General features: G+C 35.4%; 1 protein-coding gene across 3 annotated transcripts; it reads left to right on the forward strand.

The window, feature by feature from the left end:
- Positions 1-14277: 14277 nt before the first annotated feature.
- Positions 14278-31046, forward strand: LOC145632022 (chloride channel protein CLC-d-like). Of its 3 annotated transcripts, XM_081684275.1 has the most exons (23): positions 14278-14776; positions 14857-14929; positions 18841-19062; positions 19155-19201; positions 19313-19411; positions 20977-21051; positions 21929-22017; positions 22153-22293; positions 22381-22451; positions 22552-22631; positions 22775-22912; positions 25952-26011; positions 26105-26179; positions 27613-27764; positions 28588-28723; positions 28852-28983; positions 29092-29169; positions 29248-29303; positions 29415-29501; positions 29575-29731; positions 29821-29922; positions 30006-30049; positions 30735-31046. In XM_081684275.1, exons 1-23 carry the CDS (start codon positions 14600-14602, stop codon positions 30823-30825), a joined length of 2382 nt encoding a protein of 793 aa, XP_081540401.1. In that variant the 5' UTR covers positions 14278-14599; the 3' UTR covers positions 30826-31046. The 3 variants fall into 3 exon arrangements, with proteins under 3 accessions (XP_081540401.1, XP_081540399.1, XP_081540400.1); XM_081684273.1 differs by having other exon boundaries at positions 22153-22451; XM_081684274.1 differs by having other exon boundaries at positions 22153-22451; positions 30006-30044.
- The last annotated feature ends 25667 nt before the right edge of the window (positions 31047-56713 follow it).

The following is a 56713-nucleotide window of genomic DNA, read 5'->3' on the forward strand; positions in this document are numbered from 1 at the left end:
GGTGCATTGTCAATACTCGGTTTCTTACTGGCAGGAGGCAACGACAGCTTATTACTGTCAATCAGGTCTTGGATAGCTTCCTTAAGCTTCCAACAGCTTTCAGTAGAATGGCCCCTACCTTGATGATACTTGCAATGTGCATTGGGGTTCCAATCAGGCGATCTCTTCTCGACTGGTGGATCTCCGAATGGTCCAATGGGAGTTATAAGACCTTTTGCATTTAGCCGATCAAACGCGGTGTCAAAACTCATGCCAATAGGAGTGAAGTTTCTCCTAAACAGTTTCTTTTGTCCTTGGTTGTTCATGGCAAGGACTTCTCCTAGATTAAAGGTGCTAACATTATTCGAGTGGGCGGTTTTGGAAGAAGAAGGATTGTCGCTCTTCTTTCCTTTCCAGCCACTGTTGGAGTTATTGTTGGCAGCTTTAGATTTAGCTAAGTCATCTTCAATATTAATCCCAATATCATAAACAGCCTTAAAGGTATGAAGGTTATTTTGATATTTAAGATGTTTTGAATATTTTTCTTGGAGATTTTTAATGAACAATCTCACGGACTCTTTTTCACTTGGTACCTCAATCATTTTAGCTGAGGTTTCTCTCCACTTGTTAAAGAAAGATGTGAATCCTTCATTTTCCTTCTGCTTGAGAATTTCAAGTTCTCTATGGTCAGTTTCGACTTGAACGTTGCACTTGTACCTATCGACGAAAGCGTTTGCTATGGATTCCCAGGTAGAGGTCTTTTCTTTTTCAAGAGAAAAGAACCATTGTTGGCAAACGGTCTCGAGAGATAGCGAGAACAAAGAAGGGAAAATTTTCTTATCGACACCCTTGATACTCATTATTGTTTCAAATGCTCTTAGATGGAAGTAGGGGTTGTCGATTGCCCTAAACTTTGGGATGTCGTTGGCACTGAACTTCTGCGGAAGAAGATCCTTATCCACCGAGACCCCTTGGGATGTGAGTTCTTGAAACTTGTAGTCGCTGGACAACTTGCTTAGGCTTTCTTGCATGAGGTCCATCTGTTGTTGCTTCGCGGGATCTTCGATCTTAAGTGCGAGAAGCTTTAGTGTCTCAGTTACAGTAGCCAATTGGTTCTTGAGATCGTTAACTTCTTCCTGAGTTTCCATTATAACTCTTGCTTTCCTCTTGCGAGCTATAGGTTTGTCAAAAAGTTGGACTTGTACGAAGAGGTTATCTTTGATTAATCGTCCTTCCTTTCTTGACCACCCGCTGTAGATTAAGCTAGTTTGCATTTTAATTACTTGACTCGAATCAGTTTTGACTTTATGGCTTTTGTTTAAAAAAGAAAAGTATGCATATTTTTAGGGAGCAATAATGTACATGTGTTTAGGGAACTTAAGTACTATTTATTGGAGGATTAATATCCGACTTACCCCCCTAAAAAAAATGACGAAAAATAGTGCGCGCACACAAGACTCCCTTAATCATGGTCAAGACATGTGTAATGGTGTGTGTATTGAGTGTAAGTGACATGTTTGGACTCTTGTGTAAGACCATGGGACTTAGTGCCTAAACTCGAATATTGATTCAATTAAGCAGAATTAACCGAATTAAACAGGAAACTGAATAATTAGACATTAGGTGATGACTCGACAAATAATCCGAACTGTCGGCCAAGCGACAGAACTGGCGTCACAATATGGTGGTTGGCGCCAAACTTTTTAGTAAATGTCTGGCGCTACGCACCATACAGTGGCGCTACAGCCCAAATTTTGGCACCAATATTGGAGCCTCGGTCTGGGACTGTTTTCGATATTATTAGTCAACTTGGGTATGCCTAAAGTCGTACTAGGTCAATTCCGATTAAAAGAAGAAAAACTTTATTGACTCGAATTAATTAATTAATTAATTGATTAGGCAAAGTTCTTTAAGTCATTAATTATAATCTCAACACAAATCAACAAACGGTTAGGAGGAGCATAGAATATATATGCGCAACAAATAATGCACAATTAGTCAAGTAGGCACAATATGATGCAATGAGTTCGCAACCTAACCATGGCGCTAGTTCTCTAAAGTTCGGGATATGGTTTAGTCAAATAGGGTCCATGGTTAATTGTTCAGATGCACCGCGTAGAAGCCTAACCGTGAAGGGTTAACGCGTGTGGATAGAACACCGCGAGTTTTTTAGGAAAAAACTCACCTCCATGGTTTGGTGAATTCAACATCTTAGATGTACCCTTTGTTGCCAGGAGCGTTCAATCGGGTAGATAGAGCATGAATTCCCAGAGGGTTATGTCCATATGTAGAACACATATGGGTTTCAGAAAAGTGAGAAAAAATTCAATCAGGAAGTAGGATCGAGCAAACAATACGAAAAACCGGTCGAAATTAGAACGCATATTTCTGGCTCGGTATAAGGGGAAATTGGCGCCAGCAAACAGAGACTGGCGCCAACTTTTAACTGTAGCGCCTGGCGCCAATACTGGCGTCTGGCGCTACGGCTAAAAATTTGGCGCCAAGCTCTGGCCCCTGACGCTACTTCCCACATGCCTCAGCAGCTTTCTGTGCTCGATAAAATCATCCAGTTTCGCGCGGTGTTATTTCAGTCCTAGTTGTGAAAGACATTTCTCAAATTTCCTACGTGTAAAATCCTATGTTTTTGACTCATTACGGATGGTCTTTCCAATGAGAACCTTTTTATGCATATGACAATAATGTTAATCAAAATTACGCACATGAAATACTTAGAACTTTTCGAGTCTCATCCACTCATTCTAAATCATTGCCGAAACAAATTCAGGAATTAAAATAGAAATCGTCCCCAGTGGAGTCGACAAAAACTGTAGGGAATAATTTCAAGCCTTTAAAATTCCACTAGCTTGAACCCCACTGTGATCATACACTAAAGTATGGTGGCGTCCAAAAGGGAAAAAGATAGAGCAAAAGAGTCGCCAACAAGTTTTTAAGGAACTTGTAAACCGTTCACGAGGTGAAGGTTACACCCCTTAACGATCCAAGAGATCGTCAACTCCATAAGGTCATGAACCAAATAAGGGTTCGGGGATGAAGGTACAAATCCAACCTAAAAGAGATTGAACCTGCCCTAATAGGCCTCTACTTTATTCTGATCGTATTCATGTGCGCTTTCTGATTAACATACAATCAATAGATTTAACCCTAAACCTGTTTAATCTATGTTGGTTGAATTTAATGCACAAATAAATCTATTATTGGCGATCACTTGAAATTATAATCACAATTAACCCTAACAAGATTATTAATATCTTATTAGGCGTGATTGCAAATACCAATTCCCTTTAAACATACAATAAAGGTGATCAAGCAATAACAATATATAATAATATGCATACCAAGCAACATAATAAATAATCATCATCAATCATAATCATAAATGTTAGAAAGAACATAGGAAGCATCATACTTTAAATCAAAAATACCCTAGACATGATACTAGGAATCATCAAAATAACAATATAAACATGATGTCTACATCATAAAATCAATTAAACCATTAAAGTACTTACTTGGATGCCTCGTACCTCTTTCTAATTACAAAATACACACGTTAGTAACTTCAAGGAAAATAGTAATCAAAGCAATTAAATTAAATAATTGAAATAGAGATTAGGGACCAAACCCTCAGAAATTAATCACGTCTAGGGCGAAGGCAACTTCGAATATGGCTAGGTGTATCAAGATCTTGTGAATGCGGAATTTTGTATTAAAAAGCAAAATAGAAAAGAATACTAAAGAATCAATGTTATTGATGATTGATGAACGAAAGATGATGAATGAAGAGAATTGATGAAAATTGATTAATAGATGTAGATGATGAAGATAGTTGATAATTGGTGTTGACAATCCCTCCATGAAAACGAAGTTTTGATACGATATTTATAGAGAAAATCAGCCAAAAAAGATAATTTATCAAAACAGAGTCTGAAGACCACAGAACCACCTTGGCGCCAGCCCTGGCTCATTGGCGCCAGGACCAGTGGCTAGCGCCAGGCGCCAATGGCTGGCGTCTGGCGCCAATCCTGGTTCCAGGCGCCAAGGCCTGGGGTTGGACGCCAAACCGGCTTTTAACGCGTTTTCGAAATTCTGATAAAAATTCCCGTACTGGAAGATAAAATAATATAATTTCAGTCGAAAATGCTATTTGATCTAATTAAAACTCTAAAGAATCCTAATTGAATTAAGAATGATGAGAACCTTCTAGAATGTTCTAGAAGACCAAAACCATTCCTAATTACATTAGGAATGATAAATCATATTAGGCCCTCCCCTAGATCATTGGGCCGTACTTAAAACTCAAACCGGGCCCAGTTTAGTAAATTGGTCATAACTTCCTCAATATTCATCGGAATTGGGCTTATAATATATCGTTGGAAAGGTCTTTGCAAGCCCTATCCAACTACACCACTATTGGACCCATATCATGGACCAACCAAACTGGATTGGCTGTTTTCTTTAAAATAAAGTTTTCAAAAACAGGGAGAAGAGAAAAGAAAAGAAAAGAAATAAAACTTTCCGCAACACTAAACCTTTCCACACTTTCGTTTCATTCGATTATGATTCGACGTGAAAGGCACTCATCACTGGGTTTGGTTTTGGGGAGACACAAATGGGTGTCTACACGTATTAAGCACAAGGTATACCAATGATTTGAGGCACCCCTTGTAGCCACATTCTATCACCTTTCACCATTCAAAATATACAATCCTTTCTTCATAAACCACTTTGAGCCTCGTCTAACGATAGACCTTTATTCTTCAACCCATATCTACCTAACCTTGGGATGGGATGGTGTGTAACTTATGCAATTTCAAAATCTTGAGTAATTCAAAAGATAGCAAAAATAGCAAAAAATAAATAAAAGTGTACAAAAAGGGCAAGTGTTCCAATGTCTTTGATATGAAAATATCTTCAATAAGAACACGTCTCAGATTGCATCTCTTATCGAGTGCTCGGTATCGTGCCTGAGAAACATGAATGACAAGTGAGTGATAGACCGCATGATCGAGATTGCTCACACTTATAAAAATAAAATAGATGCTAAAGCAAAAGATAAAAGAGAGCTAAAAAAAAGAGTAGAAACTCAAGAATAAAAATATAAAGATTCAAAAGCGAGGTTGCACACCTTGGGGGCTTATCTAGGGTCTTGAGCCTTTATCCCCTTCTTCTTTAACCTTTAGCCTAACCACGTTACAAACCTTAAAAGACCTTTTTGAGGTATACACACTTGTGCGAGGTTCGGCTAAAGCTACGTTCGGCCTGATTCCTAACGGATACGTAGGCAACCTCACATCGAGGTGCGACCGTAATAAACATGCATTCATATTCACATTCACACACTTACACCATGATCATATCAAGGGATCTCCTATGCTCATCCCTGTTCACTTAGAGCTAGACTTGGGGGCTTGATCCCTACATCATTAGCTTACCTAGCCTAAGAGTCACCACCATTTGACTCTTTTAACAAATAATATCTTTCCACACACTTAGCCCTTGCGGCCTAAATTTAGTATCACTTTCACACACATCACAAATACATGACCAAATATACTTCCCTTAGGAACCCTTTGTCATGGAATCTTAACACAACGCTGAAGCATGCCTTGTCATATCAACATCACTCATCAATCATAATTCTCATAGCATCGAAGTATGAAGTGCTTAGCCTCCGTGCCTAAGTTACCCAAATACTTTCATCATTGAGTCAACCATTGAGATATCCTAGGATGGATTATTCTTTGCACCTTGAGAGATAGTATCAAATGACATTTGACTAAGCTCATTCAACATGCATCTTCAAACTTCGCTTCTTCTTTTTCACGTCTTTCTTTTTCGGGAGAAAGTCGGTACCCTCCACAAAAATGATGGAAAATTTTTGCTTTTTTGAGTCAACACTATGCACACACGGGTCATGAGTCACACGTGTCATTTCAATCGAGTCAACCTCGAGTCAGTCAATCATATTGAGTTAAGTTTATGCCTTGAGTCGTGTCAAGTCGATGAGTCTAGCAATGCTAAACCTTAGGTCAACCCTAAGATAATTAAAAAGATTGGCAAAGTTCTATAGTCAAAAATAAATACAGGTGCAGCAGAACAGGGAAGACCCTACTCCAGCGCCTGGCGCCAGAGATATTTCAGTAGCGACAGAGCTCGAAGCCTCTCAAAAAGGTGATTTCGACCTCATACAGCAATTTCGGGTTCCTTGGTACGCCAGTTTGCCCCTATAAGCAATTTGACATGATTAAGTAGTCAGTTTGATTACAATCGCAATAAGTGATTGACCTGATGAAAGATCGTCTCACTTAGCTTAAGCGCCTAAGTATTGGCTCATTACAAGCACCAAAGCATTAGTTCAAAAGCAAGCACTTAAACGACAATGTTTCCAGATATGGATTGTCGCGCATTCTTAAACAACAAAGTTTTCCAAAAATTGGATTGTCATCCCCAACTGACAATATTTCCAAAAATGGATTGTCGTGCATCTTCTTCAACGACAATTTTTCCAAGATTGGATTGTCATCTCTGGAAAAGTTTCCAAGCATGGATTGTCGTGCTCCTTCTTTGTTTGGCAAGTTTTTCCAAATTCGGATTGTCATACATTCATAGATCTTTGGCAAGTTTTTCGAGATTGGATTGTCATACACCCAGTTCCCTATGGCAAAGTTTCCCAAAGGATTGTTGTAGGTCTCTATTCATCATAAATTTCGGCAAAGGTTCCTCAATGTGGATTGTCATTCATTTCAGTAAGTGGCCAATTTTCCCGAAGTGGATTGTCGGTCGACTCTTTTTTGCAAATGTTCCAAGACGCGGATTGTCAATAGTGGCAATATTTTCCTAAAAGGATTGTCGCATAGCGTTGGCAAATTTCCAAGGTGGATTGCTTTCAAGAGTTATATCCCAAGATGTGGATTGTCAATCGTAGCAAAGTTCTTATAAAAGATTGTTACGAAGCATTGGCAACTTTTCCAAAGATTGGATTTTGACAAATTTTCCGAGATACGGATTGTCGCTTCATCGTGGCAACATTTCCAAGGATGGATTGTTACGTGGCATTGATAACTTTCCCTAAATCGGATTGTCATACATCATACAAGAGTTGTGTTGGCAACTATTCCCAAAGAAAAGAGGATTGTCATCACAGCAAAAGCACCGACATACAGGTTTACAAGCAAAGCGTCGACGTACTGACGTAGCAGCATTAAAGATTAAGAAGCAGTGATCTTTTTGAAGACTATCATAGCGGAAATTGGAGACATATCCAAAGGAAGCTCTTTGTTCAGAGACGAGTGAACATCGAAGCAGCAAGGTGGCGTTCCCTAGATTGTGGAGAGTTGTCACAAACAACTGAGGATTGTTTCAAAAGAAATAATCTTCGATAGTGTTCCCTTGGACGCGGAATATTATCATAGCAAAGGAGGATAGTTTCAGGCAAAGCAATCTTCTATATTGGAAGCAGTTACGGGCATAGCGGTTTTCAATAGGGATGGCATTCTCTAGCCTGTAGGAGGTCATCAAAACAACAGTATAGCAACAATCGATTACTTTCAGAGACGTGTGCTCGACAGTGCAAGATACGCGTTTCTTAACTCTTTTATCTGTTTAACTAATACTAGTTTTTCAGGTATCGGCGTTACAAGATTGGTTTAGGATCGCAGAACGTTCTGAATCATTCTCCGTCCCTATCGATACTTTGACTTTTGTTTTCGAAACTTGCGTTTCTCCAAACTCAGTCAAAGTGGGGGCTTCTGTAGACACCCATTTGTGTCTCTCCAAAACCAAACCCAGTGATGAGTACCTTTCACGTCGAATCATAATCGAATGAAGCGAAAGTGTGGAAAGTCTAGTGTTGCGGAAAGTTTTAATTTCTTTTCTCTTCTCTCTGTTTTTGAAAACTTATTTTAAGAAAACAGCCAATCCAGTTTGGTTGGTCCATGATATGGGTCCAATACTAGTGTAGTTGGATGGGGCTTGCAAAGACCTTTCCAACGATATATTATAAGCCCAATTCCGATGAATATTGAGGAAGTTATGGCCAATTTACCAAACTGGGCCCGGTTTGAGCTTTATGTACGGCCCAATGATTTAGGGGAGGGCCTAATATGATTTATCATTCCAAATGCAATTAGGAATGGTTTTAGTCTTCTAGATTCTTCTAGAAGGTTCTTTTCATTCCTAATTCAATTAGCATTGATAAATTGACTTTTGTTGACTTTTCAGAGTTTTAATCAAAATCAAATAGCATTTTTGAGGAAATTATATGATTTTATCCCCCAGTACGGAAAACTTATCTGATTTTCAAAAACGCGTTAAAATCAGGCTTGGCGCCTAACCCCAGGCCTTGGCGCCTGGAACCAGGCCTGGCGCTAGCCATTGGCGCCTGGAGCCAGTTAGCCAAGGGTGGCGCCAGCTCTATTTTTTGTGCGACTGACTTTGTTTTGTTTAATTTATCTTTTTGGATGATTTTCTCGATAAATATCGTATTAAAAACTCCGTTTTATTCATTCATTCATCACCAATTCTCCTCATTCACAAGTTCTCACCTACAATCAGTTTCAGTTAGCATTCTTTCTCTCTTTCAATTCTTCCTTTCTTCTTCTTACTTTGCTTTTACATACAAAATTCCGCATTCACAAGATCTAGAAACACCTAGCCATATTCGAAGTTGCCTTCGCCCTAGACGTGAAAGGTTTAATTTCTGAGGGTTTGGTCCCAAATCTCTATTTCAATTATTTAATTTAATTGTTTGTTTATTATTCTCCTTGAAGTTACTAACATGTGTATTTTGTTATTAGAAATAGGTACGAAGCATCAAAGTAAGTACTTTAATGGTTTTAATTGATTTATTGATGTAGAAATCATGTTTAGATTGTTATTTTGATATTCCTAGTATCATGTCTAGGGTAATTTTAATATTAAATATGATTCCTATGATGCTTCTTATGTTCTTCCTAATATTTATGATTGTTAGTATCATGTTAGGGCTAAAGCTTTGATTTTTATTGCTTAGTGACATGCTAGGGTTTGTTATTAATCTTGTTAGTATCATGCCTAGGATCTTGCTATTTTTATTATGCTTTAATATTAACATGAACATGATTATGATTATAATTGTTATAATTTATGATGATTATGAATATTATTATTATTATTATTTTGATGATGATTATGTTATTTATGATTATTATTATTATGATTTATTATTATCATGATTATTTATTATGTTGCTTGATTTTTATTGTTATTGCTTGATCACCTTTTATGCATGTTTAAAGGGAATTGGTACTTGTAATCACGCTTAATAAGATAATTAAAAATCTTGTTTAGGGTTAATTATGATTATAATTCAAGTGATCGCCAATAATAGTTTATTTGTGCATTAAATTCAACCAACCTAGATTAAACAGGTTTAGGGTTAATCCTATTGATTGCATGTTAATTAGAAAGCGCACATGAATACGATCAGAATAAAGTAGAGGCCTATTATTAGGGCAGGTTCAATCTCTTTTAGGTTGGATTTGTACCTTCATCCCCGAACCCTTATTTGGTTCTAGACCTTATGGAGTTGACGATCTCTTGGATCGTTAAGGGGTGTAACATTCACCTCGTGAACGGTTTACAAGTTCCTAAAAAACTTGTTGGCGACTCTTTTGCTCTATCTTCTTCCCTTTTGGACGCCACCGTACTTTAGTGTATGATCACAGTGGGGTTCAAGCTAGTGGGATTTTAAAAGCTTGAAAATATTCCCTACAATTCCTAATTTTATTTTGGTAATAATTTTGAATGAGTGGATGATACTTGAAACATTCCAAATATTCATGTGCGTAATTTTGATTGACATTATTGCATAAGCATAAAAAGGTACGCATTGGAAAGACCATCCGTAATGCGTCAAAAACATAGGGTTTTTATACGTAGGAAATTTGGGAAATATTTCACAACTAGAATTGAAAAAACGCTACAAAAATCAGAAATACTGAGAACACCAAAAGCTGTCGAGGCATGTAGGAGTTATCGCAAGACAGCAACGTCCATCGCGACGCGATGGTTTTATTGCGACGCGATAGTTTCATCGCAGCGCGATAGAGTCATCGCTATGCGATGGAATCTGTTTTCTCGCGTCGAGTTCTTCCAATAAAACCGAGCCAGTAATCTGCGTTCTTGTTTTGCCCGATTCGAGTAATCTTTATCGATTTTACTTCTTGATTGAATTTTTTCCTTCTTTTCCGAAACCCATATGTGTTCTTAATGTGGCTTTAGCCCTTGGAATTTCACGTTCCATCTACCCAATCGAACACGACAAGGCAGCACACGTAAACTGTCCTTGGGGGTGGCTCGAGGAACCCCCCTCCGAAGCTCAAGTTAGGATGTGTTTATAGAGAGAGAAAGTGTACTTAAAGAGATAGAGAGAGTGTAATAACTTGTGTGTCTAACCTTTATTCCGTTGTACTTTGTCTTATATTTATAGGTGTACAATCTCCTTTGTGGAGAGTCTCACTTGGTCAGTCCTTCGGGCTGACTCTATTGGGCTAGTGAGCCCCCCTAGTTGTTCTTCCAGCGATGAGTGCACACCTAGGGAGCCGGATGATAGTTCAGCGGGAGCTACCTTATACAGGTTCCTCGAGTCACCCTCGAGGGTAGTTTACGTGTGCTGCCTTATGCAGGTCGTCGACGGGACCCAACTTGTGCCAGTAGTTGCCTTGGATCCACACCTGGAACAATAATATATCATTGGAAAGATAATTTCAAGATCTATCCAACCATACAAGATTTGGATAAAAATTATAAGGCACGAAAATAATATCTGACTGGTTTTTAACGTCTTTCATTTCGAATAGAACTAGCATAGTGCCCGTGCGATGCACGATTTATAGATTAACTTATTGATTGTTTGAATAAGGTATTATTAATCCCGTAGGGAAAAAAACTAACATAATTCAATTAGTAATAAAGGGTTCATTTTTACTAACAAATTAATTTTGTCATTTGGATTTATTTTATTTCCTTTTTTATATAATGTTATATGTTTATTTGAAAAATAAATGAATAATACTCACATAATTATAAGAGATATAAACTAAATATTTCCTACCTCCCATAGATATAAACTAAAATTTTCTTAACATAAGCAGCTATACAATCGAATATTTGTTTTACTCGTTGTATTCACCAAATTTTAGACACAATAATAACTTACCTTATATTTGACTCACCACTTTATACATTTTTCCTAAGCAAATCATTGTGTCAAAAACAATTACGGAGTACATAATATCCATACAACCAATCAATAACTGATAGAATATACAACACAAATATATAGATATGGATTTGGTAAATTTTTATACAAATGAAAGATATTTATTAAGATTTTTAAGAATAAAAGACAAATTTCATCAACTACCCAATCATGTATGTAAATATATTTTTTTATGGATATGTATTCTTATACTATAATTATTTAAATTTTGAATATTAGCATTAAATTAGTAAGGAAATATGAAAAATTAATGGTTATAGAAAAATAATATTTTAAAAGTGTGCGAAATCTTTAATTATTATACATGCGTAAATTTTTGGCATAATTATTGTTAGGAAAATATTGTTTAACTCTTTTTTAAGAAAAAGTTACATTAGATATATATTTTTAATCTAAGTTAATTTAATTTCAATAAACTGTATTCCCCTCAAAAAAAAAAATTCAATAAATTGTATATTAACAATTCATAGACTCTACATTAATCTAAAATTAAATTATTAGATATATATATTTTTAATCAAAGTTAAATTAATTTATTCACCATGATTCTTTAAGAGGGGTATGGTCAAATATCATAGTGAATGTCATATTGAAGAACAATATATTAATCTTTCCATAATATAGATATATAATATGGCCTTGAAATGAAAAATATAAAGACATATATGTTATGACTATGGCTATTATTTATATAGATGATAATACAAAAAAAAAAATATTGTATCTTATTTTATTATTTGAATACTATGATTTGAATTAAATATTTTAAGAATATTTTATTATTAATGTATTTTTTGAATATTTTATTTTTACCGTATCATGCTACCATTATATTTGTAGACTTTTTATTTATTTATTTGAGAAATAATATTTCTAGACTTTACTATAATAGATGTTCTTACCATTATGCTCGTATTATGTAATATGAAATACTTGTATAATTCTTTCCTTTGTTCATTATGTCACAATAATATTGCTAGACTTTACTACTGAGCAAAGAAATATCACTCTATGCTAGTATGCTATTAATAAAGGCAATTCCCAAAAATAATCCTAACACTATTTTAGAAATAATATTGCTAGACTTTACTATAATAGTTTATGTAGTTATTTAGAATATTTTTTTTATATGGAAACATAAATGTATAATAAAAAAATTAAAAATTTTAAAAAAGACAGCGAATCATAAAGAGACATTTGTCAGTCTCACATTGAGGCGCTTGTCTTTTAGTATAATATATAGATAGATAGGACTTAAAAAAGAAAGTTTTATTCAATTTCAAACTATTTGATCTTATCTTTTCAAAAAAGGATAATAAGATCTTTTATAAACTAATAGAATCTTCTAATTAATCCTAATTGGTTTAGGAGTGGGATTAAACCTTTGGACCCTCCACATGATCATTGGGCTATAGGTAAAATCCGGTCTGAGCCCAGATTAGTATTTTGGCCATAACTTCCTCATTATTCATCGGAATTGGGCTTATAATATATCGTTGGAAAACTCTTTTCAAACCTTATCCAACTACACCATTATTAGACCCATATCATGGACCAAACTAAACTAAACTAGAAGTTTTCTATAAATAAGGTATGAAAAGAAGTATTTTCGAAAATAGAAAGAAGTATTTTTATAAAAAAACGGTGCATCACGAGACTCTTTCACATTTCACCTCGCTCGGCAATCAAATGACGTGAAAGATATTCATCACTAGGTTTTGTTTTTGGGGATACACAATTAGGTGTCTACACAAATATATAGACATAGCCGAGCAAACACCTCCACTTACTATTTAATTACCTCCCGGCCTCATTCCCTTTACTTGACCACCAACGCTGATATTATCATCCTTCCAGTAACATCGGCGTTTCATTAACATATTCTTAAACATGTTTTGAATTTTAAGTACAATATTAAATTCCATACCCTAAACAATACACTTGGTAGACCTTTCCTATGAAAATTTCCTGTTTCAGAATTAACCTGCTCACATAAGAATTAACCAAGTTTTCTACTACTTGAGCAATACCTAGATTAATCAAATGCTTAATATGACTTCAAACACAAATTAAGTGTAACAATTACCCTGGTTGGAATTCCACTTCTATATGGGATTGAACACGTTATCTCCAACTATTTGCAAATGAAACTGTGCACACCGGACTCACAAATTAGAACCCAGTCAGCAGGCAATACAAAGCTACGAACTTTTAAGTTTTGCAACAATTAAAACAATTAATAGCCAATCACAACTTCTGAGCTATAAACATACAACAACATATTAAATTCATCAACATTTATCTATTAACAACTTCTGAGCTATAAACAACAAAATATGCAGCTTTTGCTACGCATGCAAAATTTAATCACATAATAACAAAAATTCATTATACAAATTAAAAGTAGAGTATACATACCGTTAACCCACAATTGCTAAAACAACTGCGATGATAAACAACACGACTATTTAGCAATACCAATTCAACAAACTCAATGTCAAACTTACCAACAAGATAAGCCTCCAAATTGCGACAACTAGTTGCAATTCAACAATGTAGTGGCGACTTGTACCAGAATAGCGGTTGATCGCTCCACCACCGCAATTCGATTTTCCTCACCCCTAGTTCCAATTCGCTCCCCAGTCAATTTTCCCTAAATCAATTTTCTTGAATTTTAGTTTCTCGCTCATAGGGTTTCGTTAGTCTATCGTTAGTGAGACCATTAGTCAAGCTTCTGACGAACGTTTACAAGTTCGTCACTGTCATGTTCGGTAATTACCAAAAAAAAACCCCTCATTAAATTAATTTAGGACAATTTTACCCCCCGAGAAACGGTATAAGTTTTTCATTGTGATAAATTTGTAGTTACCCTATACCAATATACAAACTTTTTCCTTTTAATTTTGCATATACTTTGCTTTTTACTGTTTACCGGGCCCCACCCCGTTGGTAGACAGCATCGTTCGGTTGAATTTGCATTTGCAAATGCATATTGAAACTTCATTCATACTTCCTCGGCAATGCTCTTTAACGAAGCAACAAAAGAAAAAGGACAGTCCAACCACATACCGAGGAGACCGAGAATTCGCTTCCCTATTTCGACAAACCTCTGCTCCTGCTCTCGATTTCTCTTTCATAATTACACTTTCATTCATCCTTACTTCAATTCCTAAATTGCGAATCTAATTCGATTATCAAACTATATTCGCTCTTTCGATCTCTGATCTCCTCACTTCAATGCTAAATTAGGGATCAATTATCCCCCAAAATTAATTTTTTCTCAATTTTGAAGAAGAAAGCTGGAATTTTAGGGTTTTAGATTGATCTAAATCATAGGAAATGTTGTCGAATCATATCCAAAACAGTATGGAAACTGCAAGATTGGTGTGGTCTCAGTTGCCAAATTCAGAGGAAGGAGAATTTGATGAAGTTGGAATTACTAAGAAGAATGATCTTAATGGTGTCGAAAGCCTTGATTATGAAGTTATAGAAAATTATGCTTATCGAGAAGAACAGGTTCAATTCTCACTTTATCTGGATCTCATTATCTAATTAATTTGATTGCATTTTTTTAATTTCTTTTTATGATTTTGTAGGAAACGAGGGGGAAACTGTTTGCAAGTTATCAAGTGTCTTTGAAGTGGTTCCTCGCGCTATTGATCGGCGTTGGTGAGTTATTATTTTCATTACAATGTTTATTTCGCATTCGCAGCATTGATGTCATGGCTTGCTCAATTTGTTGAAATTCAATCATTTAATTCGAATCTTTCGATGCTTGTTTATGTTTCCAGATCAGGTTAGTTTGAGCTTTAGCTTCTACTTGCATGTTGCTTAGGTTGGTTTACTGACTCGTTGAGATGCTCTTGAACAAGCCGTAAGATGGTTTATACATAGTCAATAGATTGTATACTCGTACTTGTTTTGTTATTGCCAACCAAAGTTGCCTGATTTACACACAACTTCGTCGGTTCGTCCTTCCCCTCCATAAATCACATTTAGATGTGTGCATGTTCAATAATTATTTATTGGCTTACTTATGGTTTGTAAAATGAGATTCACTAATATTTGTCAACCTTAAGTTATGTGATTGTAGACTCGCAGAATGTATAGACTCCATGACCTTCTATTCACTTCTACTGTGATACTGTGAGCATGGAATTTGGAACTATTGATTGCAGTGGAGAACCTTCAGCAACTCTAGGCTACCAACAAAATTACAATCACTTAAAATCCTATATCATGGCTTTTAGAATCATGACTTAGCAGTTAGCACAATACTTTAAAATTAAAAATTCATGTTTTTGTTGCTCACTTAAAATTTCAGATAATGTTAGTTAATCTTAGTTCTGAAAGAGGGTTACATTAATGTTTACATTTCCAATTATTTCCTAGATCAAAGTAATTACTTTTTAAAATTTTTGTACATGTTTTCCTCATACGTACCTAGCTACCTACTTTTCATGTAACTATCCCTATATATTAAAATATTTGCAAACTCCCAATGTAACCATTCCTATTTACAAAAATATTTAACTACTCTAGCTATTCCCAATGTAAATATTCCTATTTTCAAAGTAAATTTAATGCCTTAATGTTTGATATATTTGATATCTAATCATTGCTTTTCACTATCTTATTTTTCTTATTAATCGTGTAAAACCACAAAATGTGACCTTCTTTTAGGGAGGGAGTACTTGTTTATGGCTTAAGTTGGTTCTTTGACTTGCTTCAACTGGTTATATAGTTCTCCCCTCGTTTCCTGACACTCTTTGCACTATTCATGTGTCAAAATTTACCAATTTATTTATTTATTTACTTATATACAAAAACAAACAACAAATGTTAATACAAAAATGTTGTTGGACTATTCTCAATGCACACTCTCAATTTTTTTTTATTTTATTTTATTTTTTTTTAATTTTATTTTAATTTTTTTAATTTTTTTTTTTTTGTGTTTTTGAATGATTAGTAATTAAAGATATTAATGGGTTAATATATTGATTTATTTATAAATTTTGAATGAATAATTATTGAAAATATGAGAGAGAGAGAGAGAGAGAGAGAGAGAGAGTGAGGGATTAATGAAGATGTTAAAGAAGTTTGGGATTACTGAAGATGTTAAAGAAGTTTGTGTGGAATGGTTGTTTTAATGAGGCTTCACTTAAGCAAGGTCATTTTGAAATTCAATTACTACACATTAAGATTTTGTTGTATGAATACATGGGTTTTAGACTTTTCAAATCATCGTAAACGAACAGGTTAGAAGGCTACAATACAAATGAGAAAACTATAGACTTAAATCACTTATATGTGATTTAAGGAAACCGATTCAATACTATAGATTGAACTAAACAATCTACTGTTTGTGACGAATTTATTTTATTACATTATGCACACTTTGAAAAATAATAAATTACTTTAGCTTTTGTATAAGTATTAATTATCCTAAAACAATCAGAGTCTTAAAAATAACAAGATTAATTACAAAACACTTAAAAGAAGACAAACCAGTGACGTGAGGTCTTTTAAATGCTTCATGCCTAGACAAACCTATTTACATCCTTGGGTACAAGGACCTAACGTTGGAAATAACAAGAATACATCAAATTCTCTATTGTATTTAACTTATTATACTATGGGTAGACATTACTCTGAATCTTGTAAGCATGTGCAAACTAGGTTTTGTTAACTAACATATTTAACATGATCCAAATAGCAATTGGGAAATCATTTTAGATCAACCAAGTTGCCACTAAAGAAAGATCATTAAGATAAAAATGTATTGCAAATTGTCAATAAGGTCATTAGGGCGAAAAAATACAATATTGAACAAGATGTGAACCATGAGATTAAGTTTGGGTGAATCAAATAGAGAGTTACAAGTGGATATTCTATAACAAGAGCATAATTTTGTCGTTAGTGTGTGTGCATGTTTAGAGCTGGATTATAAAATTGAGTTTTGTATGCTTTCTGTTTTAGTTGGAGTATTGGTAATATGTACTTCCTCTATTCTTTTTTTAGGCACAACACTTGTGATTTTGCACTATTCACACGCTGACTCACTTGATTGTCTTTTGTGATTTATACAACATAATCATACGGGTCTTGTTAAATTCGTTTCGATAATATATGGGCTTGAATGTTGGTTTTTCGAAAAGACCATTCGACCATGTTTCCTTCTTTTGACACTCATGAGCCTTAACACTTGGACCAAACTTGAGTAATCAGATTCTGGTTCTTTATGGGCTTGGTTGTTAGTTTTCTGAAAGGACTATTCGATTGTTAGAAAGATGGGAGTTGCAAAGACGTGTATGAGATGGATGTGTGTACACCTTAAGGGATATAATTAGCAATGAAGATATTTGGAGGAAAGTTGTAGTTGTCGATAGGTAAAATAAGGGAGAACCAATTATGTTGGTTTATGTGAAATGAATACTAAAAGAAACACCATTGAAGAAAGTCGAAAGGTGGGATCATGAGAGTCTTAGAAATGGTCGAGGGAGACCTAAGATGATTTGGAGGAAAGGAGTTTAAGTTGATATGAAGAAATTGGGTTTAAAGGAGCGGACTTGAGAGAAGGGATTGGAGGGAGAGGATCATGTTTGACCACCACTGGAGATGAAATCTTGGTTGTGTTGGTTTATATAGCTGACCAATCTTTGGGATTAAGGTTTTGACATTGTTGTTTTTTTTTGTTATAAGAATTTTTTTTTTCCCTTGAGTAAATGATAATCAAGCTATTTGTTGATGAATCATATGCCATGCCCTTATGGTTACTACTATAGTAGTATTTTATGTAGATGTTGCTAAATCATTAATAGGAAGATAGATGAGAAGTACTCATTAGATAATGGGAAGATGAGGACAAGGCATTAAGGATAACAATGGATTGTAATTGAAAGATAATCATTTGATACTCCTTCTGTTCCTAAACTGCCCTAAACCTCATTGTTACTTTTTTAAAAAGCAAGTGTGAATTTGTGCACATAGGTGGGCACAAATATTTATGTTAAGAGATAGAGAGGGTAAGCAGTCTTTTAGGGACATCGTATAATTTAATGTCTTGTCAGTTATTTTCGTTTTTACAAAGATTTCTTTTATGTAGAGGAATGACATGTGGAAATAGAGGATTCTGTTTTACAATAATTAGTGTAAATATGCTGGCTGGAATGCTGGATGCTCCTGCAAACTCTAATAAATTGATCAATAAACCGAAACTTTACATATAACGAACCCAAAATGTTTGCCAGTCAGTATTTAGCATATTGCATACCCTAATAAAACACAAAACAAGTCTGTTGGGAGACTAATTTTCCCTACCAATTCCTCGTAATGGCGGATACAGTCATACAAGCCAGATAAAACTGCTCCTCAGCCCTTCTATGCAAAAATCTGATTTAGATACATTGTGATTTCTTATCTTTGTTTTGACCTAGTAATCCAATGTCTTATTTGTGTTTATTTTGTTTTTACATGAATTACATAATAGTGGTTTTTTGTTGCATATTTGAACTTAAATTTTGATGGAATATATCTCTATTGAGTTTTTGTTGATGTTCACGCCTGTTTGTAATTGTCAGGCACTGGACTTGCTGCTATTTTTATAAATATCTCCATTGAAAACTTTGCTGGGTGGAAATTCGCATTGACATTTGCCATAATTCAGAAATCATATCTTGCTGGACTACTAATTTATGTGCTTTTCAATTTAGCGCTAGTTTATTCCTCTGTATATATAGTTACCCATTTTGCGCCAGCTGCAGCTGGATCTGGTATTCCAGAAATAAAAGGCTATTTGAATGGTAAGCAGTTCATATATACCGTTTTCTACAAAATCCTACCGGCATCTCATCACGTTTTAATTAACGCACAATTTTGAATGCTTTTTTTACAGGAATTGATGTCCATGGCATACTTCTATTTAGAACGTTAGTTGGAAAGGTATGAAGTATCTCTTTACCATTTTCCAGTCTTTTATTCTGTTGACCAGATTTTAGATCTTCTTACCATAATCCTATCATTTCTCTTCTTGTTGATTCAATTTTTTTGAAGATCTTTGGAAGCATTGGTTCAGTGGGAGGTGGATTAGCCCTTGGAAAAGAAGGTCCTCTTGTTCATATTGGTGCTTGTATAGCTTCTCTCCTAGGACAAGTATGTGTTAATACATCTATAATTGTGCCCCCCCCCCCCCCCCCCCCCCCCCCTCCCTCTCTCTAGTACTTTGGTCTTAGGTTCTTACCATACTTCATGCTTTGTATAATTGCATTCACCTCTGTTTGCTTGTAAGTGGGCCTGATAATCATTCTGTGGCTGGATTGGTAAGAATTTTTGATGGAAGTGACTATTTTGCTGTATTTGTGAATTTTTTTTCCTCCTACAGTGCAAGGCAGTTTAACTTGTAGCATCTCTCTAAATTAGGTGCAAATGAGGGGATCATATTTAATAAATTTTCCAGAATAGTGGAAACAATATTGGCAGTGGTACTGTCCAATCATATATAAGTAGTTAAAGGTCATGCAAAGAAGAGGTGTGCTCTAACCCCAAAAAAAAAAAAAACACCCATATAAGCCCCAATTGTGGGTTAAAACCAATACATTGATGAAAGGCCTTAGCTAGTATAATGGGATTATGGGAAGGGGAATGTTTAGGAGTTTAGGCTTAAGGGCTGCAGAATTGAAATTTAGAATAGTAAACTGAGTGATAAATCATCTGTCTCACGTGTTTGAAACAGATATAGAGAAGAATAGGGAGAGCTTAAATATTTATACAAAATATATAGGGAAGGGGTGTTATGTGGGGGGGGGGGGGGTGGTCACTGATATATAGGGTCGCGATTGACTATAGGAGAAGTTTAGATGCATGCATGGACATCTTTATTCTCAGGCAAGTGTACAAGGGACTTGGGGCTCTAGGGCATTGATTTATTTAGTGCAATTAAATGAAAGACAATAGTGGAAGGTGCGCATATGCATTGCAGTTACGGGTTGGGGTGGGGTGGCCCTCCGTAGGGTACACTGGAGATTGAAGGTGACTCATCTCATGTGTCATTGTTGGCTGCATTAGTGTATTGGGTTTTCTTGTTTTGGGATTTCGGTTCATTCCAACGCTTCTAGGGTTGGGCTAGCATTATTGAAATATTAGGATGAATTGAGTCATCTCTATTAACTTCGTCCTTTGTAATCATTCTATGAAAGTCGCGCCTGGGCATGAGGTGATAGAGGTCAAGTGCCTTTATTAGCTTGGGAAAGGCACACCGAAAATTAATTTTATTGTTATCAAGAGTGCCTCCCTTAATGACCCTTGCTTGCTTGTGGTTTAAAATAACCTAAATTATGACTAGATCTTTGGCTATTTTTAAAAATATGTTGGTGTCTTTTGTCATTGCTTTTCTTTAAATTTTCACGAAATTGTTGAGACTATTGCATTGAGTTTTTGTTGATGGCAAAGAAAGGGTGAAAATTTATGGCTACCTCTGTTTATAACTAGGGTTTTGGACTTGTGAGATAAGGGAATTTATTTTCTTTGAGATAGAGATAATGTAGTGTACCCAATTGTTGGACTAAATTGATCTTGCCAAATTTGGCTATATAAGCTACTATGTTGATGTTGCATTAGTTCAATCACTATTGTCTGTCATAGAGGTCATAATTATGTTGTGCTCAGATTTTACTATTGAAGCCTAATATTTAACTCAAACTTTTGATGCATGATTTCAGGGTGGATCTACAAAATACCATTTAAGTTCAAGATGGCTTCAAGGTTTTAATAGTGATAGAGATCGTCGTGATCTTGTAAGTATATTGACATATAAATACCTTTATTTCATGAACTGCTCTTTGTTTGTCTGGTCTCTACTTTTCTTTGAACCATCCAAGTAACGTGAGCATGGTATTTTTACCATTAATTGCTTCATTCTTCTTTGTTCATGGTGATTTATAACTCTACTTGAGTGTAAATAATTCCTTAATACTTTTTCCAAATAACATTTTAGTTGCATAACTTTGTGGTCATGTGGTATACTGGTATCAAGGTTGACAATTGTGGTAGTTGTGTTATGTGGATAAAGAGTTGGGAGATCAGATAGATACTGGGGGGGGGGGGACATGGGAGGACATTAATTGGTGTTAACGAATGGGATCCTTAGTAATGATTGTTTCCAGTGGTAGTTGGTTCATAATTAAACTAGTGACTACAAAACCATAGCTATATGCCATGATATAGAGAAGAAAGAAGTGGGTTACTAAACAACCAGGAGGTGGGCTTGGAAGCACCCATTAGGCATGGCTAAAAGAAAAATGACCTTAGACTTGAGAGTTGCTAAATATATGAATTAAGTTGTTTCCTGATATTTATAGGATTGGAACTAATTGATGGAAGCCTCCAAGGTGCTCTCCAAAATATATATGCCCACTAATTGAGATCTCTCTCTCTCTCTCTCTCTTTCTCTCTCTCATCCTAATTGACAGTGGAATTGTCTTTGCTGTTCCTGCTTCTCTAATATACTCCCTCCATTCCTTCTAGTTGTCCTATATGGAATCATTTTGTGAGACAAAAAGAGTTAAAAAGTAGAATCAACAAAAAGATCAAAGAGAGTGTTTTTATTATTTGAATTATGTGTATATTAATCATCCTTACTAATGAGTTTACTTTATGTCATATTTTGAAAAGGTGACCTGTGGCTGTGCAGCTGGAGTTGCAGCTGCATTTAGAGCTCCTGTTGGAGGTGTATTGTTTGCACTTGAGGAGGTTACATCATGGTATAATAATCTTCTTATCTCCTGATTGCAGTCATATCCATGGTTATGTAATATTTTAGATGGTTTGCATCTCCTTTCCTGATCTCCATGTACTTATGTAGTACGTATTATTTTATTCTTGTTTTTCTCTTAAAGGTGGAGAAGTCAGCTTATGTGGCGTGTCTTTTTTACTTCTGCTGTTGTTGCGGTTGTTGTACGTACTGCAATGTCATGGTGTAAGAGTGGGAAATGTGGACACTTTGGTGCTGGTGGCTTCATAATATGGGATATTTCAGAGTTAGAACTTCAATTTCTCTCAGCTATTATTTTATCAATTCTTACTTTTGTCTGCTGGTTTCTAACCAAGCCTTTTTGTTTTTACAGTGGTCAAGAGGATTACTCATTTGCAGAACTATTGCCGATGGCAGTTATTGGGGTGATCGGTGGTCTTCTTGGTGAGTATGTGCTATTTTAACTATCCTATTTGTTCCATATTCTGTATGGGACAGGATTCCCTTTTTTTTTCATCATGTGACAGCTGCTGAAATTTTGTAGGGGCGTTATTCAACCAACTTACACGCTATATAACTTATTGGCGTCGCAATTATTTGCACAAGAAAGGGACACGAGTTAAAGTAGGTTATTGTTGATCTTTACAGTGTTATATATTCTGTTCTGGTGATCCTCCCCCCCCCACCCCCCCCCCCCCCCCCTATTTTTTGGTTGTAAATTACGTTGTTTTCTTGATTTCTCATTTTCATGCTCTATTCATCAACAGATGATTGAAGTCTGCCTTATTTCAGTAATTACTTCTGCAATTTCTTTTGGGTTACCACTTCTAAGAAAATGCAGCCCCTGTCCTGCTTCAGAAGTTGGATGTCCTAATCCCCCAGGAATGTATGGGAATTATGTAAATGTAAGTACTCTTTCATCTTGTTCATTCATTGTACAGTCTTAATTCTGAAGCTTGATCCTGCTTTTTAAGCAAGTTCTTGGCATTATTATATTAAATCTATCAGGTTTACTGAAATTTACTGCAACTAAAATTTTAGAAGATTTCTATGTTGATATTTGTGTTTCTATTAGCTCAGAGTGAAATAATAAATGGTTGCTTGTCATACATGTATTACCTATCATGGTGATATGATGGCTGTTTCTAATTATTCATCTCTCTAGGTTTATTGGTGATCTAAGCATTTCTTGCTACCATGCAATTACTGCATGTGTAGCGCTTTTCTTTCTTGTTTCTTTTCTTTTCTTTTCTTTTTTTTTTTTTAGCAAACTACCAAAGGGTTTTCTATGGTGTGTACCTGTTTTTGAATAAATCTATGCTGATTCCTAACTTTTACCATAAGTCTCAAAGTTATCCTTGTGGTTTTAAAAGTGGGGTACTGTTGAGAACTCGAGACTTGTATAAAAGTGAGGGTACAACTTACAATGTCATTTTTTTTTTGGGAACAAGATAGCACCATAGAAAAGCCCAACCAAAAGAGTGCCTGCTTTTCCTTACTTGCTGATATGCTGTGAATTTTGCACAAGTAAAAGTGAATTGATTTTAGACATTAATGAGTTTTATGGGAACTATCTTTCCCATTTTCTTTTTTTGGAAGTTGAACGATCAAAAGAGGGAGAAAAGGACCTACTATCGATTCATGAGGAAAAGGATTTCCTCCATTTCATTTTTTATTTGTTATTCGACAGTTCTACTATATATGTATATCAAGAAAATATTGAAAAAGGTGAATGTGTGGACAGGGGTTTAAAGTAACTTCCATTCTCCCAGAGGGTTGAGCAAGACCTGGGTACCTGATCAAATTCTCAATATTTGCTATCAAATCTGCTCATGAAAACTGGAACCATAGTCAAAATCGTTTGACATCTCTAGTTATTGGCATTCTATTATATTTAACTTAGTAAAATAACATCAGTTTTTAGTATTTACATCCCAAATTCAACGTTGTAAGTTTGATATAATTTAAATTTCGGGTTTTAGCTATTGGTTCTGTTTTGGGATTCAAACATATCTTCATACATTGGATAGCCAATTTCATGACCAAATAGAGTTCCTGATTTGGGTGCCCAAAATCGGGTTTGTGATTAATTGCCTATACAGTCGGTTATGGTTTTAAGAAGTTAGGGCTAAGACGGATTCCAGATAGTTTTTGTAAAATCTACATTCTGTTAAGTTATGGAGATTTTTATGAAATTCTTGTTAGGTGCTTGATACATCAATATTAAAGTGATGTAGATGTGTTTGATAAGGCTATACTCGTGACTACAATGCCCATATAGCTCAAATATTTTGAACGTATATGTTTATTGTCATCGGTGATATAAGAACTACATGTTCATAATTAATGAGCTAAACAATCATAATTTATGAACTGACGGTTCATATTGTTTGAACTTTAGAAATTATATGTTCATAATCTTTGAACTAAATGCTCATAATTTACTAATCGAATGTTGATAATTTTACTATTTGTTCATTTGGGAACATGATGAGCATCATGGTCTTGGGTGTAAAATTTACAATGCATTGGGTTATTGATTTGTATCTCTTGTTATGATATTGTGTGTTAGCTATTTATTGAACTTATGGCTAAAATAAGTTGGGGTGCTAAATTTCATTTTGTTATTTCTTTTTTGGTTGTCGGTTGTTAAGTGTTTGTCACGGAGTTTTGTGGGTGAAATTGGGTGGTTGTGGTGGTACTTGTCATATGTTGAATCAGTGGTAAGGAGTAATTAATTTGTCTAGTTTGAATCATTAAAATCACATTAGAGAGCTTAGTGATGATAAACCTCTTTAAAACAAAACTCCCTGTTACCAAAGAACCAATATAAAAAAGCTCAAGGCGCACTGAGGCAAGAGGGGTTCTGCTGTGCCTAGGCGCGCCTCGCCTCAGTGCGCCTCTTTGAAGTGAGGCACAGTATATGGGCAGTTAAAATTTTTTGGCTGAAGTTTGCCTCATGTGCACCTCAAGTGCGCCTAACCCAAAATGCCTCGCCCAGACCTAATTAAGCGCTCACCGCTGATCGCCTTGCGCCTAAGCCTTAGGCGCACTTTTTCAAACACTGCAAAGAACATACTCCATCTTCTCTTATTTTAATGGTTTCAAAGACCAAGGTGAGCTAGAGATAGAGTGTTGCAAATGGGTTTTGTGTAAGATATAGTAGGAGAGAGTGTTGCATGTGGGTTCTTTTAAGAAAGGATTAGAAAGAGAGCGTTCCATCTTCCATGTGAGATTTTGGGTTTAGGAAGTAATAAGATTTGAACAAAAGTTTTCCAAAATAGAAATAAAGTAAGATTATGAATAGCAAAAAGAAATGGATGAAAACAGGAAGCATAACCAACTAAAGGAACAAATTGGGTATCTCTCCTTTCCATCCATGTTGGTGAAGAAGGTGAAAGAAATAACCATTTTAATATAAATATCACCCTTGAGCTGATTAAGCTATGTTTTAAAGCCTTGATAAGGAATTTAAAGAGTGTTGCATACTCTTCCTACTTGCCTAATGTAGTGGACCCCATGAAATTATGGTTGCTATGGAGATATGTTACAATTATAACAGTCGGTGCAGTAAGCATTCAAACTTGGGGGTTATACGATTGTTATTTGTATTTATTTATTTTTGATTTGAGTATAAGATTAAATATTAGTGCCCACACTATGTTAGTGTTGAGACTTAGGTACCCGTGGAGTATAAGTGAAGAGTCTGAGTAACATGAGAGGATACCATCTTCAATTGATCATAGGATGTCTAAGGGTAAGGGAGCTATCATTAGGATGATTGTGCTAGTGGTGATGCATTGTGCGAGGCTAGCAGGACCCGTAAGAGATACTAGGGCTTACGTCCTGATGCAGATTGTCTCTGCATGGTATTTTTGTTCAATCATATTATTCTAAAGCCTTTGATTATATCTCATAGTTTTATATTTTTTTTTCGTTTACAGTTTTACTGTCGCAGTGACAAGGAATACAATGATCTAGCTACCATTTTCTTCAACACACAGGTGATTTAGATGATGTGGAAGCCTTGTTATTACTTTCACCTGTTGCTTTTCTGTTCATCTATTTTTTCCAACAGATTTTGGTTTTACATGCAGGATGATGCTATTAGGAATTTATTTAGCGCCAAAACGATTCATGAATACAGTGCTCAGAGCTTGTTAACCTTTTTGGTATGTCTTTTTTTTTTTTTCCTCTTGTTTATGTTTCCATTACCCTTGGTTTGAAGCTGTGAGCATAAGTTTTGTTTTTGAGTAGGGGATTCTAATCCTCTAAGGCTCCGTTCTCCTCTACTTATTTAATCAAGTGTCAGCAGTGATTTTTTTTCCAACAAATGTAAGCTAAGCAAATATTAAGCTTAGCTACGCTAAGTTATGCAAAAATAGGCTGGTGAAATGGAGCCTAAGCCTCGAAAAGGCAGACTTTTGTGTGGGGCATTTTTAATTTATTACTCCGTACAATGCTTTCCCAAGGTGTTTGGTACTTAAAAACCTATTGCTTAACACGAACACTAATTTCCCTCTTTCCTCTCTCTTCATAACATGAATTATATGAAAAAAATTGTAACAAAAAGCGGCATTGATCAATTATTTAAATGATAGTTTAGCACCAATGCACACCCATTGGCTCGCTCTTTATTGTTTTTTTTTTCTTCATTGTTGAAGTTATTTTAATTCTATTAAATACTAGGTGCTTGAGGTAGGTGACAAATATGGTCAGGAAACCTTTGTCCATTTGTGAATACAATGTTCTTCTTTGCCTCCTTGGTTTTTCATTGGCTGGCTATTATAACCTACACAAACAGTGTTGTTAAACTTGCATGATATTGGATGGGCATAATAATTATAATATATATATTATGTGTGCTGTTGCAGTATCTGATAAACTTTACACTAATATTTGATTTTTTCAAGGAGGTTCATGCATAGATAATTATTATTTTTGAGGTGTGCATTTTATTTTTGCTGTTTTACAAGAGTTAGATTTTTTATCTTTATTTTTTGAAATTAGTCTCTGCTTTGCTGCCCTCAACCACTCGAGTCTTGACATCCCACCCCCATCCTCGCTCTATGTTAAAAAAATGTAGTAATATATATTTCCCAAGGGTGTGGTCAAAATGTAGTAGGGGTGTGTTTTATGCACCTGATTTTTACTTATCTGAACTTATCTAATACAAGTATAAAATTATAAACTTGTTAAACCTGATTATAACTTATTTTAGCTGTTATTCAAACTTATCCACGGATCCACCCCTCATTAACCCTTTATCTGAACTTATTTTTTCTTGAAATAAGTGAAAATAAGGTGAACAAAACAAGCCCTAGAATTATGAATTGGGAGCCATTAACTCTTATGCCATATCCATACCTTCCTACTGGTTCCATAAAAATGATTTATAATGCTCAATTGCAATTAAAATATGTTCTTGTTGCAGGGTCTGCAGGTCTAGCACAATTTCAAATTTGTTATATGTTGTACAAATGAGATAAAAGGCAAATTAAGTTTTATTTTACTAGTTGCAGCAAAGATGGAAGTTAGTGTGCCTTATCAACTTGTGCATAGTTGGCTGCTTATTGACTCTAAGTATCTTTCCCGTGCTTTGTAGGTTATGTTTTACACTTTGGCAGTGGTCACATTTGGAACAGCTGTTCCCGCTGGTCAGTTTGTTCCCGGAATAATGATAGGGTCGACTTATGGCCGTCTTGTTGGCATGTTTGTCGTCAACTTCTATAAAAAGCCAAACATAGAAGAGGGAACGTGAGTATTCATTCTGTCTTTTTTCTTCTTCGCTATATCCTGTATAAGCAACAGACAAATTGAAGTGTAATTAGATTTGCTTTTAAGTGTGGAGTACCTAAAGGTCATGGCATATCTGATAAAAGGCCAATTGGTATCAGCCACATTGGTTTTGGAGGAGTAAAGCTGTTTTTTTATTTTTATTTTATCCCTCTTTTATCCCTAGGGCGAAAGCTTTTTTGAGGCCTTGGGATGGCGTTAGTGTGTTGATGCCGATGTTGGTTTGAATCATGTTGATGTCGATTTTGTTGGATGTAACCTATCTTTTAGAGCTATCTCTTTTCATTTTCTTATTTTTACTGTCTGTAAAAGTAGTTTAAGAGCCATCCTTAGAACAATTACTTGATACGAACCATGGGTACACTTATGAATTAGATTCTGGTTGTGGATTTCAAGAAAGGGAAATATCTCTCTTGATTTTCTTTTGGAATTGCTTGGTTAAATTTATTTATTTATTTAATTTTCTTTCACCACTGTGCTATGGAATTCTTAAGCTTAATTAATTAGTGACCTAAGTCTCTTACCTCATGGTAGTAGCACTCTGTAAATCTTACGTTTCTATTTTGCTTTAGGCAGGCTTATGTGATAACTGGGTGGATCTACTTTTGTTTACAGTTCTCAATGTTTTGGGAAGAGTGTTCATATACTTGTTGAGAGCATCCATGCCAATGAACGGATAAACCTAGTACTTAATGTGATTAGTTATGTGCTTTGCAGAAATTTAGGCTGTAATTGGCTCCCTTCTTGCTGCATTTTTAACTCAATATGACTTTTATCGTTACAGATATGCTCTTCTAGGTGCTGCTTCTTTTTTAGGAGGCTCGATGCGGGTGACAGTGTCCCTTTGTGTCATCATGGTTGAAATCTCGAATAATTTGAAGTTTCTACCCCTTATCATGCTAGTTCTTCTTATATCAAAGGTATGCTCTGGGACTCTAGGTAATTGATTTAATTTTTTTTAATTATTTTGCGCATAGCTCATTTGTATGGAAGGGTGTCGATGTGTCATCTTCCGTTTGAATTATTGATTTTCTGAAATGATGTGCAGGCTGTTGGTGATGCCTTCAACGATGGCTTGTATGAAGAGCAAGCTCGGTTGAAGGGTATCCCTTTGCTTGATTCAAGACCGAAATACCAAATGCGGAGGATGACTGCAAAAGATGGTTGTCGAACTCGAAAGGTCAGTTCTATATGAGGATTCTGCCTTGTTTTTCAACTGAGAATATGTGCCATGCATATGTTTTTGGGAGTGTTGTGCTAACTTTTTGCTTTAACATTATTCTTGAAGGTTGTTAGTCTTCCTCGTGTTATCAAGGTTTCAGATGCGGTTTCTATTCTGAGATGCAACAAGCACAATGGCTTCCCTGTAAGTTGAATAAGTCAATGGCTTCAGCATTTCCATGAAAATTAGCCTACTTATTCTTGTGTATGACTTGCCAATTAGGTGATAGATCACACAAGGAGTGGAGAGACGCTCATTATAGGACTGATGCTTCGGAGGTTTTCCTTGAGCACTTTTGTCCTTAATTCTATATTTTTTATTTTGTTGCGCATCTGTGACTTTAAAATAACTTGGAACTGATGTGACGTGATGTGATGTGCCCACCGCAGTCACTTTTTGGTGCTTCTTCAGTCCAAGGTGGATTTCCAACATAGCTCTTTGCCTAGTGATTCAAGAGGTGGATCCTTCCCGATAAGGTATGTAATCTGCTAAACCTTGGTTTTATAGTATTGTGCAACTGGTATACTGATGGAAGCTTCCTCTTTGCAGGCATAGTAATAGTGAATTCATCAAACCAGTTTCAAGTACAGGGCTTAGCCTTGATGATATTCATCTGAGCCAGGATGATTTAGATATGTACATAGATCTTGCCCCCTTTTTGAACCCATCACCGTATATAGTCCCTGAAGATATGTCGTTGACAAAGGTAGACCACTCAGACTTCTTAGAATTTTATTGTTTTCATGTTTCTAGTTAAATGAATTTTCACAATCTTGCATCATCTGGTTTGTTCAGGTGTATAATCTATTCCGTCAACTAGGATTAAGGCATTTATTGGTTGTCCCTAGGCCTTCACGTGTTTTAGGTCTAATTTCACGAAAGGATTTGATAGTTGAGGTATGTTATTGACATAACTTTTGTCTCTTCATTATGCTGATTTACTTGAATCATGCTTAAGAAAACTATGGTTTTAATTGCAGAGTGATGATGAGTTGGACACAGAACTCCAATCGACTAGTGTAAGGTCTCTTACTGTTGATAAGTTTTTCATGTTTATTACAAAGTAGCTCAAAAATTATGTGAAATGTGGAATAGAATACTTGTGTTTAATAAATGTTTGATAATTGATTGACCTTATTGGAAGAATTTTGTTTGAGCCACTGAGTTCACTGCTCCTCATAATTCAGTAATGCACTATCCTCCTTTGAAACTCCCTGGACTTTAGGGCTGTAATGTGCTTCTGATCTCCTTTTGACACCTGTCCTGACTTTCGCTTTTCATCTCTTCTGATTCCAAAATCTACTTGGACTATGCAGAAATTTTGATTTCTGCAGAAATGTCTACATTCTCCTCTATTTAATCAAGTTTCTTTCATGACACCGCCAACTCTTATCTGCCCCTGGTGTTGCACATCATGGGAGATAGCTAGTCGGTGAGCAATGAAGTTAATATTGTCTAGTGATAAATTGAAAGAATATATCTTAGGTGACCTAACATGATTAAAATCAGATTCATTTTTGTATATCAGCGCAGAAAAGTCAAGGCCAGAAATTGAGGCTAAATGGAGTAGAGTTGAAACTTCCAAAGAAAAAAAATAGGATAGCATTACTTTCTACTGTTATAGGACTGTAAAATTTTAGGTTTGAATGGTCGCAATCTTTCTCATCTTTTGGCTCTCTTAACTTAGTACTTGTTTGTGAATTTGACAGAACTCAATATCGTAACGGAGGCTCAGTATCAAGAAGTGTAGATGTGGAGCAACCACTGATAAATGGTGTTTTGGTGCAAAATAAATCATAGTTCTAATTCTATAATCGTGTAGGTTTTGGTATCTCCTGGCTGGAGTTCATTATCTGCATTCTTGAAACATTTTTGTTAATTCTAATTTTTTATTTTATTTTTTCCTGTACACTGGAAAACTCCAGCAAAATCACACATATTTGTGTTGCAAAGTGTAAAATTGTAAAACAGAATGGCAGCTTATAGAATGAAATCATTTCGAAAGGTTAGTTTAATTTTGAGATGGAGGTAGTAACTTTTCCTCCATTTTTTGAGTGCTACACTTTCGTAATTTGCAAAATATCTATTAATTAGAACCCGGGCTATGCACGGTTTTACAATAGTACTTTCATTATTCGTTTATTAAAAAACATATAAAATGAACTCATTGATAAAAAAAAAAAAAAACATAAAAAATATATTTCAATTAAGTAGTATTATAAATTGTTATGTAATATTTTGTATTCTGTACTACTACACTTTTTAATTTTATTTAAATTATTATGGTGGTGTATTATTCCCTAACTTTTATGAGGTAATGACATATGTACTTTGGGGATAATTATGGAGGATTACTTTAGTATATAACTAGATTAGGTTCGTGCGATGTACGATTTAAATAATATTTTACGATTTTAACAATATTATTTAGCTTATTTTGTGTGTAATATGTACGTAGTACAAATAATTTAATCAACATCTAATAGATTGGGAAATTAATAAAGAATGGAAGACCCAATTCATATAATCTGTATAAAAGATATAGAGTAGGAGAAAAAAAATAATGTTTTTAAGAAAATGAAATAGTCTAACCTTCCTTTAATTTTTCCAATTGAAATTGCATAATTAATCAATTTAAATATAAAATATGTTAGGAAAATGTATAATTAATTTATCATTTTCAAATTTTTATTTATGTTGAAAAAAAAAATGATGTCATTATTAGTTTTGGCAGGAAATTTTTTTATAAGAGGTTGACATGTGGAAAGTAATTACATCAGCGACAATTACTTTAGTTATATTTATAGATATAGATATAGTTGACACAGTCAAAAGGTTGAAATGAAAAAGAATAAAAAAAAAAAATAACAAATTCCTATTTAAAAATAAAAAACCAAAAATATATATGACATATACAACTTTTTTTATGAGAAGGCGACACATATACAATTTGGGGATAGGATGATGTTAGTAATTTCCTTTTTTAGTAATAGTTAATAGATTATCTCTCTCCTTTCTACATATTCATAGCTACAAATTTTTTTTATTATTTTTTCTTTTCACTTGTGGTCATCTCTCGTGTCAAGGAAATTTTTTATTTCGATTCATCATTATTTTTTTTATACTACCTCTGTTAAAAATTATGTGCAACTTTGGGACTTGACACGGAAATTAATGCAAAATTTGATAATGGTAATTAATGTATTCTAGGAGTATGTAATTAAGGTGGAGAGAGAATGTTTGGATAATTAATCAACAACCCACTGCCACCACCAAGACCAGCCAACACTACCCATTGCCAACACCACCCACACCAACCATCGCCTTCACCAACACCACCGCCGCCTTCACCACCAACACGGCAACACTACCACCACCACTACCAACCCCACGAAACCACCACCACTACCAACTCCACGAAATCCACCCACGAAACCACCACCACTACTAACCCCTGCGAAACCCAGGTCACCTGCCCCACGAAACCACCACCACTACCAACCCCCACGAAACCCAGGCCACCAGCCCCACAAAACCACCACCACTACCAACCCCACGAAACCCACCTACACAAAACCCACCAGCCCCACGAAACCTGGGCACCACCTCGAAGAAATTCCATCCCCACGAAAAAAAACCCGGAAAATCCAAACCATCATTTGTCATGAAATTCCCCATAGATCCGAGGGAAACAATTGCGAAATAATCACCACCAATTCGATAAACCCATTACGAATTGAATTTCTTGAAAGTTGAAGAAAGAGAAAGAAGATCTCAAATCCATGAATCCTACTACAAATTTTTTGAAAGTTAAAAGACAAAATAGATCTAAAAAAGATGAAGAGAGATAATGAGATTGAAAGAGGAGAGAGAAAATATTGGAGAAGATGAAGATGAAGATGAACATGAAGATGAATGAAGATGGTTTTGGGTTTCTTGAGTTGAAGATGAAGAGTTGATGAATTAGATTGGGTTGGTTGGGGTGAAATGATTAATTAAATCTGATTATAGTTAATAAATTGTGTTTTAATTTTTTAAATGAGGGTAAAATATACATTTGACAATTTATTTTTTTTTACCAAAAGAGGAAAGAAATTTTTTGGTTGCACATAATGTTTAGCTGACAAAAATAGTAAAAAAGTTACACATGTTATGATAATATCTAAATATGGATGACTATTATCCCATGTACAATCTAGAATACTCTAGAGTTGGGTATTTGGTCTTATCCGTTGATGGAACCTTAGGTAATGTACATGTATATATATCCCGTACTAGATGAAATATTAAATATAACGTAACAATCTTCCCTCATCTCTCTATATTTTCTCTTCCATATTTAACACGTTATCAGCACCATTGTTAGTCAACTGAGTAGGATTACCAAACATTTATCTAGAATCGCATATTATTATTATTATTATTATTATTATTATTATTATTATTATTATTATTATTATTATTATTATTATTATTATTATTATTATTATTATTATTATTATTATTATTATTATTATTATTATTATTATTATTATTATTATTATTATTATTATTATTATTATTATTATTATTATTATTATTATTATTATTATTATTATCATGTAAGTATGATTGCAGCCCGTAACAATTATAATTTAACATTTATCTACTTTTGAATGCTTATTTATTGGAATATCAACATATATAACGAATACAGAGCATGATTTTTTTCTCCATGCTAACGTTCTCATCTTCTATTTCGTCCTTATTTATGCATGATTTGTATCAGGTCTATCTATGCATGATTATAACGTTTAGAACATATTTTGGATACTATTTATATATACTTATCTTTTAATATTATTTGTATAGTGAAAAATGTCAAACCTTGCCAAGCTCGAATTTGTGGCCCTTGATATTACCGGAAAGAATTATTTATCATGGGTGTTAGATGCTGAAATACATATAGATGCTAAAGGGCTTGGTGAAAACAATCAAAGAGGCTAATAAGGCAACACCTCAAGATAAGGCTAAAGCCATGATTTTTCTTCGCCATTACCTCCATGAAGGGCTCAAAAATGAATATTTAACCTTTGAAAGACCCACAAATCCTTTGGAGTAATCTAAAGGAAAGGTATGACCACCAAAAAACAGTGATACTCCCTAGAGCTCGTTATGAATGGTTGAATTTGAGATTGCAAGATTTTAAATCTGTTAGTGAATATAACTCAGCTATGTTTAAAATAACTTCTCAATTGAAATTATGTGGAGAAAATATTACTGATGCAGAAATGCTTGAAAAGACATACTCCACATTCCATGCTAATAATATTGTCTTGCAGACACAATATAGAGAAAAAGATTTTAAAAAATATTCTGAATTAATATCCTGTCTTCTTGTGGCTGAGCAAAATAACGAGCTATTAATGAAAAATCATGAATCACGTCCTACTGGCTCTACTCCATTCCCTGAAACGAATGTGACAACCCATAACGGGAAAGAAACTAAAAACATAGACCATTCCAGCAGTAGTGGTCGAGGTAGAGGTCGCGGTCGTGGCCAACGGCGCGACCGGGGTCGTGGACGTGGATATGGTAGAGGTCGTGGAGGTCATTTCATAAACTCACATTCCCACCAGAAGTAGGAACGTAGGGATGATAAAGAGAAAAGTGATACCAATATATGTTACCGTTGTGGAGGAAAAGGTCATTGGTCTCTGGTTTGTAGAACTCCAAAGCATCTTGTTGAACTTTACTAAGAATCAATGAAGAAAGGAAAGAAAGTTGAGGCAGACCTTGTTCTTAAAGATGGTGAAGGTGATTTTGAAATTGGCAATGCCAATCAATTTGATGTTGCTGATTTCCTTACTTCCCCGGAAGGGAATAATTTTGATTTTGGCAGTACAACTCATTTAGAAGTTGCTGATTTCTTCACTGCCCTAGAAGGGAATAATTAAAGTTATATTGTTTTGTGTCAGTTTTAAGTATTAGACTTATGTTTGCTTATTCTAGTGATTTACTTAAGTTTATTTCTTTCGTTGTAATAAGGACTTTTGCTTTATAAATTTATGAACTATTTGAGTGTTTTTATCGATTTATTTATTTTATCATCTTTATTTTTATGCTTAATATTTTGACATGTATTTTATTTCATGAAGAACATGGATATTACTCAAGTTCAATTAGCTATGAATGGTAAAGAATTATGTCTTGCTGACAGTGCAACTACTCATACAATACTTAAAAATAAAAAATATTTCTCTCATTTGATGATGAAAAGGATTAATGTGAGTACCATATCGGGTAGTACAAATATCATTGAGGGCTCCGGAAGAGCCACTATAAAATTTCCTTGGGGAACTGAAATTAAAATAATTGATGCTTTATACTCCCCATTGTCTCAAAGAAATTTATTAAGTTTTAAGGATATTCGCAACAATGGTTATCACATTGAGACAATCAATGAAGAAAATAACGAATTCCTTCAAATCACAAATATAACTCAAGGCTCAAAACATGTTTTGGAGAAACTATTTACATTCTCCAGTGGTTTGTACTACACAAAAATCAATGCTATTGAAGCTCATGCTATAGTAAACCAGAAGTTTACTGATAATTTTGTTGTTTGGCATGACCGGTTAGGCCATCCCGGTTCAATAATGAAGCGAAAAATAATTACGAATTCATGCGGACATTCTTTGAAGAGCCAGCAGATTCTTCATAATAATTTTTCATGTGCTGCTTGTTCAGAAGGCAAGTTTATTATTCGCCCATCACCAGCTAAAATTAATTTTGAATCAATTAGTTTTCTGGAACATATACAAGAAGATATTTGTGGGCCCATACATCTCCCATGTGGACCATTTAGATATTTTATGGTTTTAATTGATGCATCAACTAGATGGTCACATGTGTCTTTGTTATCAACTCGTAACCCGACGTTTGCGAGATTACTTGCCCAATTGATTAAGTTACGGGCACATTTTCCAGATACTCCCATTAAGACTATTCGGCTTGATAATGCTAGTGAATTTACATCTCAAGCTTTTAATGATTATTGCATGTCCATTGAGATAAATGTTGAACATCCTGTAGCACATGTTCATACACAAAACGGTCTGGCAGAGTCATTAATAAAACGTATTCAGTTAATTGCTAGACCATTGCTTATGAAATCCAATCTCACAATTTATGCTTGGGGACATGCTATATTACATTCAGCAGCACTAATTCGCATTAGGCCAACAAGTTATCACAAGTTCTCCCCATTATAATTGGTTTATGGTCAGGAACCAAATATTTCCCATCTAAGAATTTTTGGAGGTGCGGTTTATGTTCCAATAGCTCCACCACAACGCACTAAGATGGGTCCTCAAAGAAGGTTGGGGGATATATGTTGGGTTTGAATCCCCGTCAATAATTAAATATCTTGAGCCTACAACAGGGGATTTATTTACGGCTCGTTTTGCAGATTGCCATTTTAACGAGTCAATTTTCCCAACATTAGGGGGAGAAAAGAGAGAGTTGGAAAAGGAAATTAAATGGAATGAATTATCATTATCCTATCTTGATCCTCGAACTAAACTATGTGAACTGGAAGTTCAAAAGATAATTCATTTACAAAGTTTAGCGAATCAATTGCCAGACTCGTTTGCTGACCCAAAAAGAGTGACCAAGTCACATATTCCAGTTGTAAATGCTCCATTTAAAATAGATGTCCCGGAAGGACAAATAAATTTGCTAATGAGTCTAAACCACGTCAGAAACGTGGAAGACTGTAGACACCTAAAAATGTCTCCCCAAAACCAAACCCGATGATAAATAACCTTTCACCGCCATTGTTGGTCGGGTTTAGTATTTAATCCCGAGAGTGCCTAAAAAATCGTATTTTATTAAATTCTTATTTTTGAAAGGTCCATGGATTAGTCTTGGTATTTGGTAAAAGCATAGTTTTAATTTTAGCCCAAGCTTGTTAATTAATTTTAAGCCCAAACCTTATTATTTTATTATTTATTTTTGGCCCAAATATTTTATTTATTTTTATTTCATTATTTTCTTATTTTAGCCCGAATAATAAAAGTCAGGAAAAAGCCCGAAATTATCAATCGGCACTTAAAAAGCCGAAAGAAATTAGGGTTAAAAATGAATTTAGACGGAAAAATGGACTAGAACTGACTGTGTCACGGTACAGCCTGACCGTGTCACGGGAACCCTTCCCGTCTGACGGTGGGACTTCCCGTGACACGGGAGGTCTGTCGTGACACGGAGAGTTCCGTGTCCTTTCCGCGTAAACCCTTAACGCGTTTTCCGTTCCGTTTTCTGAAAATTTCCCGCGTCACTCCAAAACTGACCGTGTCACGGGAACTTGTACCGTCTGACGGTACAGTCTGACCGTGTCACGGGATACTTTTTTAGGGTTTTTATCATTTTAGGGTTTCGTGTGCTCCCTCAGCACATTTCCCTATAAATACCCCCTCATTTCTGATGTACGGGGCAACCAGAATTTTATTATTCTTATTTTCTCTCCTCTATGCTATTAACCTAAACACTAGCCTACCCCTTTTCACTTCAAAATTCCTTCTTCAAGCACTCAAAGGAGTCCATATTTTACTCGAGGTTCTGTCCTTAAGCTAAGGCGTGAAAGGTAGAATCGTTTGAGGGTTTGGCCCCAAAATCAACCTTATTTCATTTAATTTAATTTAATTTAATTATTGTTTTATTATTTCCTTGAAGTTACTAACTCATTTATTATTTTGTAGTTGCAAGCAAACAGATTCAAAGTAAGGATCATGCTCTTTTATTATTATTATTATTTTTCTAACAATTTTACGTTGTTGGAATTATGATTAAATTGGTTTTATATTAATATTGATTCTATTATTTATTTTGATCACTATATTGCATGTTTAAAGGGAATATGTAATTGAAAATCACGACTAATAAGATAATTTGGACAACCGGTTTAGGATCCTTTTAATCTTATTATTAATTGAAGTGATCACCAAATTTTTAGAATTTTGTGTGCATTAATATTAAACCAATTTAGTTAAATAATAGTTTGGAGGGAATTGAATTATTGTTTGTATGCCTTTGAGATCACAGGAATGCTTTTCAATATAAGAATCGAGTAGAGGCCAATACGGGCGAATGTGACTCCATGACTCACTTCGTACTATCATCCCCGATCCTCCTTTCGTGGTTCCGAACCATATGGAGTTAATAATCTCATGGATTATGAATGGGGTGTAACCTTCACGGGTCAATCGTTGTTGCCTATCGTTGTCCCTTATCGTGGTTGCCTTTTTATGATCCGTGAACGGTTTACAAGTTCCTTAAAAACTTGTTGGCGGCTCCCTACTTTGCTTTGTCCCTAATCGTATGTCAATTCCCACTTCCTATGAATGCCAAGCATATTCACAACATGCTTCTTACGTAGGCGCACTTCGGGCGACGCCTACAATTTGGCGACTCCACTGGGGAGGATTCTTAATTATTTATCGATTTGAGTGATCGGTATTTAATTAAGATGAGCGGATGAGACTTGAAAGATTCTTGAAAAAAAATATTCCTGTGATCAATTTGGCATTTTTGCATCTGCATAGACGTTTTAACGTCGCATTCAGGTCTGTCCCGTAGGAAAAATTGGATAACTTGATTGCGCGCGAAGGAAAACAGGGCACCAGTCAGATTTTCTGACTGCCGTGTCACGGCAGAGTCGGCCGTGTCACGGTACAGTGTACCGTCTGACGGTACACTGTACCGTGACACGGCAGAAATTGCCGTGTCACGGCAGTCCTAAAATCAGTCCGGTGACCTATTTTCTTTTCCCACAGTCGACCTCCTTCGATTTTTCTGAAAAAACGTATGTGTTCTACACGCGTCTTAGCCCCGGGGAATTCAAGCTCTATCAACCCAAAAACGCTCATGGCAATAAGGGTTCATCCGAGTCATTAAATTCACCCAAACCATGGAGTCGAGTTCGATTTCATCACGAACTCGCTCAAGGGAGGCTGCCTTGCTAACGAGTCCAAACTCTTAACCATGGTACCCTTTTGACACCCAAAGCTTGACCAATAGTTGAACATAGATCTTGACTTTAGGTTGCGAACTTTTTTTACATCATCGTGCCTAAATGCTATGTGTTTGTTCGGTGCTAACCCTAATGTGTTTGCTCTTTTTGTTTGACCCATGACCGAGGGTTTTTATTCTCACATAGTAATTAGTACGGACTTAAAATCGATTAAAATCTGAAAAATCGCAAAACTAACCTGGAACTGCGCACCGTGTCACGACATGTTCTGCCGTGTCACGGTGAACAGTGTCGTGACACGGGAAAGTCTACCGTCTGACGGTAGACTGTACCGTGTCACGACAGTCTGCACCGTGACACGGTGCCCAAGAAAGTGTCATGTCAGTCTTTTTCTCGATTTTTGTGCGAATGCTGTGTCCAGTTTTGAGTCGTGTCCACCAATACGGTCAAAACACGCGTCCATAACCTCACTTAATCACTCACATGTCGTGTTCACACACTTTTTTTTGCTTTAAGTCGTGCACCACTTTTTTGACCGTATTTTAGGGAAGTCTTGTTTTTGTGTCAGAAAAAAAAAAAAAAAAAGAGAGACTCCCGTGACACGGGAATTTATCCCGTCTGACGGGAGAAATGTCCCGTGCCACGTCACCCCCTGTAAAAAAAAAAAAATTTTTTTTTTGCCGTGACACGGGAATTTATCCCGTCTGACGGGAGAAGTGTCCTTTTTTTTTTTTGCCGTGACACGGGAATTTATCCCGTCTGACGGGAGAAGTGTCCCGTGCCACGTCACCCCCTTTGTAAAAAAAAAAAAAAAATTTTTTGCCGTGACACGGGAATTTATCCCGTCTGACGGGAGAAGTGTCCCGTGCCACGTCACCCCCTATGAAAAAAAAGAAAGTGTCAGTCAAGTCTTCCGTGTTAATTTGGTCCTCGCGTCAGTCATTTTGGTTATTGTTCACATGTCTAGCCATACGATCATACCACGAGTCTTATAATATCACTTAGTCACTCACGAGTCAAATATAGTCCACACACTTTCTTTATGTTCCGACTCGAGTCGTGCACCAGGTCGTTTATGATCGTATATTAGGTTCATGCACCCTTTTTTTCGTCATAATAAAAAAATGAGTGGAGTTTTCTCACCTGTTTTCAAATGTCTATTTTTTTCCTTCCTTTCCTATCTTGAGCAATGAGTCAAACAATTAAGTGAATTGTTTTATTTCACAGTACTTGTTCAAGGAACAGAGATAGATCAATACGGTTCGAGCCATTACCGCAACAATCTCTCAGATCTAATAGGCGTTCAAAGAGAACTTTGTCATCTCCGTTACTCATCACCTTTCAATGGCCACTAAAGAAGACATTGAGAACATCAATAAATCCATTGAGGCACTGTCTTCCATGATGCAAACCCTTACCACTAGGGTCGCTACCATGGAACAAAACAAGGCCACTGTTTCCACCCTTGACAAACTGAAGGAACAAATGAGTAAGATTTCTGAGGATTTCACTTATGTGGAACGACCTCCCACTCCTTTGAATGTGAAGGATAGACTCCCTGAAAAGTTCTCCACTGCTGATATTCCAAAGTTCAAGCCTACTGACAATCCAATATTCCATTTGAAGGCGTTCTCTGCAACCATGGCTCTTAAGGGATTGGACGTAACACTCTTCCCTACGGTGTTCCCTCTCTCCTTAGAACATGCTTGCCAACAATGGTTCTATTCCCTAGATGCCAAGCGTACTGCGACTTGGCAAGATGTCACCGAAAGTTTCATGAATCGTTACAAGTGTAACATTCAAACTAAAACTTCTGAACGTGAACTCTCCATTCTCAAACAGAAAGAGTGAAGGCTTCACCGCGTACCTGAACAGGTGGAGGGAAACAGCTTCACTCTTGGTAGATCCCCCCAAAGAAAGAGAGATGGTTCGCCTCTTTATTCAAAATCTGACTTATAAATATAGGGAACATCTCAAATTTCTTCCACTGAACACTTTAGAAGCTGTATACGACATCGGCATCAATATCGAGGATGAGCTAATAAAGACTGCTGGTAGTAATAATAATAACACTTGGAAAAACAAGAAGAACGACCATCCTTCTTCTTCGTCTTCTAAGCACGAAAATACTACCAACAATATAAGCCAAGTTGATCTCAATGAAGTGTTAGCTCTTACTCCATTGCCCAAGAAGAAAAGAACTTACACTCCTTTAGGAATGACTTATGATGCGGCCTTTGATCGCCTTTACAGTTAAGGCCTGCTCACACCTATTGGGCCATTTCCAGAGCCAAAACCTGAAGAAAGGAGCGCCAAATGCTATCTCAATGCCCATTGCAAGTGCCATCAAGGAAGGGGCCACACTACGGAGCAATGAAGGACGTCATTCAAGACTTGATGGATGCAAATAAACTTCCTGTCCCTCCAGGCGGCAAGAAATAATGAATACAAGGCACACAGATCCTTCGTGCAAGATTTCATGCTTTGTTTTATTCTTTTGTTTCGACCCTCTCCCCCAATAAGTCTAGCATAGGTTCCCGTTATCCATGTGTCTATGTGTCACATTTCTTACCTTCTTCATAAATGAGCATCTCTTTCTTACATTCGATCATGTGATTAGCAAAAAAAAAAAAAAAAAAAATTGTCGAACTAAACACAAGGTACACCAATGATTTGAGGCACCTTTGCAACCCTGTCATTCCCCATTAACCACTCAATCACATATCCAGTTCTTCATCAACCACTTTGAGCCTCGTCTAACGTTTGGCCTTAATTTCTTCAACCCACATTCACTCAACCCTGGGATTGGAAGATGTGTAATTGTATAACATTCAAAAAGCAAGTAAAAAAAAAAAGCAGCAAAGCAACAATAAAACAATGTCTAAAGGCAAGTGTTCCAATGTCTTTGATATGAACATGTCTCAAATTGCGTCTCTCATCGAGTGCTTGGTACCGTGCCTGAGAAACATGAATGCTAAGTGAGTGATGGACCGCATGACCTGAGATTGCCTACATTGATACAAAAGAATATATATAAAAAAAAAAACGAAGAAAAAAATGTGTTGAAAATAAACTTGCAAATTTCAAAATTTTCAAATTCACAATTACACATCTTGGGGGCTTCTCTCGGGTCTTGATCCTTTTACCCCCTTTTCCCTTAAACCATCAACTTAACCACATTACAACCCTTGAAAGACCTCTTTGAGGTGTACATACACTTGTGCAAAGTTCGGTTAGAGCTACGTTCGGCCTGATTCCTAACGGATACGTAGGCAACCTCACATCGAGGTGCGGCCACATTCATATTCATATCCATGCATGATCGAGTCAAAGAATATACAATGCTTATCCCTACCCATTTAGAGCTAGACTTAGGGGCTTGAACCCAAATCACATTAGCGTACCCAGCCTGAAGAGTCATCATCTTTAACTCTTCTCACATCTCTTTCCATCGCTATAACCCTTGCAGCCAGCCTTAGTATCACATTCACACACTTCACTCACACATCCATATCCATATCAATCATCCTTCCCTTTAAGAGCCCTTTATCATGAAATCTTGTTTCAACACTGTGCATGCTTCATCATATTTAAAGACAACATTCAGTAGAAGAAACATTGCATACTTGCTTAGCTTCCTGACCTGAGCAATGTTCATTGTTTCGCATAATGTGCTAAGAAACATTTATATATCAATGAGTTTTAATCATACAAAGCATATCGTGTTTATCTCCTTGACCTAAGCAACGTTCATTATGCAATAATCCCTATACGTGCTTAGCTTCCAGACCTAAGTGACGTTCAAAATCTCTTCTTTACACCATATATGATGCTTAGCTCCATGACTTAAGTTCATTCATCTATCGTGTCACATGATGTAATTGTCCTTAGCCTCCTGGCCTAAGAACATGCATCATGCATACATTATTTTCAGGACAAACAATTCAATCCATACGAATCATTTCGTAGAAGAAACATGGTATACTTGCTTAGCTTCCTGACCTGAGCAATGTTCATTGTTTCGCATAATGTGCTAAGAAACATTTATATATCAATGATTTTTAATCATACAAAGCATATCGTGCTTAGCTCCTTGATCTAAGCAACGTTCATTATGCAATAATCACTATACGTGCTTAGCTTCCAGACCTAAGTGACGTTCAAAATCGCTTCTTTACACCATATATGATGCTTAGCTCCATGACTTAAGTTCATTCATCTATCGTGTCACATGATGTAATTTTCCTTAGCCTCCTAGTCTAAGAACATGCATCATGCATACATTATTTTCAGGATAAACAATTCAATCCATACGAATCATTTCGTCTTGCTCAAGGAGGAAGTTCAAAACTTCTCTCCCTTTTCATTATTTTATTTTGGGGAAGTTCAAAAAACTTTTTCCAAGTTTTCATCGAAGGAAGTTCGAAAATAAAAGTTCAGTTTTCACATCTTTCTTTTTCGGGAGAAAGTCGGTACCCTCCACTCATGACAAAAATTGACGGAAATTTTTGCTTTTGCATCTTCGTTTGCTTGTGTCTGCACACACACACACTCACAAGTCATACACATGTCATGTCACATCAAGTCAAACTTGGTCAAGTTAGTGGTCAAGTTAGTGGTCAAGTCAATCACAGTATATACGAGTCCATTGGCAAATTTATTTTTGCAGGTCTTATCTACAGCCCACGTCCGGGGACAAACGGACCATCTACAGCCCACGTCCGGGGACAAACGGACCATCTACAGCCCACGTCCGGGGACAAGCGGACCATCTACAGCCCATGTCCGGGGACAAGCGGACCACCATCATTTCATGACGCAAGGTTCTCGATACACAGAGACTTGCAATCTCATCATCTTTTGACTTTCCTCAAGCATGGAAAGTATTATCCGGTGGATTTTTCTTCAAGTATAGAAAACCGCCAAGTCGGCTTTCCTCAGGCTTGGAAAGCGTTATCGGTGGATTTTTCTTCAAGTATAGAAAACCGCCAAGTCGGCTTTCCTCAGGTTTGGAAAGCGTTATCGGTGGATTTTTCTTCAAGTATAGAAAACCGCCAAGTCGGCTTTCCTCAGGCATGGAAAGCATCATCAGTGGATTTTTCTTCAAGTATAGAAAACCACAAAATTCCTTTGTCGGCTTTCCTCAAGCATGGAAGGCATTATCGGTGGAATTCTTCAAGCATAGAATGACACCAAATTCGTTCGTCGACTTTCCTCAGGTATGGAAGGTATTATCCGGTAGCTTTCTTCAGGCTTAGAAAACTGCCAAACTCTTCAGTCGGCTTTCCTCAAAGCATGGAAAGCATTTCAACAAACGTCATCCGGTGGATTCCTTCAAGCATAGGAAAATACCAAACGCATTTGTCACCGATACACCGGTGCCAGATACGTATTCTATCCCTTTACTCTTTTATCTGTAGAACTAACATTTTTCTGCAGGTATCGGCGTATACAGAGTGATTTAGGATCGCAGAACGTCTTAAATCATTCTCCGTCCCTATCGACTACTTTGACTATCGTTTTCGAAACTGACGTTTCTACAAACTCAGTCAAAGTGGGGGCTTCTGTAGACACCTAAAAATGTCTCCCCAAAACCAAACCCGATGATAAATAACCTTTCACCGCCACTGTTGGTCGGGTTTAGTATTTAATCCCGAGAGTGCCTAAAAAATCGTATTTTATTAAATTCTTATTTTTGAAAGGTCCATGGATTAGTCTTGGTATTTGGTAAAAGCATAGTTTTAATTTTAGCCCAAGCTTGTTAATTAATTTTAAGCCCAAACCTTATTATTTTATTATTTATTTTTGGCCCAAATATTTTATTTATTTTTATTTCATTATTTTCTTATTTTAGCCCGAATAATAAAAGTCAGGAAAAAGCCCGAAATTATCAATCGGCACTTAAAAAGCCGAAAGAAATTAGGGTTAAAAATGAATTTAGACGGAAAAATGGACTAGAACTGATTGTGTCACGGTACAGCCTGACCGTGTCACGGGAACCCTTCCCGTCTGACGGTGGGACTTCCCGTGACACGGGAGGTCTGTCGTGACACGGAGAGTTCCGTGTCCTTTCCGCGTAAACCCTTAACGCGTTTTCCGTTCCATTTTCTGAAAATTTCCCGCGTCACTCCAAAACTGACCGTGTCACGGGAACTTGTACCGTCTGACGGTACAGTCTGACCGTGTCACGGTACAGTCTGACCGTGTCACGGGATACTTTTTTAGGGTTTTTATCATTTTAGGGTTTCGTGTGCTCCCTCAGCACATTTCCCTATAAATACCCCCTCATTTCTGATGTACGGGGCAACCAGAATTTTATTATTCTTATTTTCTCTCCTCTATGCTATTAACCTAAACACTAGCCTACCCCTTTTCACTTCAAAATTCCTTCTTCAAGCACTCAAAGGAGTCCATATTTTACTCGAGGTTCTGTCCTTAAGCCAAGGCGTGAAAGGTAGAATCGTTTGAGGGTTTGGCCCCAAAATCAACCTTATTTCATTTAATTTAATTTAATTATTGTTTTATTATTTCCTTGAAGTTACTAACTCGTTTATTATTTTGTAGTTGCAAGCAAACAGATTCAAAGTAAGGATCATGCTCTTTTATTATTATTATTATTTTTCTAACAATTTTACGTTGTTGGAATTATGATTAAATTGGTTTTATATTAATATTGATTCTATTATTTATTTTGATCACTATATTGCATGTTTTAAGGGAATATGTAATTGAAAATCACGACTAATAAGATAATTTGGACAACCGGTTTAGGATCCTTTTAATCTTATTATTAATTGAAGTGATCACCAAATTTTTAGAATTATGTGTGCATTAATATTAAACCAATTTAGTTAAATAATAGTTTGGAGAGAATTGAATTATTGTTTGTATGCCTTTGAGATCACAGGAATGCTTTTCAATATAAGAATCGAGTAGAGGCCAATACGGGCGAATGTGACTCCATGACTCACTTCGTACTATCATCCCCGATCATCCTTTCGTGGTTCCGAACCATATGGAGTTAATAATCTCATGGATTATGAATGGGGTGTAACCTTCACGGGTCAATCGTTGTTGCCTATCGTTGTCCCTTATCGTGGTTGCCTTTTTATGATCCGTGAACGGTTTACAAGTTCCTTAAAAACTTGTTGGCGGCTCCCTACTTTGCTTTGTCCCTAATCGTATGTCAACTCCCACTTCCTATGAATGCGAAGCATATTCACAACATGCTTCTTACGTAGGCGCACTTCGGGCGACGCCTACAAAGACCAATAGGTTCCAAAGATAAGAATCCTCGGAAAAGAAAAGGAGCATTGATTGATGATGGTCAAATTGAAGAAACAAATTCTGAAGGATCTCCAGAAGAGACTTTAGACATGATACAAGAAGAAATTCAGGTACCTGATAATTATGAAGAAATTTCAACAAATTATATCATGTCTGGAATTACATGGAACCGAAGTCAAATCGACGTCGATGATGTTTTTGCATGCAATGTAGCATTAGATGTTATGGATAATAATGAGGATCATGAACCAAAATCCATTGAAGAATGTAGACAAAGAAATGATTGGCCAAAATGGAAAGAAGCAATTGAAGAAGAATTAAAATCTCTTGGAAAAAAAGAAGTATTCGGACCTGTAGTCCGTACACTCGAAGGTGTAAAGCCAGTGGGATATAAATGGGTCTTTGTGCGAAAGAGAAATGAAAAGGGTGAAGTTGTAAGATATAAGGCACGCTTAGTTGCACAAAGGATTCTCACAAAGACCTTGTATTGATTATGAGGAGACATATTCTCCAGTGGTGGATGCAACTACTTTTAGATTTTTGATTAGTCTGGCAATAAGAGAAGGACTTGACTTACGTTTGATGGATGTAGTCACAGCTTATTTATATGACCCACTGGATAATGACATTTACATGAAGCTCCCAGAAGGATTCAAACTGCCAGAAGCAGCAAAATCTAGTTCTCGAGAACATTTATGTATTAAATTGAACAAATCTCTTTAGGGATTGAAACAATCTGGGCGTATGTGGTATAACCGTCTAAGTGAGTATTTGTTGAAAAAAGGTTATAAGAATGATCCTATCAGCCCATGTATTTTTATAAAGAAATTTGGATCAGAATTTGTTATAATTGCAGTGTATGTTGATGATTTGAATATCATTGGAACTCCTGAAGAGATTTCAGTGACTGTAAATTATTTAAAGAAAGAGTTCGAAATGAAAGATCTAAGAAAGACAAAATTCTGCTTGGGGTTACAAATAGAGCACCTAGAGAATGGAATCCTTGTGCATCAATCAACATACATAGAAAAGGTTCTTAAAAGATTTTCTTTGGATACAGCACATCCATTGGGCAACCCTATGATTGTAAGATCACTTGAAGTAGAGAAAGATCCATTCCGACCTCGGGAAAATGATGAAGAAATTCTTGGTCCTGAAGTACCGTATCTTAGTGCAATTGGAGCACTAATGTACCTTGCAAGTCATACACGACCCGACATATCATTTTCAGTTAATTTATTAGCAAGGTTTAGTTCATGTCCAACCCAAAGGCATTGGAATGGGATTAAACATTTACTTTGTTACCTTCAAGGTACGAAGAATATGGGTTTATTTTTGCCAAAGTTGTCCAAAGAAAATTTGATTGGTTTTGCATATGCAGGTTATTTATCTGATTCTCGTAATGGTCGGTCACAAACTGGATATGTGTTCACGTATGGTGGTACTGCCATTTCTTGGCGTTCCATGAAACAAACCATTGCAACTACTTCTTCCAATCATTATGAGATTTTATCAATTCACGAGGCTAGTCGTGAATGTGTATGGTTAAGGTCTGTAGTTCAACATATAAAAGAAGTTTGTGGTTTATCATCTGGGAAAGAGGCACCAACACCTTTATATGAGGATAACGCAGCTTGTATTGCTCAACTTAAGGAAGAATACATCAAAGGCGACAGAACAAAGCACATCTTACCCAAATTTTTCTTCACTCATGATCTTCAGAAGAATGGAGATATAAATGTATTGCAGATTCGTTCAAGTGAGAATTTAGCAGACTTATTTACTAAGGCTCTTCCGACAGCAACATTCAAAAAGTTAGCTTACGACATTGGATTGCGTCGTCTTAAAGATCTCAAGTGATGTAGTCATAAGGGGGAGTTAATGCGCGTTGTACTCTTTTTTCCTTAACCATGGTTTTTTCCCACTAGGTTTTCCTGGTAAGGTTTTTAACGAGGCAACATCTTATGCGCATTATACTGTACTTCCTCCGTTCTGTTAATATTGCAACAAGGAGAAAATTACACATCCCAAAACACATTTTATATGCTAAATATCTATTATTGTGTAATAGTAAAAAATATAAAAACTTGATATTGTGAAAGTATTTTATAAGACGAATCCAACAATATCCCATTTCACTATATTTTGCTTAACGTATAACTCATATTATATAGTCAAACAAGAGTGATGAATAGTGCAAAAAGTCCATTGTTGCAATATTAATAGAACGGAGGAAGTATTATTTTGTACGAGTTTTATAGTAAATGTTAGTTATATTTTTATTCAATATATAGTCATCCAAGGGGGAGTGTTATGATAATATCTAAATATGGATTACTATTATCTCATGTACAATCTAGAATACTATAGAGTTGGGTATTTGGTCTTATCCGTTGATAGAACCCTAGGTAATGTACATGTATATATATCCCGTACTAGATGGAATATTAAATATAACGTAACAATCTTCCCTCATCTCTCTATATTTTCTCTTCCATATTTAACAACACATAATAATTAACAGAGGTAGTATTATTTTTTACTTATTTATTAGTATAAATTCTTAAATGGACCTGGTTCACACTAATTTATTGTGGACCAATAACATTAGAGAAAGTATGGTTGTTTTATTAATAAAAAAAGGGTCACTATAATTAAAAAAAAAAAAAAGTCACTATGTTGAAATAAAAATCATTTTGGTAATATATATGTCTAAGTGATTATTTTTGTAATGAAATATTTTATATACGGATCAATATGAATAATAAAGGTCACTATGTTAAAATTAGGGTAATAGCGTTGTATTTTAATTTCACAATATTATTAAACGTTGTATTAGTTTTAATAAAGGTTACTATGTTAAAAATAAGGTTACTATATTAAAAATAATGGTCACTATGTTCAATATAATGTCAGTTGCGTGTATATAGACCTCAGGTCCACACAAGTCTATTTGATTTATTAGTATAATTTTCTTAATCCTTACGACTAGAACTAGACGGGTTCAACGTCTAGTCTTGTGCCAAGGAAATTACTTCTAATCCCATTACATCTTGGCATGTAGGCATCTCAATGACTTGATGAGATCGCATATAGATACCATTGAGTTAATGTAGTTCAATTAATTTAAAAAAAGGATTGGAGGTAAAAAGTTGCAAAATTCGTTGATTATAGCTCAATTTGATCTCATTCACATTTGGGCTTGCACGAGCATGAAATTGTAATGAAACGACCTGTTTGAGCTGAGCTGAAACAAGCCAAAGTCTCAGCATACAATTATGAAACGCAAAACTAGATTAAGCCTTTTATTTTATTTTATTTTATTCTTTTGACAGGAGCTTAAACAAACAACCTAAAATTTTATTTAAAGAAGATAAACTATACCCATGGAAGCAAGGATATGCGTCTTGTGAACTTGTTCCCTTTGTACCTTGTGGATGCTACATCATTTAAAAGCCTTAAAATATTATGAAAATATGTACTCCCTTCGTCCCATAATTACACGTAAATATATCATTTTGGATGTCCCAAAATGTTCCTCCTATTACTTAAAATAACACTCAATTATTACTTACTTTTTTATCTTTTCCATACAAAATACACACATACCTTACCTTTTTTTCATACAAAATACACACAAACCTAAAAAAATCATTACTTAGGGTTTGTTTGGCATTGCTGTGATTTTCTGTTTTTTTTTTTTTTTTGTTTTTTAAAAGTATATGATATATGTCTCATAATAAATCAAAATTTATTTAAACTTATTAAAATCATGATAATTTTGAAAACTGATAACAAAAAAGTGAAAACACATTTTTCTTGTTTCTTATTTTTGGTTTTTGGTTTTAAAAAAAAGGAAACTGAAAACCAAAAATGATGTCAAACAAGCCCTTAATTTTTAACTTTTCTATACAATATTCTCTACTTTTTATTATCCCCATACAACATTCTTAACTTTTTATCTTTTCTATTCAATATTCCTCTACTTTTTTCATCCTCCTTAAAAACCGTACTTTTTAGAGTTATTTGCCTGTAATTACTTTTAAAACAGGTAATGACATGACTCTACTAATAGTACTAACTCAACTGCGGTGACTCAAGGTTTTCATGAAAAATCTTCCTAGTAAATTTTTATTAGCTTGAATTAATGTTTTCATGTTTACTACCAAGAATATAACTCTGAGAAACACATGCTGTTAAACTCAAGAAATATTGGAGGAAAACGGCTGGTATGTACGAATATGATAATACGAGGACATGTGGTCATCTAGTTTTGCAAAAACACAGGGTTAACATTTACTGGAAGGACTTGTATCCACCATATACTCATACAATTGTCTTTCAGGACTTTTATGTTCCATTACTACATTAGGAAAAACACAATGTCAAAACAGTAGGTTCAACAATTATCGGTGCTTGTTGCTACTTTTGGTACATCAAACACTAGGAACCAAGCAAAAACGCTAGCATTGCAGCTGCAGTTATACTAACAAGCCCTTTTAGTAAACCTGAAGATGTCACAGCTGCAGCAGCACTTGAAGGACCAGGAGAGACGGCACTGGCAACAGGGCTTGCAGGGGATGAAGCAACTGAGGCTGCAGGAGATGGAGCCATGGAAGTAGTGGTGCTGCGGAGTACATGGATGTCAACTTTCTGCCCAGACTGGCAATGACCAGGGACCCCACAAAGGAAGAAGTAGTGGCCGCGCTTGGTGATAGTGATGGTGTCATTTCCTGTAGTGTGAGTTGCAATAGGGGACGATGCATTACATGCCCTGTATGCAGCATGAGACACTTGCATAACATTGTGAAACTGAGGATTGTACTGAAAAACTGCCATTGCAAACAAAGAGGAGAGTCATTGGATGGAAAGAACAGGCCAACTTTCACAACATATGGAAAGAAGATTTAACATTATGCCGTGAACCTTATACTATGAGCTAGCCAGTATCAAAGCATAAACATACAGCTACAATATACAGAGTAACATTATAATTTAAGCCAAGTAATCTGGTAGAGTACAATGCAAGTATTGTTTAGTTTATTAATTGTTTTCTTGGCATAAGATTGATTCAGGTAGCTCCTCCGCCTCCTCCAACCACTTCCACTAAGTTTGAGTCCATAACCTTTCACATGAGCTACCAGGTTTCTACTTTTAAAACAACATACAACATGTCAAGAATAAATAAAACGGACAATTGTGTTTACGAGGCACCATGAATCAAGTTCATACATTATGAAGGAACAAGTACAGCAAGCTGCTTATGTTGAGCCTTGACTTAACGACATCATTGTAAGAAAGTGAGCCAAGGAAATGAATAAGGCTAGAATGGTTCAAGAAGAAATAAATCCACAGAATTTACTGCTAAATGAAGGTAGGTTAAAACTCGATACATATGATTACATGCAGAGAATGTAGACTACATAACAAAAAGAAATTCATTCGAAATTGTCTTTAATTTTGTGCTCTAGCGCTTGGGTGCAAAATTTTATTGACTCATAACTGCCCTAACTTTCTCTCCCCCCTCAGGCCTCAGTATACTACAACTGCTGGTAGTTACTAGTCAGCCAATTTTATACTGCACCATGATGATTATTGCTAGATCAAATGAAAATAATAATGATTTAATAATCAAATTAAAACATAATGTACGAATGACCACTATGTATGGTTTCTAGAAATCAAGTCTGATTTTTAATCAAAACACCTTTAATTTAAAATCCGACATTATAATATTTTCTTTGTTCCATTCTCATCATCTTACAAACAGCATTTCGATCACATGTTGGATAGATAAACTAAAAGCTCAAGGTGTCCAGGTGGGTAACCCAAGTTGGATAAAAAAACTATCATACAACTAGAGGGCGTGCAATGACAACAATTATGAAGTACGGTTAACATTCTGATCATGTTATATTTTAGAAAAAAGAAATACGCAAATGATGACATTTGCTTTAGAACGAATATAATTACATTTTTATTCTGCCCTTTAAGCTCTATCGGGGGTTCAAAATGAACTATGGTATAATGTTCATGTCATTTCTGGTAAAAAAAACATCTACCTTAATGGTCCATTGATTATTATAGCATGCGTATAATAAGATTGAAAATAACATTACTGATATTTTTCCACCAACACCATTATTTCAAGAAAGCAACATACCCACTGCCCCACTAATCCATAAGTTTGCCTATGTTGTCTTGCTTATTGTTTCATGAACATCACTTGTCAATGTCATCCATCCAACGTGTTCAAACAGAATGAGCCAAATCTAAAAGGTCCATCAAATCGCTTTAGGATACGGATTTAATAATTCATGTACATAATCTTTTTATCCGGAATAATTGTTGTCTTACGTCTTAGCTCTTACTAGTTCAAATTACACTATCAATTTCATGTGAGTGGAGAATAGATATAAGTTGAGTATTGGTACATTAATCCTTTTCAACATATATTGTGACATATTAATATTATAAGCATCCAATTAACTATTTCAAACAAAGTCGGCTTAATAGAAGAGGAACATAATTGAAGTATGTAAAGTTATATTACTGGTTCAAATTTCAAACAATTTTAGAGTTCCTCCGTCCAAAACTCCGAGTTAATTGTCATATTAATAGTTCAAATTAAAAACCAATAAAATTATTTATATTAGCCAAAGAGATTATAATGCAAGCTGAATGCTGGTATACTGGTACTTTAAACAAACAACAATCTAATGAGGCCCGGTTTTGTTCACCTTTTTCCACTTATTTCAAAAAAAAAAAAGTTCAGATAAGGGTTAATAAATTCATACTTCCTCCGTTCTTTTTTACTTGACCTGTTTGGCTTTTACACTATTCACCACCTCTCCTTTGACTGTCTTTTGTGAATGACATGTAAGGAAAAATATATTCATATGATATCTTTTTTAATTCGTCTCAATAAGTATTATCGTAATATCCAACTTTTATAATCTTTACTTATGAAGAATTAAAGTTATTGATTGCTAAAATTTTGCATTGACAAGCGTGATAAAAGAAACAGGTCAAGTAAAAAAGAACAGAGGAAGTATAATAAATTCGAGAAAATAAGTTCAGATAAGTAAAAATCAGGTGAATAAATTCATATAAGATAAATTCAAGAAAATAAGTTCAGATAAGTAAAAATCAGGTGAATAGAATGTACCCTAAAAAGTACGAGGGCTTAATTTCAAAGATTAGTAGAAAAAGCATGTTTATATATTTTTAAAATAATTAATAATCACCCCCAAATTATTATAGGGTTTTGTCATTATCCCATAATTAAATTTAAAAATATAAAACTTAACGCCGCAATTCACAGCGCAAAAATCCAACAAAAATGACTCAACTCTGCACTACCATTCGTCAAATACGACAACCATCATACTCTTCTGTTTCTAAAAATTCTTCCTATTTTGATTTTTTTTTTTAAATTTTTTTTTTTTTTTTTTACAATCACGGTCAAAATTGAAAAAACTGTTTAATAAAACTACAGTACAACTAAAAAAATTTCATGGCAGTTCAAAAAAAAGTAAAAGAAAATCGTGCAAACTCCAATTAGAAATCATAATGAGGCATTAAACACAGGTAATTAAGACAACTCTCAACCAATTCCCAAAGAAATTTATAATTACACCAAAATTAAATGACATGCAAATGAAATTCAAAAAATTTGACAGTGGAATAAAAGGAGTACCAATAACATCAGAGAGATGGAACTCTTAGGTAGCAGCCCACTTCTTGTAATCGATGTTACCAATGGTGGTCCAACCAGCTGAATCCCCAACCTTATACACCGCCGCATTCGCCGTAACCGGAAGCAGTACCAGCTGCAACACGGTGGCTAATACGGCGGCCAAATTAAACAATCCCATTGTTTTCACTGCCTTGCACTCCATTGATGTTTGGTGGTGCAAAATTGCTAAATTTGTAGGAGATTGTTTGTTTGATTTTGGTTAGTTGTAAATGAGTGAGCGTGGTTGTATCTTGTATGTGTGTGTATATATATATATATAGTGTCAAAGTATTGACAGTGGTTTGAGTGGGGACAGTGTGTATGTATGACAGTAGGAGACTGCAACAGAAAAAGTGACTTATAAGTTTGACAAAGTAAAGTTTGAGGTCGTAATTTTATGCCTAATTGTTAACTTGACAACTACACATGTTTTATTATCTTAAATGCTCCCTTTAACGAGTATAATGCGAGTATGTCTGTTAGGTTTGGATACGAATATTAAAGGAGTGTTAGGTTTACAAATTGGCATAGGTTTCAAAATGGGGTTGGAATTTGGTTTATTAATACATTGTCTTCCGTTGTTGTTTGGGAATGTATTGATATTTAAAGGTGTTGTATGAGCCCATTTGTTGACTCGAATGAATAATACAAAAAAGGGGGGGGGGATGAATTGTATTGTAGAGGAAGTATAGTAATTTTTGCGGAATTAATAAATAAACTCAAATAAAAACTAAAAGTGCAAAGAGAGATTTTACGTGGAGAACTTCTTGACATTAATCAAGAAGAAGAACCACGACCACAAGGGATTTTAAACTCAACTCTTAATAATAATAGGCAAACAACCTATTACAAATTAAGACTCTAACTTAAGTTCCTTAACGAACTCAAGTTCCCCTTCAACTGATCCCTCAACCAGTTGAACACTCTTACTCTCTCTTTCTCCTTGCTTCACTCAAAGCAATAAACACTCTTATGGGGTGTTTGGTATAGGTTTTTTTAGAGGGATGGAAACGGAATCATGTTAGTGTTTCCGTTACATTGTGTTTGGTTACGGACTAAAGTAACACAAACCGTTAGTAAGAGGTAATCCAATCCACCCAATTGTTTCCGTTGTAATAAGTTAGGAAACAGATTCTCTTTCCTTCCTCTAACACAAAAAATAAAGAAAGCTTCTCAAAATTGCTCGACAAAATTTCTCACTGAAAATTCCCAAAATTGTTCGACGATTCTACAAGGAAAGCTGCAATTCTCCAGATCTTGCTCCTAAATTTTCAAATTTCTACTGCAAATCTTCAGAAATTATCACAGGTTTGCTATTTTATTTCTCTCGTTCAATTTATAGGGTTCATGTAGTATCAATTTTTACGTTTTTGGTTTGAATTTTTTACTTGCGTTTTCAATTGCAATATTTGATTTAGGTTTTTGATGTTTGTTGGAGTTGAATGTCTGAATCTGATTTTGTGCATATGCATTGATCGAAGTTGTTTTTGTTTGATTTTTGATTGTATTATTGTAATTACTTCAAGTTTCAGCTTCGAATGTTATTGTTTTAAGCTTTAATTCATTTATTTTTGATGTCAGAATATTGGTATATGTAAAATCACCTATCTTTTGTACAATGCATTTGATGCAATTAATCGTATATAATAATGTGAATCTTAGCTCAATAGCTATGAATTATCATCATTTTGGTTTAATGGTGTATGTAAGCTGTGATTTCTATTGATTGCGGCTCGTATTAGGCAATTCATTTGAAATTATTTAACAAACATTGGAGTTTTGTATACTTGTCCTTGACTTCCAAAATTGGTTTGATCATTGTATGGCTGTATATTAATACCTTGTGATGATTTTTATATCATCACAAGGACAATGAAAAAGTGATGCAAAAATATACGATTAACAAGTTAACATAAATGGTTGAATTTGAGCTATAGGAGCTAAAGGGCGGCATAATATATTAGTGCCACAAACTTCATAGTTCATACATGAAGATGCAACTGGGAGGTTGGAGATAGCTTGTAAGAAAGGTGATTTTTTGAGGACAGTGGTACAAATGTACAATAGATATATTTGTAGGGCTATTAGTATGACTATATAGTACCTTTTGGCACTTGTGCTACACAATGACACTACTATACTGTATTCTGTTCTGATGCATTTTTCTGTCATATATGAATTATAACTGTAAGATACAAATATTTCATGTTTTAGACTTGAATTAGAACTTGGTTTTTCTGGTGCATCTTGGAACAAAGGAAACTCTGTAAGTTTTAATTCTGATTCATGCAACATCATTAATGACAAAACAGGAAGGGTTGTTCTTGAAGGAACTAGAAAAGGGAACACATATATTGTGGATCTCAATTATGTCCCAAGGAACAACCTTACATGTCTAAGTGCCATTAATGATGATCTTTTATTATGGCATAAGCGTTTTGGAAATGCTAGTTTCTCACTCATGGATAAACTTAAAGCAAGGAACTTGGTCATAGGGCTTCTGTAGGGAATAAATTTCAAGCGTTAAACCCCTAGCTTGAACCCCACTGTGATCATACACTAAAGTACGGTGGCGTCCAAAAGGGAAGAAGATAGAGCAAAAGAGTCGCCAACAAGTTTTAGGAACTTGTGAACCGTTCACAGGGTGAAGGTTA

This window comes from Chenopodium album, chromosome 5, assembly GCF_948465745.1.
Source record: "Chenopodium album chromosome 5, dcCheAlbu1.1, whole genome shotgun sequence".
In the NCBI taxonomy this organism is placed as follows: Eukaryota; Viridiplantae; Streptophyta; class Magnoliopsida; order Caryophyllales; family Amaranthaceae; genus Chenopodium; species Chenopodium album.

Excerpts from the sequence above, each read along its gene's own strand:
- LOC145632022 (XM_081684273.1), top strand. The coding sequence starts at position 14,600 with ATGTTGTCGAATCATATCCAAAACAGTATGGAAACTGCAAGATTGGTG. Across the intron at positions 28,724-28,851 it reads TAGTTCTTCTTATATCAAAG|GCTGTTGGTGATGCCTTCAA; the intron begins GTATGCTCTGGG and ends AATGATGTGCAG. Across the intron at positions 30,050-30,734 it reads CTCCAATCGACTAGTGTAAG|AACTCAATATCGTAACGGAG; the intron begins GTCTCTTACTGT and ends TGAATTTGACAG.